The 72,089-nt window shown below is 36.1% G+C and overlaps 1 protein-coding gene and 1 pseudogene across 2 annotated transcripts; one reads left to right on the top strand and one right to left on the bottom strand.

Moving 5' to 3' along the window:
* Window positions 1-19,931: 19,931 nt before the first annotated feature.
* LOC123839862 (telomere zinc finger-associated protein-like) lies at window positions 19,932-25,700 on the top strand (annotated as a pseudogene).
* Window positions 25,701-41,193: 15,493 nt separating this feature from the next.
* RERGL (RERG like) lies at window positions 41,194-50,911 on the bottom strand. 2 transcript variants are annotated; one of them, XM_045873791.3, is made up of 5 exons: window positions 50,590-50,911; window positions 49,269-49,325; window positions 45,402-45,475; window positions 44,104-44,252; window positions 41,194-41,783 (listed from the first exon to the last, which is right to left on the bottom strand). In XM_045873791.3, exons 1-5 carry the CDS (start codon window positions 50,690-50,692, stop codon window positions 41,501-41,503), a joined length of 666 nt encoding a protein of 221 aa, XP_045729747.1. In that variant the 5' UTR covers window positions 50,693-50,911; the 3' UTR covers window positions 41,194-41,500. The 2 variants fall into 2 exon arrangements, with proteins under 2 accessions (XP_045729747.1, XP_045729748.1); XM_045873792.3 differs by lacking the exon at window positions 49,269-49,325.
* Window positions 50,912-72,089: the final 21,178 nt, after the last annotated feature.

Raw genomic sequence — 72,089 nt, 5'->3', positions numbered from 1 at the left:
TGGCCCTGTGTGAGCACCATGTACTCTTTAATACTTTCATATGTTTCTGTCCTCTCTACGAACAGTTTCCCCGCGCATGTGCATCGATCAGTGTTCTGTGACTACCTCTAGAGACCTTTTAAGAGTTCTCTTGTGCAGCTCTTTCTTCTCCTATTCTCTGTCTTGTGAATGCTAAGTGATTTTATTTTGCCTTTTCCTAATGGCCAATGATGAACATATTTTCAAATGTTTATTTTCCATCAGTATATCCTCTCTGTGAAATGTCTGTCTATACCTTTTGCCCGTTTTTCTAATTAGATATTTGGTTTTTTAATGTTGACATTTAAGAATTCTTTATATATTATAGTTAAAAGAATTTTTTTGTCATATATGTGACTTGTAAATATACTCTTTTGTCCTTTCATTCTTCTAACGGGATTTTACAGAGCAAAACTTTTTAATTTTACTGAGATCCAATTTATTGGAGTTCCCTTTTATGGATTGTGTGTTTGATAACAAGTCTAAAAACTCTTTGCCTAGTAATAGGTCCAAAGATTTTCTCTGGATTTTTTTTTTAGGAAATTTACTGTTTTTTATTGTACATTTAAGTTCATGATCCATTTTTTTTTTGTTAAGTAGGCTCCATGCCCAGGGTGGAGCCCAACATGGGGCTTGAACTCAGGACCGTGAGATCACGACCTGAGCTGAGATCAAGAGTCAGACCCTCAATTGACTGAGCCACCCAGGCACCTCCATGATCCATTCTGAGTTAATTTTTGTATAAGGTGTGAGGTTTATGTTGCAGTTCTGTTCTTTTTTTCTTATGGATGCCCACTTGCTCTAGCATAATTTGTTGAAAAGGCTCTTTCCTCCATTGAATTGCTTTTGCATCTTTGTCAAAAACCAATTGAACATATTATATGGATCTATTCTGAGTTCTCTGTTAGGTTGCATTGACCTCTATGTCTCTCTCTCCCAATACCACATTGTCTTCATTACTCTAGCTATATAGTAAGCCTCAGCTTCAGGGGGAGTCACTCTTCTCACTTTATTCCTCTTTCTCAAAGTTGTTTTGGCTATTGTAGGGCCTCTCTTTCAACATAAATTTACAAAAAAACTTGCCTGTGACTACCAAAAACAAAAACAAAAAAACACTTGCTTAAGTTTTGATAGAAACTTTTAGTCTATCGACCGATAAAAGAAAATGAACATCTTGACTATGTTCAGTTTTCCAATGCATAAACGTATCATTTACTACTTTTAATACTTTTTTCCACAGACATAAATTTAATCTATCATATAAATATTATCATTGAAGTGCATCGTAGTTCAGTCATATAGACCCTCAATCCATTTTTCACCTTGTCTAAGAAAAATCTTCAGAAATGCCAACCTACCATTTTAGCATCTTGTTTAAAACCTATAAATGCATCTTTACTTTTTCTCCATGGAAGAGTTCAAAAATCCTTAAAAACCTATGAACCCTTACCTGTATAAATAAATACATTAATTTTTTTAGATCGATGGCGTTATAATTTTTATGACCATTTTCTTGCCATACACAAATAGTGTTGAACACTGGAATTTTCTCTGAGGTGATTTTTGCTTTATTTTATCAATAAACATTTCTTATGAGCAAGCTGGTATGGGAAAAAGATACAGGATTACCCTTCCTAATATGTCATCATATTATTCTACCTCTTTTTATCTTGAATACTCTACTAATGTTCAGAAATCATATATCTTTGGTATAATTTAATAACACATATAACATAAATAGAAGTTCTAATCATAATTTATTACAGAAGACATGACAAAAATTTTACACTATTCCAACTCATTTTTAAAAGTTATTATAAAAACATAATACTTTAGAAAAAATCTGACACATCCTTGAATATAATTTTTAATTTATGTAAAAATGTACTAATAACTATTATATGTATTCGTGATATACATAGAGAAATTTAATGAAATGTGAAAAAAGGCAAAAAATAGCGTAGGATTGGTAAAATAGATTTATTACGTAGTTAGCTCTCATCGTTCTTAAGGAGAAGCTTTAGATGAAAAACATTTCATTGTTATTAAAGTTTTTTATGCATGCTTAGAATATTTTATTAGGTTCAAATTAGTAAGGTTGGTTAACAACTGTCAAAATATATGTTTTGATTAAAGAGAACGTTATTCATCGTATTTTTGAAAGTCCAGTATTTTTCACATTATTCCAAAAAGATAAAGAACTACATTAATGGCTGCTTTTACGTATAAATTACTTACAATTAGATTAGAGATGAAAAATACTTTCTATTGCTGAACACACACATACACGTGTGTGTGTGTATATGTGTGTATACACTTTAAGTACCTTCTAGTATATGCTATGTTAGGACATTCCATTGAAAAGGAATAAGGAACAGGATAGTTTTCTAATTAAATTTTTTATAAAGTCTGTTGTGAGCACTGGCAGAAGAAAACATTGCCTCATGTTTCAAGCCCAACTATTGAGAAATGCAATGAGGCTAATATTAAATAGTTTGAAATTCACAAGCAGCAACATCCATCTTGCTGGAGTAAATAGGTTTCAGATCTAAACTTGAATTATGATTTGATTACAGTAATTTGGTTGCCCTCATCTTAAAATGGTGCTTTTCTCACAGAAATGAAGAATGATCTGTGCACCAGAAAGAGATATACATATACATATACATATACATATACATATACATATATACATATACAAAGAGATAGGATGACAAGAAGCAGTGGAGAGTAATTACACAAAACAATTGTGCTGATCATCTTTCCTCTTATGCCTTTACAATATGAAATTAGCCTATAAATCTGACGTATTTGGATTTTAACACTCTATTCCCTCCGAATCTTTATTTTATGTTATTTTAAATAAACTTAGTCACTTGGGAAGTGTATATAGTGTAACAGCATACAGCTTGATGAGTTTTCAAAAATGAAACCATAACGTAACCAGCACGATAAAAAAAGGAATTGATTATCTAAGCCCCCAAAACTCCTTCTATTGTCTTCAGCTACATTACCCAAGTGGACACACTCTCTGCACTCACAACAGTATCATATAATGTGTATAACATATGTGCACACTTTTGTACTATGTTTCATTCACTCAGATTCTATTTTTGAGATTTCTCCATGTCACCGCTTCCTGTCATTGTAGGTAAATGTGGTTTATTCATGGTTATTCATTTATTGCATGAATAGACGAGAATTTATACATTCTAATATATTTGAACATTGGAAATGATTCCAGGTTTGCGGCTTTCAAGAATACTACTGCTATGAGCTTTTGTATTCATAACTATTTGTGTATAGACCTGGTTCAAATCAATATTCAGTAATGGCAAGAGGAGGGGCCATTCCTTTCATGAAGTCGTCATCAAATATATGTTTCTGTTTCGTATGAGCTGGCTGTAGAAATTTCCTTTCAGGTTAAGGAAGTACCCTTCTATTCCTGATTCGTTAAAAGTTTTTTTGTGGGGGTTTTTGGGGGACAGTACACTGTAGAAGGTATACTGAATTTTGTCAACTATTTCTTCTGTTAACTATCAAGTTGACTGAGTTTTGTCCTTTTTTAAGATGTGGTGAATTGTATGGGTTATTTTTTCTAATGTTAAACCAAACTTTCAATCCTAAAATAAACCTTAGTTTGTCACTTTTTCATATGTGTATGTGTGTATATACACGTATGTGGTAAATTTTAATTAAGCATTCATATAGTGCGTATAAATACATATACATACACTTATAGGCTTCAAATATATACATACATATATATTTCTAATTCTATTGATATTCTTTTGCTGAAATTTTTTTTGCATTTACTTTGCTCAGCAACATTTGTCAGTAATTTTCTTCTTTTAAATTCCTTTGTCAGGCTTAATTGACCCCAGAAACTTAGAAAGTGTTCCTTCTTGTTTGTGTGACATTAAAAGTTATTTAAAGAGTCATATCATCATTCCATTTGCTTTAACTTTTTTCCAATTTCCATTACATTTCCTTCATTGACCTCTCAGTTATTTATTGGTATTTTGTTTCTTTTCTGAGCAATTGAGAATTTTCTGATTATCTCTTAGATAAATTTCACTATAATCAGAGACCATGCCCTAAGCAATGTAAATCATTTTAATTTTAATGACAGTGCATGGTTAACTTGGGGAAGTACTATATACGCTCTTGAAAAGAATCCACATACTATCTATATGTCTAAGAGGTTGAATTTCTTAATTATAATAAAGTCTTCGATATATTTTCTCATTTTTGTCTGCTTATTGCAGTCTTCTATTAAGGTTATGCATTTGTCTGTCACTTTTTGTTTGTTTTCTGTCAACTTTTATTCTTCATATTTTGAACCTGTGTTATAAGTATATAACAATTTAAGTCCTTCTGGCCTTGTGTCTATTTTGTCGGGTGTTTGGCTTTCTTCTGATTAGTGTTTGCATGCTTTGCTGCTTTCCATCCTCTAAGAATCACTCTGTGTTCTTATATTCAATAGCTATCTCTTATAAGCAGGATATAGCTGCTTAGGAAGTCTGGCAATCTAAGTCTTTTACTTTTGGTTCAGTTACATAAAACATATATATTGATGTATTTGGGTTTTTAAATACATTGAAAATTTTGTAGCTTTTAATTCACTTTGTCTTATGATTTTATCTCTTTTCTTGCCTTCTATGTGTAAATCAAAAATTTTTATTACTTAGATTCATCTTGCTAGCTTTCTAAGTTATTTATCTTTTACTTCCTGTTTAATGGTCACTACAGATTTTAAAAATATTTTTTTATTTGACACTTCATAGTCTAATACAATTATTTAATTTCATTTTTTCTTTTCTTTTTTAAAGATTCTATTTATTTATTTGAGAGACAGAGAGTGAGCGAACGAGCAAGAGAACACAAGCAGGGGGAGCGGCAGGCAGAGGGAGAAGCAGGCTTCCTGGTGAGCAAGGAGCCCGATGTGGGGCTCGATTCCAGGACCCTGGGATCATGACCTGAGTCGAAGGCAGCTGCTTAACCAACTGAGCCACCTAGGTGCCATTTTTTCACTACCTTAGTAATAATACTAGACTCTAGGAAACTTCAACTTCATTTACCATTTTTATCTTATTTCATGGAGATTTAAAATTCATAAAACAGGGGTGCCTGGGTGTCTCAGTCATTTAGCATCTGCCTTCGGCTCAGGTCATGATCTCAGGGTCCTGGGATTGAGCCCCACGTCGGGCTCCCTGCTCCGTGGGAAGCCTGCTTCTCCCTCTCCCACTCCTCCTGCTTGTGTTCCCTCTCTCGCTGTCTCTCTCTCTGTCAAATAAATAAATAAAACCTTTTAAAAAATAAAAATAAAAAAATAAAATTCATAAAACATTATGCTGTTTTGTAAATTGGTATTCAAACAATATTCATTTGTATTTGCCCTTATATGTGCCCTTTCTGGGGGCTCTTACTCCTTGCAAAGCTCTGTTTTCTGCTGGAAAGTTCTTTTGCCGAAACAACTTCACTTAGTACTTCTTTTGTTACAGATTAGCTAGTGACAATTTGACTCAATTTTTGTTTTTCTAAACTTGTGAACTATCCCTCAGTTTTTAATTGTCCAAAAACACTATTTCACCTTGCTTTTGAAAAATATTTCCACTGAATATAGATGATTGCTAGGGTGAAAGCTAATTCCTTTCAGCACTTTGGAGATTTAATTCAATTTCCTCTGGCTCTCATCACACCCACGGAAAGGTCAGCCATCAGCTTCCGTGTTGCTGCTTTGAAGGAAACGTGATTTTGTTTCTCTGCCTGCTTTTATTTTTTGTTATTTTTGATTATCAGTGCTCGTATTGGGATGTACCTAGGTATAGTGATCATTATATTCATACTGAGTATTTCAGTACTTCTTGAATGTGTTTTAACTAATTTTTCCAATAATGAAGTATTCTAATTTTGTTCGAATCCTAACAGTTCTGATATTGATTTTGCCCTGGATTCTATGCCCTCTACTTCTGGACTTCACCAACAGTAATGCTTCTAAGTTTATTTCTATGACACTTTTTTTTTTTCAATGTTCATAATTTTCCCCTATGCAAATGTTCAACTGTTTTCTTTTGTCATATCATTTAGTTCTATAATCTTATACTGTATCTAATCTAGTGTTAGACACTTCTAGTCACTTTACTTAAATCTATCTATTATCTATCTATATATGTATATCTGCATTTACATAGATGTTCATTTATATTTTGTTTCCTTTGGCTTTTGTTCTTATGATCCTGTTTTTTGACATGTTTTTTAACCTATGATTAAATTCCAGACACTGTGTTTCTAAAATACTACAGAGGCTTGTACACTATTTTCATGTGTTATTTTCTGTATCTAGAAAAGTTCTCTCCCTCATTTCACAGTTCAGATAGAGAAGTGGCTGATCATCTTCATCTTACCAAAGATTATGATAAATCAAAACTGGGCTGAAGTTCTAGTAAGGCTCAATCCACCTCTGATTTATACTGCTTCCCAGGTTCCTGTTTTGTTTTTGTTTTTGCTTTTGCTTTTAACTAAAAATAGTATGTATTCCATGGGTTTTTCCTGTATCAGTAAAAACTTCTAATCTCTATCCTCATGAGAATGGTAACACTCTCTTATGTTCTTCAAAATTTTTCTGCAAAGCTTTTGACCTGCACTCCAGGCAGCCTCAGCATTTGGCAAATGTACTGTGAAGGAAAATTAGTATGCATATGAGTCTCTAAATTTCCATCCATAATTCTTCTCTTTTCCCCATCCTTTCTCAGTAACCCTCCTCTGGACTTTGCAGTAGACTTCCAGCTGCCCCAAATGCCCGGGGCTTTTAAGGGTTCAGAAAGCCATCTTTTATCTTTATATCTTTATGAGTTTTTCTCCCTCCAGAATCCTCTCTAGTTCTTTTTATTCCAGCAACTGTCTATTTCCTTCAAACAGATTTGTTTTCTGTATTTTATCTGTTAGATGTATTTTATTCATTTTTATTTTATTTATTTAATTACATGTATTTGGTTTATGTTTATCTATATTAGATGAGAATGCTGCCCCACCGAGAACTACTCTATCCCCATCAGAGCTGAAGATCCTTACCATAGAAATTATAAATGCATGTGTAACAATGTATAAAGTTAATCATTTTCTTGCATCTTCTCCTGGAAAGGCATGTTCTTTTCTAGAACATGTTTAGTTGTGTTTTGAACTTTCATTTGTTCAATTAATAGAATATCATTATTGTTTTACACTGTCGTTATTTGTCTAAACTCAACCACATTTACAATATATCTGATGCATGACTGTTACCTCTTGGACTTTCCTTCTGGAACTTAAACATTCATTATAACTAAGTAAGTTCTCTGCTGTGTAACTGTATGAGTTTCTAGGTGTTACTTTGTTCAAATTTGAAATCTAAATGAGAAATAGACAATTGTAAAAATTATCAATGAATGCAAGCTCCCAAAGTTAGTTTAGGAACAAAAATAAGTCATGTTCAAAGTTAGATATGGCATTATTTGTGTCTTTGGTCCGAGAGCTTCAGTGTTAGTTTGTAACTCTGAGACTCCAAAAATTTAAAAGTCTACTTTCTTCTCATCTTTTTGTGAAACCAAAGCTAATGACACTGCTCTTTAAAGTGCAGCCAAATCCATGTTAATAGAGTGCAGATTATTATGGAAGCTATAATAATCACAGAGAAATTGATAATGACTTGAGTCAGTATCTGGCTTGTTAATTGTAAAAGCTTTTACTATAAAAAGAAATTATTTAACAACTGCACTTAACTAGTTATGAAGTTTTATTAGAAATAGAGATTAATGGTTCCTATGGTGTCTAGTACAGGATATAAAACATCATTGTGTTTAAAGTAAAACTGTGATATTCAGATGTTGATAATCTATAACCAGGTAAAGATTTGGAAACCATAATGTTTCACTTTTCTTTCATGTTTCATATATTTAAATTATTTTATTGACAAGAATATAGTGAAAAAAGCTTTGTGACTAATAGAACTGAATATTCAAATATTATCTTCTCCAACAGATAAGATTTACTGAAAGAAATCATATCTCAGTTCTGCCAGCTCAAACCTTTTAGAATCCTCCTTAATATAGAATAAATTTGATACTTTTCTATTACATATAAAGCTTAAAATTTGAAGTCTCTCAGGACAAGCAATTTACAGACAAAACTTCTCCCTTTAGCTTAGCTTTCTAATATTAGACCCATATTCCAATAAAGAAAAGTAAGTGAGGACATAAGAAACATGTGTGGACTGGTTTCTGCTTGCTCTCTAGTACATGAAGTCCTTTAGATATGGTCTCTGATTCAATGCCTCCAATTCTATGAAATAGATATTGTTATTTTTATTTTCAAGATGTGACAGCTGCAACAAAGAAAGGTAACGTGCAGCTAGTAAGTGTGAAGCTCTAATTTGAAAAGAGGTGTGTCTAAATTTTTCCACCCACGAAGTATTAAATGTGAAAGTAACAGAGACAAATAGAAGGTGGAAAGTTTCAAAGAACACAAAGAGAATGAGGGCCTCAAAACAGCTTCATTATCTTCACAACCCTCTGGTGAGGCAGGGCTCTAGATCCCAGAAATCCAATGATCATTTGTTTATTTTTTCACTTTTTTTCTTTCAGTTTTTATATATATGGTCCATTTTACTTAGAAGCATCCAACGGGAATGAAGTAAGAGAAGTGGAGTGGAGAAGAAAGAGAAAAACAGAAACACACGGAGAGGAGAGGGAGTGTGTGTGTGCTTTGGGTATATTTGGTGGAGTTTATATAACTACAATATTTACTGTCACCCCAATCAACACCAAAAATTAAGTAGTCCTTCTCAGGGACCTTGCATCCTGTAACTAGATGAGCTCCAATAGGTTGACACAGGAAGGCAATATAGAAAACATTTCAGGCTGAGGTAAGGATTATTGACTTTATTTTAAGTGATGGCTAATTTTCATTTTGCTTCTATGAAACCTTTTGTGATCTACACAAGGAAAAAACAATAAAGAGAAGAAAAGAGGACATAAAGAAAATGGACAAAAGAAAGTGGGAAAAAAAGAATAGGAAATTATAGGAAAAAAAGAAAGGAAACCAAAAGTAGACAAAACTTACAATCACAAGACATTTTTATATCACTAGTATGTCATGGACAAAGAGCAAACTTCTCCCTTTCACTTTGTTTTATATGAAATTTCCTAGCTGAAACTACTGAGTTATTTGTGATAATGGATGATGAAGAGTTTACCTCATCAGAGCATGATTAAACCAGTCTCCAAAATAACATAAAAGAAACAGGAGATAATATTATAAAGTTGGAATTCATGTTTTGAGAGTGAAAAAGATGTTTTGGATGAAATCAGAAAGGTTAGTCAGGGCTGGGGACTTCTGTAATATTTAGAACTTCAGGGAGATTAGCAAAGGTAGGTGGATTTTTAACATATTTGACTCTGTGACATGCTACATACATTCTTCTATTTCAGAACTTACTTGCCAACTCATTTAAGAAATTTTAGTAAAGATATGAATTGCTCTTCAGTGTTTTGTAGATTCCAAATTGATGACTCTTTTGAATGTAACTTGGTGCTGAAATGAATCTCAAGACGGCTTATCCCCTACACCAGCGGCAGAGATGTTACATCAGTTGTATGTGTTTCCACTGACTGTGAATTCTTTGATACCAGGTGTCAGATGTCATGCTGCCTCTTTTCTCAGTCCTTCCTCTTCTATACCGTGGGTGACACAATTCCTTCTTGCAGGCTCAGGTGTATCCACGGGTAGCCCCAACTATGACCTCAGTTAGTAGGGATTTAAGAGACTGCCAAGGGTTTCTTATTACCATGTAGGAAAACCACACACGCATGGAATCTGTTCTTTATCTAAAATTTGCAGTTGCTTATGTAACTCACTGTGTCTTCCTTCTTGTGCAGCTAATGACCTTTATGTCAAGGTGCTCCTCTAAGGAACTGGTGAAACTGTTAGGTCCTAGTATGTGTGAAACCATAAACTAGCAAACATATATACAATAGCTACCACAACAATACTTTTTGCAAATAGTACATACATAAGATTTTAATTAAAACCTAGTGGATGTATAGATTAAATGAGTTCTAGGGCATTTGCTCTATTTTTAATTCCAAGCTCTCAATGTTTAAAGAAATATATATTCCACTAATAATAAAACCACTCTTATTTCAAGACTACAGTTAAATTATTGGTTGATACAGTTTATTTTGTGGCAACCACACTAGGTGTTCATCTCTTTTATGGTTGTGTTCAGTGAGGACTTTTATAAAAAGTATTTCACTTGATCTAAGAGTCTTATAACTTTAATTTTACTATATAAGTATTTGGTCCCTGTTTCAGTTTGAAAAGGTGAAAGAACACTGTTTGGTGCCTAGGAAGGGAAAAGTTTTACTTTAAATACCAGGGAATTATTCTTCCCAAGCTGAGACAGCCACCCATGTACCCATAGCTTGTCATCCTCACTTGTCATAGCAGTGAGTCTTTTCTCTTATGTGCTTCCTAATTTCCATATAAGACCCGTATATCATGGGATGATTCTAGTAGCAGCAGCTAACACATTCTGCATGCTTCCTGGTAACTCAACAGTAGCAAAGAAGGAACCTAGAGTTCTTTGTTTGGCCTTCTGTATGGATATATCCAAAATGAAACTATCTTTTCAAGGAGCTTCCTTGCAAACACCATCATCACCTTTAACTACATATAATACAATTATCTGTTCACCAGTATAGCATTATACTACTACAGAGTGAGGAAGAAAGTATTTTATCAATATTTAAAACTGCTGAAAAACAGCTGATTCTGGTACCCCAACTAAAACCAAGAATAAAGAATATGACAACCAAAATACTAAAATTCCTTACTCTCATAGGACCGGTTATGTCATTCAAAACATACTCTCATTACTGCCTTTCTTAGTGCCCAGAACTGCTGTGAGATATAGGGAAAAAATCTCATAAAAATGGTGACTTTTCCAACGTGAAAAACTTCTAAAGACCAGCTGTCCAATATTGTGCTTTTAGTTAATAATACTGTACCGTACACTTAAATTTTTTTTTAAAAGATTGGGGCACCTGGGTGGCTCAGTTTGTTAAGCATGCCACTCTTGATTTCAGCACAGGTCATGATCTCAGGGTTGTGAGATTGAGCCCAGTATGGGGTTCCACACTGGACATGGAGCTGGCTTAAGGTTCTCTCTCTTCTCCCTCTGCCCCTACCCACCCCCCACTCGCCACACACACACTCTCTGTCAACAACAACAACAAAAAAAACAAAACTAAAAATGCTTAAAATGTATTAAAGTGCTTAAATGTACAGTTGCAAAGGTAAGAAAGTGTCATGTGGAAAATTATATTCACACAAAGGTAGCTTCCAAGTACAAGTATGCTACCAGACAAACTACTCCAGAGATTAGGGAACAGAAAGGCTCACAGAACAAATTGAATGACTTGAGTTAATTTAGGACACACAGCACAAAGCAAAGTGAAAGAGATGGGTGCTTAACTGGCCAAGGATATAATGCAATTAAATTGAAAGGATACTACCTGATTCTTGGGGTTTGCAGTGTTTGTGGTATGATGATTGTATGAACACGAGGACAAAAACTGAGGTTTGAATGTTCCTTGCAAGGGCAGAGGACTCATGGGGCCATGACAGCAGTCATCAAATGTTGGCTGAATTAAGACTGCAAGAATACTGAATGTCTCATGTATACTTAGTAGGTCATGAATATTTAGTGCCCCTGGTGCCTCATGTATATTTAGTGCCTTGTGAATATTAGTTAGGTATTTCTGCTTTCCCCCATCCCTTTCTATAGTCACAGATATATGATCCACTTTATCTTTATAACATGCACCACAGTTTAACACGTAGGCTATTCTATTCATTTTCCTTTCTTCCGTAACAGAATAAATTTTCTCAAATATAGAAAAAGGAATTTTGCCATATGAAAAAATCTCCTAAGAACCAAATGCAGAAGATGCTGAAAAACCAAAGAAATAATGGATAAGCAAAGGTACTATCATACCTTCGACAGTACTGGAGATGGTAGAAGTTGAAAGAATTTTCCTAGAAAGTAATTTGGCAAGAGGTATCAAAAATCTTAAAACATTACAATTATTTGACATTTTTCCTATTCTAGAATGTTATTTATATAAGAATCCTATGAAAAAATATGTGTAATAACACATATAGCAGCAGTATATATTATAACAAAATTGAAAAAACATAAATATATAACCACAGAACATTCATTAAATAAGTGTCATACTTATAAAATAAAATGACCAAAAGAAGGTGATTATATGAAAAAAGGATTGTCACATTCATGGTTAAAATCATGAATTAAAATTTTATAATTCACTTTGTGGCATTTTTTTAAATGTATAAAACTGAAATAAATAATATTTATGCTAAGTATGCACATCTATAAAATTAGCAATATTGATTAATTGAATAACTAGCTGAATACTTTAAAATTTCCTACTGGTCCCATTAAATAAAAACAGTTTGTAAAATGAACCTTGAAATACTTTCATGGCCAAAAGATATAAATATTATTTCAAAAGATTGAATTTTATGTGTGTACCTCTTCGTGTCTTGAAGAAACTAAAGAAGTATAAATTCCCTCTGTATTATTTCTCTTTCCTTCCAATTTCATTAGAAATTTAAAAATAAGAAAAAAAGAAATTTAAAACTTCCAAGTAGTGCATTTAGTGCTTAAAATATGCCAGTGAAATAAAAAGTACCCCAGAGGGAGTAAGAGCTCTTACCAAAAAGTCAGCTTGGATGAGGCATTGAAGTAAATGTGATCTTTATTTTTTTAATCTTTATATTTTTAAAAATTAGAAGCACAATGAATAAAATGTTGCCCATAATTCAGACCCAGGTCAGAACAATGGGTCTATCAAAACAATGGGTCTTATGGAAAAAAAGAAAACACTTTCTTCATAGTTTTAAGTATATATCCACTCAAAAACATATTCTTGAAATTTCAAAAACATTTTGCATAAATTTACCTTTTGTAATCAAGTGGAATATAGCTACATATAATGGACAAGAAAATCAGAGTTTATTTCTCCTTTTCACATAAAGACATAACTGAAATAATTTAAACATTAAAAGAAAACATGGTAGAAATGTAAACTACCTTACATTATGATATAGGTTTTTTTTTTGTCTCCCAGTGTCTTTTTTTTTATTTTTTTATTGTTATGTTAATCACCATACATTACATCATTAGTTTTAGATGTAGTGTTCCATGATTCATTGTTTGTGCATAACACCCAGGGCTCCATGCAGAACGTGCCCTCTTTAATACCCATCACCAGGCTAACCCATCCTCCCACCCCCCTCCCCTCTAGAACCCTCAGTTTGTTTTTCAGAGTCCATAGTCTCATGGTTTGTCTCCCCCTCCGATTCCCCCCTTCATTCTTCCCCTCCTGCTATCTTCTTCTTCTTTTTTTTTTTCCTTAACATATATTGCATTATTTGTTTATGTACTAAGTCTACACAGTGCCATGCACATAGATACAAAAAAACAGATTTTACATGCATGGGCTCTTGATACATATTGACAAATTAATTTCCTGTGAAGTTTAATAAATGTGTATACTACAAATAAGATACCTAGGAATAAATCTAACCAAAGATGCAAAGAATCTGTACTCAGAAAACTATAAAATACTCATGAAAGAAATTGAGGAAGACACAAAGAAAAGGAAAAATGTTCCATGCTCATGGATTGGAAGAACAAATATTGTGAAGATGTTAATGCTACCTAGAGCAATCTACACATTCAATGCAATCCCCATCAAAATACCATCCACTTTTTTCAAAGAAATGGAACAAATCATCCTAAAATTTGTATGGAACCAGAAAAGACCCCAAATAGCCAGAGGAATGTTGAAAAAGAAAAGCAAACTGGTGGCATCCCAATTCCGGACTTCAAGCTCTATTACAAAGCTGTCATCATCAAAACAGTATGGTACTGGCACAAAAACAGACACACAGATCAATGGAACAGAATAGAGAGCCCAGAAATGGACCCTCAACTCTATGGTCAACTAATCTTTGACAAAGCAGGAAAGAATGTCCAATGGAAAAAAGACAGTCTCTTCAACAAATGGTGTTGGGAAAATTGGACAGCCACATGCAGAAGAATGAAACTGGACCATTTCCTTACACCACACACAAAAATAGACTCCAAATGGTTGAAAGACCTCAATGTGAGACAGGAGTCCATCAAAATCCTAAAGGAGAACACAGGCAGCAACCTCTGCGACTTCAGCCACAGCAACTTCTTCCTAGAAACATCACCAAAGACAAGGGAAGCAAGGGCAAAAATGAACTATTGGGACTTCATCAAGATAAAAAGCTTTTGCACAGCAAAAGAAACAGTCAACAAAACCAAAAGACAACCGACAGAATGGGAGAAGATATTTGCAAATGACATATCAGATAAAGGGCTAGTATCCAAAATCTATAAGGAACTTATCAAACTCAACACCCAAAGAACAAAGAATCCAATCAAGAAATGGGCAGAAGACATGAACAGACATTTTTCCAAAGAAGACATCCAAATGGCCAACAGACACATGAAAAAGTGTTCAACATCACTCGGCATCAGGGAAATCCAAATCAGACCTCAATGAGATATCACCTTACACCAGTCCGAATGGCTAAAATTAACAAGTCAGGAAAGGACAGATGTTGGCGGGGATGCGGAGAAAGGGGAACCTTCCTACACTGTTGGTGGGAATGCAAGCTGGTGCAGCCACTCTGGAAAACTGTATGGAGGTTCCTCAAAAAGTTGAAAATAGAGCTACCATATGACCCAGCAATTGCACTACTGGGTATTTATCCCAAAGATACAAATGTAGGGATCCGAAGGGGTACGTGCACCCCGATGTTTATAGCAGCAATGTCCACAATAGCCAAACTATGGAAAAAACCAAGATGTCCATCGAGAGATGAATGGATAAAGAAGATATATATATATACAATGGAATATTATGCAGCCATCAAAAGGAATGAGATCTTGCCATTTGCAACGACATGGGTGGAACTAGATAGAGGGTATTATGCTGAGCGAAACAAGTCAATCAGAGAAAGACATGTATCATATGATCTCACTGATATGAGGAATTCTTAATCTCAGGAAACAAACTGAGGGTTGCTGGAGTGGTAGGGGGTGGGAGGAATGGGGTGGCTAGGTAATAGACACTGCGGAGAGTATGTGCTATGGTGAGCACTGTGAACCTGTACCTCTGAAACAAATAATACATTATATGTTAAAAAAAAAAAAAAAAGAAGAAGAAGATAGCAGGAAGGGAAAAATGAAGAGGGGGAAAATCGGAGGGGAAGACAAACCATGAGAGACTATGGACTCTGAGAAAAAAACTGAGGGTTCTAGAGGGGAGGGGGGGGAAGGGGATGGATTAGCCTGGTGATGGGTATTAAAGAGGGTATTGAATGGAGCACTGGGTGTTATACGCAAACAAAGAATTATGGAACACTACATCAAAAACTAATGATGTAATGTATGGTGATTAACATAACATAGTAAAATTTTTTTAAAAAATGTGTATGCTACCAGCAAAGTGCAAAAATGCCAAGCTTGCTATCCTAGTTTTGGCACTGAATATTATTCTCATCTTAACACTTACCAATATGATAGATGAGGCCAAATCTTTCAGTATTTTTATTTTAATTTTTTGGTTACTAGAAAGTTGAATAATTTTTGATCTGTTCATTGGTTATTTATATTTTCTTCTTTGTGGCTTTTACTCATTTTATATGGAGTAACTGCTGGTTTTAATTTCCTTTGATTTATGAGACAAGATATTGAAGATATTACACTTAATATATCCAAAGAAATATGCTCTGGAGGGTCACAAATTTCATTTAATTCCTACCACAAATCAAATATTTAAATTTTTATTACATTCCTACACATCTTTAACTGAATTTCTTTTGCAGCTCTAGACTTTGTTTTTAATACATATATGAGAAAGAATACTTTTTTTTTTTATTTCAGAGGGAGAGGGTGGGGAGGGGGAGAGGGAGAGAGAGAGAGAGAGAATCTTAAGCAGCTCCATGCCCAGCAGGGAGCCCAACACAGGGCTTGATCTCACAACCCTGAGATCATGACCTGAGCCAAAATCAAGAGTTGGAGGCTTAACTGACTGAGTCACCCAGGTGCTCCAGAAAGGATACTTTCTTTCTTTTATTTTTTCAGGTTTATTTATTTTAGAGAGAGAGCATGTGTATGCGAGTGGGGAGAGGGGTAGAGGGAGAGGAAGAGAGAGAAACTTGAGCAGACTCCCCACTGAATGTGGAGCCAGACCCAGGACTCGACCTCACGACCCTGAGACCATGACCCCAGTCGAAACCAAGAGTTGGTTGCTCAACTGACTGAGCCACTCAGGCACCCCGAAAGAATACTTTTTGATCGGCTTCTGTGCAAAGGTAGACCTATTATAATGTCTTTTGTTATATTTTTCAATATTTCTAAGGATATAGTAAACTTTAAATTAGAGGAATTTGTTACAATCACATGCTTTGATAGTTAAAGTATATTTACATGGTACTTCCAATGCTTCTGTAAAGAGTGTCAATTTATCTATCTCTTTACTAAGACTTACTCAATTACCCAAGATGGTACAGTTCATTTTGCAAATCTCCTGAAATAACAATAACAGATGCAGAAAAAAGAGTGGGGCACTTTAATATCAAGCACTGTCTTACCACAGTAGGTTATCAGGGCCAACTGAAAATTTATGTATCTGCTCTATACAAAGAATTATTCTATACTTGAATAATCCTGAAATTTAATCCCTTCAGCAAATGGTTTTTGAGTGCTTATTACGTTCTTAAACTGTGCATGTTAATGTTCTCCATTATTACAGACTTCACATTATTATGGACAAAAATACATATATTAAAGATTAATTTTTCTGCATTTATATTTATAAAAACCTGAGTACATCCACGATGGAGTACAAACCAGCATGATGAACAAAGAATATTTCATGTGCTAAGAGACAGTTATAAAATAACTCAAGTGCTATGTAGGAAAAAAAATAACCACTAATACTCCAGGGAATGAGAAAGAAAAAACAGGAGCCTGTTTTACTAGAGTATGTTGGAAATGTTTATGGGGAAGAGGAAATTGAGGGGAGTTATTAGGTGATGATGTTCCTCTTCTAACAAAGAACATGATTGATCCTGAGAATATTGTCTCCAATAATTGTAAGAAAATCATATCATCGAGTTCATATCAGGATACCAAAATGAAATAAGGCTTAACCCACAATTTGAAATCAGGATTGTAAAAATTCCACTCTCTGAAATTAAATGCAAAAATAAATAACTATAGATTCGATCGGTGATCTGTACAAATCTTCCCAGAGGTGTAAACATGAGATCATTTCTGGATAGCAGATGACAAAGAGGGCAGCCTAGTCTTCATCATGATTCCTTAGTGCATCGCCAAAATGAAGATACTGTAACATTTTTCAAAAAATAATACGTGTGGGGCACCTGGGTGGCTCAGTTGGTTAAGCGTGACTCTTGGTTTGAGCTCAGATCATGATCTCAGGTTTGTGAGATCGCGCCCCATGTGGGGCTCCTCACAAGGCATGGAGCCTACTTAAAGGTTCTCTCTCCCTCTCCCTCTGCCCCTCCTTACCCCTCCCTCCAAAAAAAAAAAGTGTTATTGTAAGTTTTTGCAACAAATGAAGAATACTGCAGAAAAAAAGAGATGAAATCTTCACTGAAACAGTCATTTTAAATCCAGTTAGAAGTTTTATCCTTATATGGAATGTGATACTTAGGACAACCAGACAAGGCAACATTCGATAAGTGATTTTTTTCCCACTCATTGTGTACTCACTGTGAACACTGGAATCGTGACTGAAATTATGGGCTCCCTGAGAGCAAATATGTTTATGCGCACATACGCCTTACAATAATACTGTAGATGCTCCTGGATTCCATGTTAACACTCTTGGATGGTTTTCTTCCTGCCTTTTAAAACTCATTAGTCTCCTTAGAGCAGGGTGGCTTTATGTCCTGGCCAGCCTGGGTCAGAACCCATTAATGCCCATCACCTCACTGTATTTATTACTAGTGTCACTTTCTGAAAGACCCAGTTTGGAGAAGATATTCTGTGGTAACACTCTTAGTTACTTCTTCCTCTGCTGGTTAGTGCTTCTAAGGTTTCTTGTGGTATGGCTTCTTTTCTTACTATATCAAGCCTCTGGGCATTAGCGTTCCTTCTTAAGATTATGAGTTTCTTCAATGTGCATCTGACTCTTTAAACTACAGTCTTACAGAGATTTGTATCCTTAACTCCAAAATGTTGTGTTCATCTGCCTATTGGACATGCCTGCATGGATGTTCCAGAGGCATCATAAACTCAAAACCCAAAACCGCATATATTCTCTTTCTTCCTACTGTACTCACTTATGTCAGTGGAAAGCATCACAATCCACCTCAAATTCAGGGCCTCATCTCGGGTCTCCCTATCTCTTTGGTCATATAAGCAACCATTGATCCTGTCAATTCTACCTCCTCTGTAGCTCCCTAATCTGCTATTTTAGTTTTTTTTTTAAGGTTTTTTATTTATTTGAGAGAGAGAGAGAGCACAAGCAGGTGGGTGGGGCAGCGGGAGAGGGAGAAGCAGGCTCCCTGATGAGCGTGGAACCCAATGAGGGGCTTGATCCCAGGACCCTGAGATCATGACCTGAGCCGAAGGCAGACATGCCCCTGCTTCACTTTTTAGACAGTAACACAGCAGTTAGAAATATGAGTCAGAGAGGTATGGATCAGAATCCTTGTCTTACCACTTACTAATTATATAAAGTACTTAATTACTGAGTTGAGGTTTTCTCTTTTGTCTGTATAAGGATAGTAAAGTAATAGTTCCCATCTACCTTGTAGGGTAGTTTTAAAATTTAAGTGAGAAAATGCTTAGAAAGCATTTTTATGGCACATAATTTTTCAGTAAATGCTAACTATGCCTTTTAATATTGTTTTAATGATTATGACTGCAACCCACTACCATCTCGGGACTAGATCACTGCAACCACTTCCTGACTGTGGTTTCCCAGATTTCATTCTTTTCTTTGCATTGCCCTTCTTTACCCTGCAGGTAGAATAATATTTTAAGTAGACGCATGTGTGCACATCCTTCTCCTGCTCAGTGGCTACCCACCATGTTCAGCATAAATACCAAACCCCTTATCGTGATGCCTCGGCCATTTCTGACCTGTCTCCTGCTTACCATGCCAGCTTTCTCGGCCCCCCTCTTTAACATAAAGGTTCTTCAAGCTTGAGTGTGTCTAAGAAGTACTAAAAAATACATTAAAACTAATTCCTAGGATATGCCCACAGATTTTAATTTAGTAAATCCAGGGTGGGGCCCAGGACTCTGCATTTTGTTTTTATTTAATTTCCACTTAGTTAACTTGCAGAGTAATGTCAGCTTCAGGGGCACACACAGCGATTCACCACTTCCGTACACAGGATTCTGCATTTTGAATTAACTCCATCCCCTCACAGCTAAGCCCCACCCCCCCAGGATATTCTGCTGTGGGGAAAATAACCAGAAATCTTGGTTTCTGTTGTATTAAACTCCAAATGCCTTCATCAGCATTTTTTGCCTAACTGCCTCTTATTTTTTACTCACGTTGGCAGTTAGTCTTTCAAGGAAGCAGTAATCTGTTGAGTTTCTTTTATTATAATTCTATGCAGAAAAGCAAACTTCTGATACCAATTTGGTATCTTACACAGGTTTTTGTATTGAGAAGATAGTTCATTAACTAGAGTTACTACATTTCTCAGTCTATATTAATACATTGTTACCTTAATGTTTCCATTTCTCATGGGTTTGGTTGGTAAGCATGAGCAAAACTTTTCTGAAATCTGAATCCTACCAGGCAAAGCAATAAAAGTGACATAATTAATATTTACAAATGAAGTGTAGCTCCTTAAATTGACTATATCTTGTGAAGTATCGCCTAGAAACAAAACAGAAAGGAAACATCTCTCTTAAGTTTGGCTTATTTTCAACATCTGGGATAAAACAGGACCCTTCCCTCTCCACATCCAGTGGCTTTGTAACTTGTATAAAAACAATGTCATTTCTGCTTACTGCACTACTCAGCCATTTAAGACAGAATTTACGAGAATAAATTTTACCGATTGTTATTTTTCCCCTTTACAAGAGTAATCTTTCCTGTGCACTTGATTTTATTTAAATTTTACTTTTTGATCTGTGTTCATTTTCCCTCGGGTCATAAGTAACTTGACAGCCAGATGTGTGTTTGTGTGTGTGCATGCACGCGGGTGTGGGTGGTGTGGGTGGTGTGTGTGTGTGTGTGTGTGTGTGCACGCTAGAGAGAGGGAAAATTTGTATGTGTGATTTATTTTTTGTAAATGCTTCCCAGTAAAATCTCTAAGATTTTGCTTTTTTTCCCCCTACATTTGACAGATATAAACATGAAGATAAGAATCATGATAGGCTGTTGAATAGTTTATCTGTTTGTAGTTTAGCTTCAAATATATGACTCTAAAATTCAGAATAGATACATCACTTGGTGTAGTTCAGATAATTGATTCATAAGTCAGCTACATCAGGCAGGTTTTGATGGTATCTTTATAAATAGGCCAGAGCTTTCAAATGCCTGATGGTATCTCTCATGTTGACATGAAAGGCATTTAGAGGTTGGAATATGCTACTGGTACAACTTGTATTCTTGATACAGCTCATGAGGCCTATTAACTTCCTATCGTACAAGGAACAAAATATCACTGAAATGTAATAAATTTAATGGCGATACAAGAAATGCTTTTATAACTGTTTTAAAGGAGCAATGTGAGATAATGACTTTTATATTAGATATTTAGAAGTAAAAACACAAGCAATTTTAATGTTTAAAATAATAACAAAATAAAAGGATTAAAAAAGTCCAGAGACATAGCCACTGATGCATAATGCCAAGATGGTTTCTTATCCATTTGTGAATTAGATTGAGCCTGCCTTTGCAAAGTACATATACTCAGTCTGTCTTCATAATTCCAGATGCATGCACACATCTTTTATCTTAAAATTGGCTAAAGGATTAGGAGTTTTCATAGTGAGATATTTATCAAACAACTGTAAACATAAAAGATTCTGAGCTAGAAGTAGTATATGAAACATCATTTACTAATTCTAAGCAGGTCCCTGCACACTGTAAATTCCTTTATATTTTTCACAATTACTGGAGCTAAGCATTCTATTCCACACATCGTCTTCCCTCTGACTGCTGTCCTGTCCTGACTTCCCAGTCAGCTCTCAAATCCATACAGGATTCTTTCACTAGGCTTAAAATACTTTCTCTAGGTATTGCCCCCATGCCAAACACACACACACACACACACACACACACACACACACTGTACCATAAAAATAGGCACCCAACCCCTATCATCCTAGGAGATATCTATACTCCTTTGAAGGAAATTAGAATGTGTCACTTCAAAATATGCCACTTTGGCATACTTATTATTTTTAATCCAGGAACTTAAGAAACAGGTGAAAGCAGGACAGTCAGGCCTTCCTTTTTCTGTCAAAGAAGTTCTTTAGCAAATATAATCTTAAAGTCCACAGCAGGAAACACACTGGGGAGAAACCCTTCCAGTGTCCCCAATGTGCAAAGTGTTATTTGCAGAAGGAGAAACTGTTGGAGCATAAAACCCAAAATTATATGAACGTCTGGGAATAGGTCTTCACGTTCTCCGTGTTCAGGACACCCACCGCTGGAGGATGGAGCTGTAGCTGCGCCTGGCGTCCCACACGAAGAAGAAAGATGCCCTACAAGTGTTCTTCCCACACCCTGCAGTTCACGGAGGAGGACTTGCAGAGCCCCACCATCAAGCTGCCCCGAGCTGCCAAGCCCCACGTCTATCCCACTGCGCCAAGTGCTTCGGTCCCAAGGGAACTGCAGCTGCAGCTGCTTTTAAGCACCATGTGGAGAAGCTGTTTGTGCGCAAGGACTGGGGGCACCAGCCTGGAACAGAAATAGCCTGCAGATGCACATGAGGGCCAAGCACAGGAATGACACGCCGTCTGCCTGTGAATTCTGCAGCCACGCCTTTACCCAGGAGGCCGATCTCAGTCTGCACCTGCACACGCACTTGGGCAAGAAGCCCTTGCAGGGCCCCCTCTGTGGCAAGACCGTCTGTGCCCAAGCCAACCCGGACAAGCGCAACCATACCCATTCGGCTGAGAGGCCCTTCGGTGTGAGTTCTGCAACAGCCTTTCCCCTAAAAGGAGTCCTGCTGAAACACGTGGCCAGCGGCCACCAGGAGAGTCAGTCCCGCTTCTGCCAGCAGCCGGGTGTACACGTCAGAAGGCCCAAGGCGGTGCGGAAGTTCAAGGGCGCTGAGTGTGGCTCTAAGTTCACCTAGCAGGCAGGCGCCCCTGCGGAGGCGCGCGGAAATTCACGAACAGGCGGAGAACTACAGCCAGCGGCAGCACAAGCCCGAACCTAGTCACTGCAGACCCGATAAAGATGGTGGTGGTGGTGACACTCCAGCCGCTTGGAGAGCTGGAGCTGGACTCGGCCAAGGTCACCGTTAAGTCCCTGCCCTGGACGGCCTGGTCTCACAGTTCTCGGGTCAGAGACAGTGCGATGGTGGAAAGCTTTGCGAGCCCAGGCGGCAGGGGGCCCTCACTCATCACCCCTATTATCCCTGAGGACTGTGACACGGGGCCCCTCCACCCCACCACAGCCCGCAGGGCCCCAGCCCCCAATAAACCACCTGGCTTTGGACTGGGGGGGGGGGGAGGGGAGGGTTGTTGTTGTTGTTGTTGTTGTTGTTGTTGTTGTTCCGTGAGTGCTTCTCTGGTGATCTTCGCATCTTTGCTAAAAAGATCTGCTCGCAAAAATTCCATACCTAACCCTCCTTTAAAATAGCCCGGAATCTTTCTCCCCCTGTCACTCCTGCAGCATACTGTCCTTTTTGGCAGACTTACTTTTCTCCGTAGTCCTTATGCATTCATCATTATCCAACATCCTGTTTAATTTACATATTTTATCATTGTGTCTTCCCACTAAAATATAAGCTTTATGAAGGTATGGAGTTTTATGTTTTGTTTGCTGCTCTATCTCCAAAGCTTAAAACAAAGCCTGGCCCGTAACAGATTATTGATCAACATTATTTTATTTGTTTTTAAAGTGAATCTATGTGTAAGTTTCACACCTACTAGGACCTAACAGTTCACTAGTTCCTTAGAGGAGCACCTTGACATAAAGGTCATTAGCTGCACAAGGAGGAAGACATAGTAAGTTACATAAGCAACTGCAATTTTTTTTAAGATTTTATTTATTTTTTGAGAGAGAGAGACAAAGAGAGAGAGAGCGCGGCGCGCACACAAGCGGGGGAAGGGGGAGGGAGAAACAGACTTCCCTGCTGAGCCAGGAGCCCCACAGGGACTCGATTCCAGGACCCTGGGATCAGGACCTGAGCTGAAGGCAGATGCTTAACCGACTGAGCCACCAGATGCCCCAGCAACTGCAAATTTTAGATAAAGAACAGATGCTTGTGTGGCTCTCTCACATAGTAACACAGAACTCTTGTAGTCTCTTAAAATCTTATTTGACTGAGGTCATAGCTGGGGCTACCATGGATATACCTGCAAGAAGGAATTGTGTCACCCACGGTATAGAAGAGGAAGGACTGAGAAAAGAGGCAGCATGACATCTGACACCTGGTATCAAAGAATTCACTGTCAGTGGAAACACATACAACTGATGTAACATCTCTGCCGCTGGTGATGAGCCTGCCCGAAGCCCATTTCAACACGGAGTTACTTCAAGAGTCACCAATTTGGAATCTACAAAACACTGAAAAGCGATTTGTATCTTTACTAAAATTGCTCACGTAAGTGCCTGCAGATAATATGCGTTCAAATTTCATTCAGTGAGTGTGTTAAGGGCTCCAACCATGTGCCAGGCACTGTGGTAAGTCCTGGGGAAACAGTGGTGAACAAGATGCACAAATAATCCACTTTCTTGGAGCTTGAAGTCATGTGACATGGGAATATTCATCGCATAGAGATTGAATATTCTTTCTGCTGTTTATAATAATTGCATATTCTTGTTATTGTTTATAAAGTTACATTTATGTTTATGAAAAAAATGGCAAAATGATTTCCAGATTGCTTGGAAAGGAGCACAGGGGAGTTTTCCAAAATGACGGAAAGGTTCTTAATCATGATTTGATGGCAGTTACACAGATGAATACATTTGTTAAAATTCATAGAACTGTGCACTTAAATTATAGGCATTTTATTATATGTACATTATCTTGATCAAAAATACAAAAGTATATACTCTTTTTTTACCAAATTCTAAATATAATATATGTTCTTGTGGAAAATTGGAAGGAGGAAATACATCTGTAAAATAGAAAATTTATATGATTAATAAGCTTTGGGATTTGATTTAGATTAAAAAATAAATAAGATCTTAATGACGATAAACTGTGCTGAGGTTTTTATAATTCATATATAATCAATATAATCCAAAAATTTTGACTGTAAATCAGCCCAATAAACTCTTTCAATATTTGCAAATTTAAAATAATCTTTAGGGGCGCCTGGGTAGCTGAGTCGGTTCCAAGCGTCTGCCTTCCACTCAGGTCAGGATCCCAGGGTCCTGGGATGGAGCCCCACATCAGGCTTCCTGCTTAGTGGGGAGCCTGCTTCTCCTTCTCCCTCTGTCTGCTCCCCCTGCTTGTGCTCTCTTGCACGCTCTCTCTGTCAAATAAATAAAATCTTTAAAAATAATAATAATAATGATCTTTAATTGTCCTTTAATTACAAAAGTGATTAATGTTCATTTACAGGAAATTTGGAAAACACAAGGAGATAGTCATCCAAGAGCTAATAATCATTTGGTATATTCCTTTGCAGCCCTTTTTTTTGTGATACATTTAAACATAAATGAATTCATACTTACCTGTACTTTTGTATCCTGCTTTTATCTTTATTATCAAAACATAGGCATCTCCCCGTATAATTCAAAACCATTTGTAGAAATGATTTAACATGTGTATATAATTTTCAGTAGTATTGAGAGAGGGTATTGTGGTGGAGAGAGCTGTTTAGAGCTAGCTACATTTATTTGTGAATTCCAGCTCAGGCAATAACTGGCCTTTGACCTGGATTAATCTTTTTAATTCTGTTCAGGTGTGTAAAAGATGTAACTATCTAAACATGTAAAATAAGATAACAATATCTTCTTTGCAGGGCACTTCATATATTCTTATAAAATATATTTAAGCCCTCTAGCACTGTTACATACCTAGCATATACTCAATAAATGATTATATAGTCCACATATCATAACTATTTTTATATCATAACTAGCTTAACCATATTGTTAGACAATAATATTGTTTAAATTTTTCTCTGCTCTAACAAAGTCTACTTGAAATAATTTGTTTTTCTGATTAATCATAGCCTAGATTTCTACAAATATCATGTTAGTCATTGATAATAATATCACATACATCATTCTATGCATATAATTAGACCTATCACAATTTCTTTTATATTATAGCCTTCTAGTTCCTAAATTCTTAATTTCAATTATTCTCTATTAGAGTTGAAACTTCGATAATTTTTAAGTAACACTAATTGTGTATATTTTTTCAGAGCTCTTGCATATCTGAAAATATCTTTCTTTTGTCTTCACATTTTAACTAGAATTCAGCTCTCTTAACTAGCATTTTGCAAAAGTTGCCCTCAAAACTCTTTCGACTTTTTACTTTTCTTAACTAACTTCTGTTCATATAACTGCAAAGAAATTTAAGTCACACTGAATTTTTTCAATTAATTTTTACATGCTTTTTCTTTCTGAGAGACTAGAATATGTATTTTTTCTTAAAACACACTGAATCATATTTGAGATTTAGAATTTTATCTCCTTGCACTACCAGGATAGGGATTATTGCTTCTGTGGGTTTCTGAGTTTATATTCCAGGAATATGTATTATTTATTATTATGACTATTATTTTAATTATATTCTTATCTCCACATCTATAATATTTATATTATATGCTTTTTAATTCATTCATTTAGTTGTCCTTCATGTTCTTAAAAATCTTCTCTTGTTTTACATCAATGCCATTTAACTGATTTTCTGTAACGCCAATTAGACTCTTCGTTACCAAAAATGCAGATTTTGAAGTCTGCTCTAGATTTTCTACTCTACTTCTTATTTTTAAAATTATTTTCAGATATATGCTTTCCCCTTTCCAATTAATATCGCTATGTTTTTGTCTTAAGGAACATTTTCAAAAATCCATTATTTTTAATGCACATGTATGGTGGGGGGATTTATCTCTTTGTTTTATGTCTCTTGATCCCTATTAAAAGAAAGATGTTGTATGGTCTGGATTGCCAACATACGGTGCACCTGTCTTGTCTTTATCTTATCACCCTCTCAATCATTATTTTGGGAAGGGAATGGTGTACCTCTCTCAAGTCTCAACTCCAGAAGTCTGGCTATTGTGCCCATCTTAGCGTAATTTCTCTGCATAATCAGGATTGATTTAGTTGGCTGTGGGAGGTGGTTCCCAAACTTGCCATCCTCATATGACAGGGAAGAGATGATATATAGTGAATAACAGGACACAAATTATTTTGTTTTGTTTTCCTTTTAAACAAATACTACACGCAACTCATAGTAAATCAAATCTCAGAGCCTCTGCCCTAACATTTCCAACAACCAAATCTCTACGTCTATCTGTGTTTGTCTTTACCCATGAGCACTGTACTGGCTAAGAAACAGTTAGCCATTCCCACTTTTCTTATTCTTCTAGCTGTGAATGTTTAAAGAAAGAGAAGGTATCGGTAGTGGGTCCTGAGTGATAGAAGTTAAGGGATGTAGCTATTTCAGAAAACCACGCTCATGGAAGGGAGAGAAAGATGTTCAGTTTTCTGGTTCTGCAAAGCTGTATACAAGCTTTCTTAAGAAAAGGGCAATATGGGCGCCTGGGTGGCTCAGTCATTAAGCGTCTGCCTTCGGCTCAGGTCATGATCCCAGGGTCCTGGGATCGAGCCCCCCATTGGGTTCCCTGCTCCTCGGGAAGCCTGCTTCTCCCTCTCCCACTCCCGCTGCTTGTGTTCCTGCTCTCGCTATCTCTGTCTCTGTCAAATAAATAAATAAAATCTTTAAAAAAAAAAAAGAAAAGGGCAATATATTGTAGCTATCTGTATCAGGCAAATTATGCATTTTCAGTCCAGAAGGTGGCACAAACATAAACTATGATTTTTATCTCCCATTTCAATTCTCAGTTCACTTAGTGAAACACTGAGTTTCTGCTAACTGACTTCTGTTATATGAAATTTCAATGCTATTATAAACTGTCATTATTCAAATTAAAGTTAGAGTTTTAATAGAAAATTGGGAAGTGGCAGATTCAGTCATCCTAACCAGTCAATGTTTCAGTGAAATGCTCATGATTAAAAAATATATGCCAATGTGTCTGAATTAAAGTTTTTTAATAGATATCACTTACTAGTGGTTCACTAAAGGTAAAATAAAATTACTAAAGCTATGTTGTTTTATATTTTCCTTATAGGAGAAATTCAATTTGCTTAAAGATATTTAATAAAAGAACATCGTTAATCAAATTCTGTGCTTATCTTCCATCGTTTTCCATCAACAATGTTTGGTGAGTGTCCTCTACTAGATAATTGACAGAGCGGCAGGTGTTAAAGAAAAAGAAGCAATATAAGCATTTGCTGTTCTATTCCTGATTCTTAGAATACTGAGTGTCACAAACTAACATATTTATTTTAACAAGAGAAAATGTGGTAGGAGAAAATATATTTTTCCAAAATACCTTTTTTTCATATTATATATTGTTTCTAATTTACATGTTATTCACTGTTATAAAATAAGATACCCAAAGAACATATATTTTGTTTTTGGTACAAAATTCTCCTTTTGTGAACTTTTCTCCTAGATTCAATTTTCTAATACTTTATAGATGCCCACTAATTCTTCTTCGAATTCTGATGTTTGCTGAGACCAATAGGAACATTATCTCATAATATCTGTTATATTTCTGTTTCTTCTGAACTGTTCAATTTCATTTTTGTCTCGTGCCCACTTATTTTAACTATAATGCTAAACTGATGAGCAGCTATTCATTTTTTGTACCTAAGAACCAAATTGTTCTAACACTTACACATATCCAATCATTCCCCATTTTATAAATGCACTATTTTTTTTTTCTCTTCTAAAGGGATCCATCCTGGAATCTGTCCCCAATTTTATAATTTTGAATGCAATTTTTCTCACATATGTTAATCCTCCTTTTTTCTATTATTTTGGAATTTCCATTATTTCTCTGCCATTAATTCACTTGATATTCTGTATTGCTTCTGACTGAATGGGTTATTATCAGGTTAAATAGTAACATATCTCTCTCTATATATACTATATACACATATAGTAGTACAACTGTAGACATACACACAAACACACGTGTGTTAGTCTTACTCTATAAATATGTTAAGCTTTAAAAAAAGACGTATTAAAAATAATAAATAGTAATTTAGAATTATCAAATTTAATTTGATCATAATTTTAAACTACTTCTTAGCAGGTTTTGCTCAAAACCTCTCTTATTGGGAGCAAGATGGCAGAGGAGTAGGAGACCTGGATTTCGTCTGGTCCCAGGAATTCGGCTAGATAGGGATCAAACCATTCTGAACACCTACGAACTCAACAGGAGATCAAAGAAAAGAATAGCAGCAACTCTCTGAACAGAAAAGCGACCACTTTTTGGAAGGTAGGACGTGTGGAGAAGTGAATCTGAGGCAATATTCAGGAGGATAGATGGAGGGGGAGGAAGCCTCCGTCAACAGCTTCTGGCAAGTGATAGAGCCGCGGAGCACAAAATCGGAACTTTTAAAAGTCTGCTCCGCTGAGGGACGTCACTCTGGTGGCTAAGCGGGGGGTGGAACCCTCCGGGACAGTGTGGTCTCAGGACCCTCGGGGTCACAGAAAGACCGGGGGTGCCTGAGTGTGGCAGAGCTCCCAGTTATCTGAGCAGGGAAGCCGCCTGCAGAGGCGGAGCCCAGGCGCGGGCTCTCAGCTCGGGGTGGCCACAAACCGTGATCCGCGGCACAGTCGGGCCACTGCTCCTCCAGCAGGGACCCAACAAGCGGCAGATCCGGGGAGACGCACCTTCCTCCCCCAGGAGGAGCTGCACGGGAGTGCACCGCAGGGATCTGCTGGGTTTGGAGACTCCACATGGGGTCGGGTGCCAGAGATAGAAATGTGCGGTCACAAGCCGGGCGAGCACGGAGTGCGGCCGGAGACCGGGGAGACGGGAGTGACTGACGGCTTTTCTCTGGGGGCTCACTGAGGAGCAGGGCCTCAAGTTCTGGCTCCTCCGGGGCAGAGATTGGGAGGCCGCCATTTCACTCTCGTCCTCCAAAACTGTGCAGAAAGCTTGCAGGGAACAAAAGCTCCCGAGAGCAGGGCGCCTGGGTGGCTCAGTTGGTTAAGCCACTGCCTTCGGCTCAGGTCCTGATCCTGGAGTCCCGGGATCGAGTCCCGCATCGGACTCCCTGCTCAGGGAGTCTGCTTCTCCCTCTGACCCTCCCCCTTCTCACTCTCTCTCTCTCTCTCATTCTCTCTCTCAAATAAATAAATAAAATCTTTAAAAAAAAAAAAAAAAAAAAAAGCTCCCGAGAGCAAACCCGAGCAGATTACTTAGCCCAACAGGCAAGGGCAGGGCAATTCCACCTCTGGCAGAGACATTTGGAAACCACGGCAACAGGCCCCTCCCCAGAAGATCAGCGAGAACAGCCAGCCAAGACCATGTTTACGGATCAGTGAGAATGGCAGAACTCCAGCGCTAGGGGAACACTGCACATAGAATTCATAGCTTTTTTACCATGATTCTTTAGTCTTTCAAAGTTAATTTTTTTTAACTGTCTTTTTTTTTTTTGAATTTTTCTTTTTCCCTTTTTCAACCAACATCTTATCAATCCCTTTTTTAAAAAAACATTTTTATTTTTCATTTTTTAGAGTCATATTCTATCCCTTCCTAGTAGTTACCCTTATTTTTGGCATATATATATAAGTTGTTCTCTCTTTAAAATTTTGAGATACAGTTTCTTCTAACAGATCAAAATATACCCTAAATCTCTAGTGTATGGCTTTGTCCTAGTTTCCTGCCTGATCACATTCTCTCCTTTTTTTTTAATCCTCTTCTTTCTTTTTTCAAACAACTTCTTATCAATTCCTTTTATAAATTTTTTTACAATTTTCATCTTTACATTCATATTCCATTCCTTCATCATATCAACCCTTATTTTTGTACATATAAAGGTTTCTTTCTTCAAAATTTTGGAAGGCACTTTCTTCTAACAGACCAGAATATACCCAAAATCTAGTGTGTGGCACTGATCTATGCATCAGCCTGATCATATTTGATCATATTCTGTTTTTTTTTTTTGTCTTGTTCTGTTTTGTTTGTTTTTATCTTTTTCTTTTTCTTTTTTCTTTATTTCCCTTTCTTTTCCCCCAGCTTCAGGCATTTTCTGATTTGTTTAGAGTACATTTTCTTGTTACCCTGTTAGCATTTTGTTCTCTCATTCATCTATTCTCCTCTGGACAAAATGACAAGATGGAAAAAATCACCTCAACAAAAAGAACAAGAGGTAGTACTGACTGCCAGGTACCTACTCAATATGGACATTAGTACGATGTCAGATCTAGAGTTCAGAATCATGACTTTAAAGATACTAGCTGGGCTTGAAAAAAGCATGGAAGTTATTAGAGAAACCCTTTCTGGAGAAATAAAAGAACTAAAATCCAACCAAGTCAAAATCAAAAAGGCTATTAATGAGGTGCAATAAAAAATGGGGGCGCTAACTGCTAGAATAAATGAGGCAGAATAGAAAATCAGTGATATAGAAGACCAAATGATGGAAAATAAGGAAGCTGAGAAAAAGAGATAAACAACTACTGGATCACAAGGGCAGAATTCGAGAGATAAGCAATACCATGAGACGAAACAACATTAGAATAATTGGAATCCCAGAAGAAGAAGAAAGAGAGAAAGAGGTAGAAGGTATATTGGAGCAAATTATAGCAGAGAACTTCCCTAATTTGGGGAAGGAACCAGGCATCAAAATCCAGGAGGCACAAAGAACCCCTCTCAAAATCAATAAAAATAGGTCAACAGCCCGACATCTAATAGTAAAACTTACAAGTCTCAGAGACAAAGAGAAAATCCTGAAAGCAGCTCAGGAGAAGAGATCTGTAACCTACAATGGTAGAAACATTAGATTGGCAACAGACCTATCCACAGAGACTGGGGAGGCCAGAAAGGACTGCATGATATATTCAGAGCACTAAATGAGAAAAATAGGCAGCCAAGAATACTATATCCAGCTAGGCTGTCATTGAAAATTGAAGGAGAGATAAAAAGCTTCCAGGACAAACAAAAACTAAAGGAATTTGCAAACACAAAACCAGCCCTACAAGAAATCTTGAAAGGGGTCCTCTAAGCAAAGAGAAAACCTAAAAACAGCATAGACCAGAAAGGAACACAGACAATATACAGTAATAGTCACCTTACAGGCAATGCAATGGCACTAAATGCCTATCTTTCAAAGTTACCCTGAATGTAAATGGGCTAAATGCTCCAATCAAAAGACACAGGCTATCAGATTGGATAAAAAAACAAGACCCATTGATATGCGGTCTGCAAGAGACTCATTTTAGACCCAAAGACACCCCCAGATTGAAAGTGAGGGGGTGGAAAACCATTTACCATGCTAATGGACACCAAAAGAAAGCTGGGGTGGCAATCCTTATATCAGACAAATTAGATTTTAAACCAAAGACTGTAATAAGAAATGAAGAAGACATTATATCCTACTTAAAGGGTCTATCCAACAAGAAGATCTAACAACTGTAAATATCTATGCCCTTGACATGGGAGCAGCCAATTATATAAGGCAATTAATAACAAAAGCAAAGAAACACATCAACAACAATACAATAATAGTGGGGGACTTTCACACCCCCCTCACTGAAATGGACAGATCATCTAAGCAAAAGATCAACAAGGAAATAAAGACTTTAAATGCCACACTGGACCAAATGGACTTCACAGATGTATTCAAAACATTCCATCCCAGAGCAACAGAATACACATTCTTCTCTAGTGCCCATGGAACATTCTCCAGAATAGATCACATCCTAGGTCATAAATCAGATCTCAACCAGTACCAAAAGATTGGGATCATTCCTCGCATATTTTTAGACCACAATGCTTTGAAACTAGAATTCACTCACAAGAGGAAAGTTGGAAAGAACTCAAATACATGGAGGCTAAAGAGCATCCTACTAAAGAATGAATGGGTCAAACAGGAAATTAAAGAAGAATTTAAAAAATTCATGGAAATCAATGAAAATGAAAACACAACTGTTCAAAATCTTTGGGATGCAGCAAAGGCAGTCCTAAGAGGAAAGTATATAGCAATACAAGCCTTTCTCAAGAAACAAGAAAGGTCTCAAATACACAACCTAACCCTACACCTAAAGGAGCTAGAGAAAAAACAGCAAATAAAGCCTAAACCCAGCAGGAGAAGAGAAATAATAAAGATCAGAGCAGAAATCAATGAAATAGAAACCAAAAGAACAGTAGAACAGATCAATGAAACTAGGAGCTGGTTCTTTGAAAGAATTAACAAGATTGATAAACCCCTGGCCAGACTTATCAAAAAGAAAAGAGAAAGGACCCAAAATCATGATCAACAAAATCATGAATGAAAGAGGAGAAATCACAGCCAACACCAAAGAAATACAAACAATTATAAGAACATATTATGAGCAACTCTATGCCAGCAAATTAGATAACCTGGAAGAAATTGATGCATTCCTAGAGATGTATCAGCTACCAAAATTGAACCAGGAAGAAATAGAAAACCTGAACAGCCTATAACCACTAAGGAAATTGAAGCAGTCATCAAAAATCTCCGAACAAACAAAAGCCCAGGGTCAGATGGCTTCCCAGGGGAATTCTACCAAACATTTAAAGAATTAATACCTATCCTTCTGAAACTGTTCCAAAAAATAGAAATGGAAGGAAAACTTCCAAACTCGTTTTATGAGGCCACCATTACCTTGATCCCCAAACCAGACAAAGACCCCATCAAAAAGGAGAATTACAGACCAATATCCTTGATGGACATGGATGCAAAAATTCTCACCAAAATACTAGCCAATAGGATCCAACAGTACATTAAAACGATTATTTACCACGACCAAGTGGGATTTATCCCTGGGCTGCAAGGTTGGTTCAACATCCACAAATCAATCAATGTGATACAATACATTAATAAAAGAAAGAACAAGAACCATATGATCCTCTCAATAGATGCAGAAAAAGCATTTGACAAAGTACAGCATCCTTTCTTGATCAAAACTCTTCAGAGTATACGCATAGAGGGTACATACCTCAATATCATAAAAGCCATCTATGAAAAACCTACAGCGAATATCATTCTCAACGGGGAAAAACTGAGAGCTTTCCCCCTAAGGTCAGGAATGCAGCAGGAATGTCCACTATCACCACTGCTATTCAACATAGTATTAGAAGTCCTAGCCACAGCAATCAGACAAGAAAAAGAAATAAAAGGCATCCAGATCGGCAAAGAAGAAGTCAAACTCTCACTCTTTGCAGATGATATGATACTTTATGTGGAAAACCCAAACGACTTTACCCCAAAACTGTTAGAACTCATACAGGAATTCAGTAAAGAGGCAGGATATAAAATCAGTGCACAGAAATCAGTGGCATTCCTATACACCAATAACAAGACAGAAGAAAGAGAAATTAAGGAGTCAATCCCATTTACAATTGCAGCCAAACTATAAGATACCTAGGAATAAATCTAACCAAAGAAGCAAAGAATCTGTACTTGGAAAACTATAAAATACTCATGAAAGAAATTGAGGAAGATACAAAGAAGTGGAAAAATGTTCCATGCTCATGGATTGGAAGAACAAATATTGTGAAGATGTCAGTGCTACCTAGAGCAATCTACACATTTAATGCAATCCCCATCAAAATACCATCCACTGTTTTCAAAGAAATGGAACAAATAATCCTAAAATTTATATGGAACCAGAAACGACTCTGAATAGCCAGAGGAATGTTGAAAAAGAAAAGCAAAGCTGGCGGCATCACAATTCCGGACTTCCAGCTCTATTACAAAGCTGTCATCATCAAAACAGTATGGTACTGGCACAAAGACAGACACATAGATCAATGGAACAGAAGAGAGCCCAGAAATGGACCCTCAACTCTATGGTCAACTAATCTTCGACAAAGCAGGAAAGAATGTCCAATGGAAAAAAGACAGTCTCTTCAACAAATGGTGTTGGGAAAATTAGACAGCCACGTGCAGAAGAATGAAACTGGACCATTTCCTTACACCACTCACAAAAATAGACTCCAAATGGTTGAAAGACCTCAATGTGAGACAGGAGTCCATCAAAATCCTAAAGGAGAACACAGGCAGCAACCTCTTCGACCTCAGCTGCAGCAACTTCTTCCTAGAAACATCGCCAAAGGCAAGGGAAGCAAGGGCAAAAATGAACTATTGGGACTTCATCAAGATAAAAAGCTTTTGCACAGCAAAAGAAACAGTCAACAAAACCAAAAGACAACCGACAGAATGGGAGAAGATATTTGCAAATGACATATCAGATAAAGGGCTAGTATCCAAAATCTATAAGGATCTTATCAAACTCAACACCCAAAGAACAAAGAATCCAATCAAGAAATGGGCAGAAGACATGAACAGACATTTTTCCAACAAAGACATCCAAATGGCCAACAGACACATGAAAAAGTGCTCAACATCACTCGGCATCAGGGAAATCCAAATCAAACCTCAATGAGATACCACCTCACACAGTCAGAATGGCTAAAATTCACAAGTCAGGAAATGACAGATGGTGGCGTGGATGCAGAGAAAAGGAAACCCTCCTACACTGTTGGTGGGAATGCAAGCTGGTGCAGCCACTCTGGAAAATAGTATGGAGGTTCCTCAAAAAGTTGAAAATAGAGCTACCATACGATCCAGCAATTGCACCACTGGATATTTACCCCAAAGATACAAATGTAGGGATCCAAAGGGGTACGTGCACCCCAATGTTTATTGCAGCAATGTCCACAATAGCCAAACTGTGGAAAGAGCCAAGATGTCCATCGACAGATGAATGGATAAGAAGATGTGGTGTATATATACAATGGAATATTATGCAGCCATCAAAAAGAATGGGATCTTGCCATTTGCAATGATGTGGATGGAACTGGAGGGTGTTATGCTGAGCAAAATAAGCCAATCAGAGAAAGACATGTATCATATGACCTCACTGATATGAGGAATTCTTAATCTCAGGAAACAAACTGAGGGTGGCTGGAGTGGTAGGGGGTGGGAGGGATGGGGTGGCTGGGTGATAGACACTGGGGAGGGTATGGGCTATGGTGAGCACTGTGAATTGTGCAAGACTGTTGAATCTCAGATCTGTACCTCTGAAACAAATAATGCAATATATGTTAAGAAAAAAAAAAAGAAGATAGCAGGAGGGGAAGAATGAAGGGGGGAAATCGGAGGGGGAGACGAACCATGAGAGATGATGGACTCTGAAAAACAAACTGAGGGTTCTAGAGGGGAGGGGGGTGGGAGGATGGGTTAGCCTGGTGATGGGTATTAATGACAGCACATTCTGCATGGAGCACTGGGTGTTACACACAAACAATGAATCATGGAACACTACATCTAAAACTAATGATGTAATGTATGGTGATTAACATAACAAGAAAAAATTTTTAAAAAAACCTCTCTTATTGTGGAGATAGTTGTGTAAGTAAAATATAGACTTCTTTTAGTCTAGGCCTTAAAATTTTCTGATAAAAGTCAATCAACTGGTTATTTTTTAAATAATTGTTTTTTGAATGAATTAAACATTCTACCTCCAACTCAACCCAAGAATTTTACCCCCCAGATGTGTTTGCATGTAGAACTATACCCACAGTGTGCAAAACTGAATAATTTATTACCTTGAAAGTAAATTAATATCTGGAAAAAATACCAGTCTAATTTGTGTTTGAATGTTTCCAAGTGTCTAGTTATTAAGTAGTCATTCTCAGTCCTATAAAATGATCTGTATACTATGGCAGTAACTCACAGTCATACTTTCATATATATGGCAAGTAATTTTTCATCTCTTACTCATCTTCAATGTTCTGTTTTTGTTTTTGTTTTTGTTTTCTTAACTTTTTATGCCTTAGTGGTTCCAGGATTACTAAATGTTGGTGAAATTCTATATTGCAACAACACTTTATAGTCTGCTAATTCCCTCCTTAGATGAACTTACATTTCCATTATTAAAAGTAAACTTAAATTGTATCTTTTTCCAAAAGAAAGAAAAACAATCTGTTTGGCAGTTTATACATTTGAAAATTATGATGACCTTCTTCTTTGCTTTGAAATAATACATTGTCATTATAAAGTATATTTCCAATTTATAGTGTGTCTTTTTTTCCTTTGGGAATTTAAAATACTTTAAATAATTTGGGCTTTGCCTGATTCCCCCAGAATTGTAGACTATGACTGATAACTGCCTTTAGAATCCCTAATAGCTAAATTACAATTATTATGCAAAATCCTACAATAGACAGTTATATGGATTATTAAATGACTTTGCCTTTTTTGCAAACTGTAATCATTTTCCTTTATTAGCTGAAGGATTTCATAATTTAAGGAAGATGAGAAACCTATAAGTCACGCTTTCAAATAAGGAACATGGATATTGCAAACATTAAATTCCCCCATAAAAATGTTAAGGCATCATTAAACTAGGTTCAGATTAATACAATTCAGTCAACTCCAGTTAGATATCTCCCATAATAAGCTGAAACAATACCTAGTCATCTAAGATGTAAAATATTTTACTACAGCCAATTTATAATCCTATAAAACATACAGGTATCATTCAACCTCTTTATTAATAGTGCATGCCTTGTATTAAATCAAAACCATTTTAAAGGCCCCTCCCTTTTGGCATTCCCTTCCTCAGCTGTTGCCCCTCATTATCTTTTTTGCTAGAAGCAGCCTAGCCTCGTGCTAGAACTTAACTATCTCTGAGATTTATAGACACACTTGCTACCCTCCACCTACAATATTCTATGGTCCAATGTTGATATATTTGTTTCTCTGTAAGCAGATATGGTTTTCTCACTTTGGAAAACAGTAATTCATTATTAAGTTTTTGCAAGTTGCTTTACATGTGAATTACATTCCCAAGAAAACTAACAGTGGGACAACCTCAGGTTCTGGACTATTTTGAAGCTGGTTGGAAGAATCCTTTTTTCACTGTTTTTCCCCAAGAAGAAAGCCAAATATTTTGTATTGTCTGAATTGCCGAAAGTTTTAATGAGTTATCTGTTCTGATTATCTATTATCACATAACAACTCCAAAGCAATGGTTTAACAACCCCCAAACATCGACGATATTAATTATACTCACAAACCTGCAATTGGGGCAAGATTCTGTGGGCTGACTCATCTCTGCTCTATTTGGCATCGGCTAGTCCAAGGTTAGAGGCTAGAATCACCTGAAGATTTGCTCATATGTTGGGTGACTGTGTGGTTACTAATTCCATGTGGTATCTCCAGTCAGGTGCCTTCAGGGCAGCCTGATTCCTACATGTTGACTCGTGGCTCCCAAAGCTGAGTCCCAGGGAGGCACAGAAGGGACAGCTGAGAACAGATGACAAGGAACAGATGGGAGCTCTAGCACCTTTCCCAACCTGGTCTCCTAAGTCCTACCCATTACTCCCACCTTCTTCTGTTTGTTAAAAGAGAGTCAACAAGGGTGATCCACAATCATGGAGCGGGGAATTAGACTTAACCTTTTTGATGGGAGAAGTGTCAAAAAATGTGTGAACATGTTTTAAAACTGTCACAGCATAAAAGGGGAAATTAATCCAATACTTTTAAATATCACTCTGGAAAATAATCAAGTGTGCATTTCTAAAGTTGCTTCACAGAAACTGCACTTAAAATGTAAATATTTTTTTTAATGTAAAACTGGTTTTTTTCCCGGTTGAGGTAAATTGAAAAATAAAGTTGTGATATGATGGTTTAATATACATATATATTGTAAAATGATTGCCACAGTCAAACTGCAATCAAGTTAATTAACACATCACCTCACATAATTATCGTGTGTGTGTGTGTGTGTGTGTGTGTATGAGAACGTCTGTTTACATCACTATGTTCCATTGACTCCTTATAACGAGACGTGTCATCCCAAGTCATCCTGACAAGAAATCAAGGTACAATAAATGAAATTTAAAAATATATACAAGTATTAATATCCTTAACAGAGGAATTTTGAACTCTGACTCATCACAGACACATATGCATGGATTAAACTATTAAAGAATTTCCATACCATTTTGACATTAGAGTTCTTATATATAACATGAATTAATAGGTTGTTTTTCACACAAAATCATCCTAAAAGAATCTTTCTTAAACTGGGAAAATAATTTTAAAGAATGAAGACCAAATCTCTAAAACTGAGATTACCCAAAAGAATAATGAGAAAAAAATAAAATGAAAACATTAAGCTATAATGGTTAAACTGATATATATATATATTTACATATACACATATACATATAAAGTTACTCAATATTGACACTATAAAAGATTAACAAAATCCCTATAAATAGTTGACCAAAAATATTGTATCACTGAATTTGCTAGAATAACATTACACAATAAAAGTTTCTCATTTACATAGCAATCTAATCTGAATGTTCTGAGTTGATAGAAAGCTTCCCTAAGCTTGAGATATTAGTGCGAGCCATAAGAGGACTGTGCCTCATTACACGGAGGTTACCAGGAAGTTCATTATCCCATTTGCCAGGCTTTAAAAGGTACACTTGGTTGTCTCCCCTTTGTATGTTAGGAAAGGTGGCACATGGTATAGATTTCTAGGCAGCCATCGTTGGTTTTGCCAGCTGGTCAGAGATCAGTATAAAATAAAACTGGAAGGGCGCCTGGGTGGCTCAGTTGGTTAAGCGACTGCCTTCGGCTCAGGTCATGATCCTGGAGTCCCAGGATCAAGTCCCACATCGGGCTCCCTGCTCAGCAGGGAGTCTGCTTCTCCCTCTGACCCTCTTCCCTCTCATGCTCTCTCTCATTCTCTCTCTCTCTCAAATAAATAAATAAAATCTTAAATAAATAAATAAAATAAAACAAAACTGGAAGACAGTGAAAGAAAGACTAGAGAAAAAGTGTATGAATGGATCTCTCAGAGAGGGCATAAAATATACAGATCTCTGTGTATCATGTTACTGCCCATCAGAGAGCATCCACCAATGAGAAGTTACTTTGCCCTGCAGATATCAACCTGCCTCTTTTCTTGGCCATCCTTATGCTTACAAAATGGATCCAGGATAATAGTGGTCATAGTGGCATGGATGGAAACAATGCCTGGGCTTATAATATGGAGTTTGCCTCAATATAGCTGATTGAGCATGTCACTTCTAAGTTTCCAACCAGCCAGTGTTAGAAACGGAGCCTCTGCCCCGGACATAGCATTATATATATCTTTGGGGGCTGAGTGGGTGGATAACAGGCAGCAAGTTACATGCCAGCATCCAGCTTCTACTCTTCCAGGATTCTATCACCTGCGCTGATATTGATGAGCACAGTTCGATGGCAACATCCCCACTACCAATTCTGACCTGTAAGCACAGTCACTGTTAAGCTTCTCAAAGCTGTCTGTACCTCCTCACTTCCTCAGTAAAGGAAATTCCTCGAATTGTCCCAAGCAACACAGTAAGATGGCGGGTTCTTGGGCCAACGTATACCATATCAGTTCTAACTCCCCTATCTTTATGAATGTTCTGAACTATTTTGTATTCTACTACACAATGTCTTATTATTTCCACTACTTTCACTCTAGTGTATCAAGGCCAGGCTCCTAAGGAAGAGCGAAGCTACATGGATGAGCTCTAGGTGTCCCTCCTATAATGTGGAATCATGACTCGTGGCGAGTAACGGCATGTCAATGAATTCTCCCCTTTGCAGCCTAATGCTGTGTCACCTGTGCCCCGTTTGCCTACCACCCTCTACTCAAGATCTTCTTCCGCCTTGGCCCCCAGTTTCCTGCCAATACATGCTAACCAATGTATGTAGCGTTGCTTGCATCCTCAGTTTAACTTCTCGGAGATCTAACCTTAATTATCAGTGATGGCTGAAGTTAGGTCTAGGACCATGACTTGCAATGCAGCGAGGCCAGTGGCAGTGGTACTGAAGTCCGGAGGGTAAACAGTTGATTTCTTAAGGAAACAGTACTCGAAGAAATCTGAGAAGGCCCAACATGTTTGTCTAATACAATATTTCTTTCAGGGCAATAAGGTCTTCAAGGTTATATATTTACCAACCAGCATTTACTTTCTCTTTCCCTGTGATGTATGGATCTCTATATGAACTAAAACAACTAATCTTTTTTATATGAAAAGCTGTATAAGGTAATCTCTCTGTGATAATTACCCTCCTTAGCAAAGAATACGAAGAGAGGCAGAATTTTTCATCATCAGACCAAATACAGACTATACTTACAGGCAAGGAATTTAGCTTCTCAAGGCCTAAGTTATAAGTAAAATAAGTAGTATGAGTAATAAGTATTTTTCAAAATTAAAATTTTCAGAATTAAATTCATGCAGTTCGACTAAATTGTGAACTTCCACAAATTCATAAATTCAGCACTATAACATATTAACTATACAAAATATCACTCAAAAGAAATAAATAAAAGAAAGGTCGGGGCGCCTGGGTGGCTCAGTCGTTAAGCGTCTGCCTTTGGCTCAGGTCATGATCCCAGGGTTCTGGGATCGAGCCCCGCATCAGGCTCCCTGCTCGGCGGGAAGCCTGCCTCTCCCTCTCCCACTTCCCCTGCTTGTGTTCCCTCTCTCTCTGTGTCTCTCTCTGTTAAATAAATAAAATCTTTAAAAAAAAAAAGAAAGGTCAACTGAGACCTATGGAACGGTAGTTTAATAAAATTATTAAGCAGAGTTTATTTGGCAAGGTAAACTGCATAGCAATGCATCAGTAGTTATAGTGTTATTCTATGTAAAAAAGAACAAGGTTTAGTGTGAAGCAGGGTGTACAAGATTCAAACAACCAAAAAGGCAAAGTATGTATTTGAAAACACAGCTGTGGCTTATGTTCGGTCATTTCATATCTCGAAGAGTATTATTTAAAAAAAATGCATACAAAGGGTACATTTAATTATCACGTGACTATTTGGAACTCTCTGATATAATAAGTCCCCTAGGATTATATGTCTGCTAAACAGATTTCCGTCTCTTTCCAAATACATTATTGATCAATTTAGCCATTGATTTCGATCCACTGGGTCTTCTCTTTTCTTTGAGTTTGAAGTTTGTCAGGATGTCCTTGATAATTCTGGTAAACATCATTTGTACCTCCAGAGACTGGTCTGCTGCAGACAATTCACAGAACTGGCACTGGTTATCCAGAGCCAGCTTCTGTCCTTCTTCCCAGCCAACCTCTCGGACATGACACAGATCTCGCTTGTTACCAACCAAAAGCACGGCAGATCCCACAGCTCTGAAATACAGAACACAATTCTGGCAAGATTATTTTAACCTTTTTTTTTTTCTCATTAAGTAGGTTTATATCAAAAGGAATTACAGACCAAAAGAAAAAAAAAATAGTGTGTGTGTGTTCCTTATCGTCATATGTATGTGTATGACACATATCCCCATTTACTTACAAAATTACGTTAGATAGAACGTAGTGTGTGACCCAAAAGCAGCAAGACTCTTAAAGCATAGGATCTGCATTGATATAAACCTATTCTTGAATTATGACTGTTTACTAATAAGGCATGACTGTTACTTTTCAACTTCACTTTCAACTTTCCTATATGTAAAACAATGGCAAAACAGCACTCATTATGCAGAATTCTCATAGAGATCAAATTAAATGATGGATATAAAAATACCTAGCAGAGTGACAGCCAACAAAAGATGCTTACCAAGTATTATTTTTCATTTCCTTATCAGTTGAAAGAGGAAGACTAATGTCTCTTTACTGAAGAGTTACTGTAATTGAACAATTTAGATATAATTTTCCCAGGGAAAATATTACTCAATACGCGCTGCTGTTTGTTCTTTGTTAATATCCATTATACTATACTCTAGAGAAAAATGTTATGATCTTATGACCTTGTATGATTTTTCTATTTATTTAAGAAATATGTTTTTTTTGTTAAGATAATGTCTTCAGCAAATATCAATATATCAATATTTCTCCTTGGTTGTAGTGACACATTTCTAAAACAGAATTTGAAGGATATAGTAAGACAACTAGTCCTCAAATGCTATGGAACTCTGCCAAGTTATCTACTTTAGGGGGAAAAGATGGATAAATGCAGGCTGCAACTCTGAAGAGATACCGTCTTTATATTCTGCTCAAAGTTGGTTTCATTCACATGATGGTGTGAGTGGTGAGGGGGAAAGCACAGTATGTGTTAGGCTTTTGAGGGTATTTCTATCTTTTTCTGTATAGTTCAGAAAATTATTGTAAAGAATTAATGGGGAAGGGTAAGTGAAATATTTTGAAGACTCACAAATATCAGATGCAATTTTATAAAACAGTAACATATTTTGCTATTCTAGTCTATCTACAGATTGAGAACTGGAAATATTTGAAAAATTATTTAGTGCATTAAGAAAATTGCCTGAAAAACATCAAGTATAGGTGTTTTTATGTTTTTGAGTGTTCTTAAGTGATTCTTTTGATTTGGAGGAATAGCAAAAGAAGTTTATTACTATCCTTTACCTAAGTTATGCTGCCTAAATATGAGGCATTTAATGCTTAAAACAATGGAGTTCAAATAAAACTCTGTAATATTAGAGGAAATCAGAGCTGTGAGGTACCTTAGAAGAATCACATCCTTTTCTCCTACCATGTTTCTATCAGTTTTATAATCAGAATAATTAGGTCTAGAGATTAAAGTGGTTTACCTAAGGTCAATCAGATCTAAACAAGAATGTATGCCAGTTGACTCCAGGGAAATACCCTTTATCAATTATTATCTATGGTTTCTTGATAGTGGGCATTTAAAATAGATATAAAAACACATATATGAATTTTCAGTACTAATACTGTGTTTCTTGATTCCCAGATTAGAATGTTATTTCAGACTCTAAGGGCAGATCTGATCCAGAGCACAAAGGAACGTTTATATCAGCATGTTGAACAAACATAAATATTTTAAATGCAAAAGGCTAAAACAAAAAATAAGGAAAGCTAAATGGGAAATTCGTATGGTTAAACTTATATCTACTAATACAAGAAGGTTTAAGGCACAGTTCTGTCTTCCTTCATAGTTACTCGTGTCAAAACAACTAACAATGGGAAATCATTGACCAGCTCTTTATTTTAGGAGGTGAAACAGAGAAAAATGTATTCTCATACTTAGAATTTGTAATGGTTTGACTAATCAGTCTATTTTGCTTTGATAGATTGAACAACCCAATCACTAGGAATTGGATGCCAAATGTAATGAATTTGGATTTATTTAGTATCCTTAACATTTTTGTGGGAATGAAAAGGTTGGAAAGTGAACTGTCTTGTGTACAGAGGACTATGATTTTGCAAGTGAGTGTCATGTTAACAATAGAATCTGTCTTGTAAAATAGCCATTTACTCAGAGCAAGTAACTGTTTATGTCAGCCAGGATATAAAGTATTCTCATCTTATTCCTTTTACTACATGTGCAACTCCTGTGGAATGGAAGGTGAATTGTTCAGGGCTGTTAAATTTTGTAATTGGAAGGCTGTATTAAACTCTTCCTAATGATGCTTATAGCTGTATGATGATTTACTCAAAAGAAAGGAGAGAGGAATGAAGAATATCTTACCTTTTACAGTGACTAGTTTGTGGCTCCCGAATTCTGTAGATCAGTGCTTTTGCAAAAGCAAATGAGGACCTGTCACTGATGTCATACACAATAACAAACCCATCTGCCCAGTGCAGCTCACTTGTGAGGGAAATTTTTGCTTTCTGCGGCTGAAAATAAATCAAGCACATTGAGACTGGTGGGATAGTCCACCTGCATTTTACACTTTAGACAATTAATTAATGGAAAACCAGTTCACCTAAAAGAGACTTTAATAAGCCAAAGACTGATATTTTCTAAAATGTAGTTTCTTTGGTCCTCTCTTCCTTATCACTCTTTCTTTAATTAAAAGTGATTAAATGTTTAAAATAAAGAGGAAGTGTAATAAAGTTTTATTATCTATCTCATTTGCAACTTTTCTCTAAGAAAATATCTTTACTTTTTTGAAAGTTGGATAAGCTCTAATAATTGCCCTTTGAATTAATATTCACATATTTGTTTTGAAAAAAGAAAATGTTTTCTATCAATATTAGTAAATGGATTATTTATTGATTTTTGGTACTAGATTTAAATCAGAAAAAAAAAACCACTGATAAGGTTTAGCTAAAAACATTTAAGGGATATTTTACATAGCTAAATGAATCTGTCTCCTGGAGCTGTTCTGAAATCTTGAACAGCTGACCATTCCTTCTCTTATTTAGATAATCCTATTTTAACTTTTTTGTCTTTGAATAGACAAAGGAGTTTGTACTAAAAATCTACCTTGCTTATGGTTTATTGGCAGTGGTTAGTTACAAATACAACTTAGTGAAAATATAAACTGAATTGATAAGCCATTAAACTATTAACTTCCTTTTTTTTAAGATTTTATTTATTTATTTGAGAGAGAGAAGAGAGCACAAGCAGGGGCTGCTGCAGAGGGAGAGGGAGAAGCAGACTCCCCGCCGAGCAGGGAGCCCGACGCCCAGGACCCTGGGATCATGACCTGAGCTGAAGGCAGATGCTTAACTGACTGAGCCACCCAGGCGCCCCTAAAATATTAATTTCTAATAGCTATACTATGACCTCCTAGAAATATAAATGCAACCTAATATTTTTATTTTAAAGAAATTTTACTATAATTTCTGTCATAATTTTAAAGAGAAGCTAGATAATGGAATTTATAATATTAAAAATAATCTCTGAAAACTTTAATTAAAATTGAGAATAAATTTCAGTTTTAAGACTGGCAACTTTATTTTCACTTGCTCTTATCCAATCTTCTTCAAATCATGATTGAAAAAATAAAATAAAATAAAAGCATATTTTGTTTTACTTACTTGAGAACAGGGGTCGTATATTTCTAGATTCAGTTGCTTCCCTTCCAAATACAAATGCTTGCTATAGATAGATTCTGCAAAATATGCATATATTCGTTGCAGTATGGAAATACTCCAGAATAAAAAAAAATAAACTCATATTTGGATTACAGTCTTGCAAATTCAACTGGTTATCTTCTAGTAGAATAGTACAGTGGCTTTTTTTAAATGTTAGTGGTCAAATACATTTATTTGTTATATTTGCTCATATATATATATGTATGCTCATATATATAGATATATATTTCTTACAAATAAACTTCACCACCATACCTATTCAACTATATGCTATTGTGCTTATATACTTATCTTCCATCCTATAACTATGGATGAGTTATCTGTGTTTCTATGTAAGGCCAATCCATTCACTAGGAACTAGTTACCATTTAATCTGATCTACTGAAAGACATGACCCCACCAATTCTACCTCTCTCTTCTGAATCATAAATTGTTCCTCTTTACTATATCATTACTAACAGCTGAATTTCTAACAACAATCCTTTAGAACCCCCAACCTCTTCAACTATTGCCCCATTTCTCTGTTGGCTTTTTTAGTAAATATCTAACTCCCCATGTCCAATTTCTCTCCCCCGTGTTCTTTGAATTATCCCAATCAGGCTTTAGCTCCAATTACTTAACTAAAACTGTTCTTATCAAAATTATGGTTTTAGATTCAATGGCTAATTCTATATCTTGATCTTACTTGCCCTAGTAGCATTAATATAGTCGACCACTCCTACCTCCTTAAAATGTTTCCTTCATGTGGCTTTGAAGGCAACATACTCCCCTGGTTTTTTTTCTTTATTTCTTGTTGCTCTTTATTAATCTTTTTTATTTGTCCCATCATGTCTTCTCACTCTCCAAACATGGGTCCAGTTTATGGATCTCTCCTCTCTATATACTCCCTTGCTAAGCTCATTCAGAGTTTTATAGAACAATTATTGCTAATGAACCCAATTTATATCTGTAGCCTAGAACTCTTCCTTGAACTTCAGATGCAAACAACTCCTGCTATTGCATATCTCCCTTTAGACACCGAATAGACATTTAAACCTGAACACACTTAAAACTGAATCCCAGATCTCACTGAAAAGACTGTTTTTCAGTTTTCCATTTCACTAAATGACATACCCATATCTCCTGCTGATCAGGTTAAAACCTTTAAGTCATCCTTGATCCTGTCTGTCTCTTACCTTCCATATTTATACTATTAAAAATTCCTTTTTACTGTATTTTTAAAGTATATTTTGAATTTGTCTGTTTCTCATCATCTCCATTGTTAATACATCATTATTTTTTGTTTAGATTATTACAAAACCTCCTAATTTATCTCTCTGCTTTACCCCTTTCCTAAATCCCTTCTTATGCCTACTCTATTCTCAACACAGAAACAAAAGTGAACCTTGTACCCAAATCATATCACTTGTCTATCAAATCTCTCCAATGGCTCCCCATCTCACTTGGATAAACCAAAGCCTTTAAAATGCCTAAGAATGGCCCTCATTGTCTAGTCCCACATGACTTCTCTGGCTATTCTCCCTCAAATTCTTTGCACTCGAGCTACACCATCCTCCATACCGTTCCTCAACTTTTTCAGAAAGTTCCTGCCTGAGAATTTTGGTAATTGTTTTTCTTGCCTGGAATGTAATCCTCCAGATATATTCATGGCTCAGTTTTCACCACCTTCATGCCTCTGTTCAAATGTCACCTTCTCAGCAACGTCTACCCTAACTACCCAATTTTAAATGGTCACATACCATATTAGTGCCATTCCACCAGGCTGTTTTTTCTTCATAGCATTTATCAAAATGTGGCATAACTTATACTTAATTTTTTAAATTGACCCTTACTTCTTGAATATAAATCTTATGGGGGCTTGGATAATTGTGTTTTTTGTTCACTGCTATAGCTTCCCTACCTAGAAGAGTATCTGGGACATGGTAGGTGCTCAATAAATATTAGTTAAATGAATAAAGGACTACTTTTCTGTAACTTTTCCTCCAGGGTTTAATAAAAGACCTACTTCTCTCCAAAATGCACACTGACAAAAAAAAATCACGTCCCATTCTGGCAATGTAACCCATAGTTAAAAAGATGTAGCAAACATTTGGGGAACTAACTTCAGGGGGTTAAGAATGAATTTTAAAATCCTTTTAGGTTACATTTAATGAAATTTGCACAGTTTCATTAAGCCTTAAAAGATGTTTTCAGACAATTCCTTCTAACTTCACAGGCTTACTTCTGACTGTGAACCATAAAAGTTCCTTCTAGACATTTAAAAATATCTACTCAAAACTCAAAAACTGCCAGCAGGGGTCACTAACTCTTAACTTTGTAGAATTTTATTATTTTCCCTTTCTGGTCTTCATTTACAAGATGGAGTCATTTTTTGCTAGTTTGTCCTCATGCACGGACGACCTTTTGCTCATTTGGTTGTTTTTTCAAAATGTCTCTAAGTCTTATTTTTTTTAATGGAAATGTACCAGCCAGAAATGTGTACACTTCATTTGTTTATATAATTATATCTTATAAAAGATTAAGGAGATTTTGTTGTTGTTGTTACTGCTGTTATTTTGGGGTATGGTTTTATTTATGTTATGTTTTGCTTTGTTTTGTCATTCTGGAACATTTTTTCATGCCTGACTCCTATTTTGTGTTATATTGACATTTCTGACTGAGGTTTTTGACGTGAGAAATGAGACAATAGGGAATTTCTCTTTCTATGTATTTCTGCTTTCTTTAATCAGTTTCCAAACACCTTCCCTAAAATGTTCACAATGTCATATTGACTGAAATAGTATATTAGATACATGTAGAAAGCGATACAATACTTTAAAGGTACTTTTAAAATTGTCTAATAATTTTAGACATTATCTAAATGCCTAACAATGTCTAACAATTTTAGCCTCCTGAATGGAGGCTAAAAAATATTTTTTGGTGGGGGTAATTGTTTCTTATGGAAAACACATTTGCAATGATAACTTCTATTACTCTAGGAATTATGGAACAAAAAAATCAAAATCATTCCCCTTTATCCCAATTCTCATACATTTTTTTATAAATCTGTTGTACTTGTTTAAAACACAAAAAGCAAAAACCCTTTTCCCTCATGCCTTAAGTCAGGTGAGATATTAGTACCATTATATTGATTAATTGCTGAGCCAAAAATATACTCAAAACTCTGGCAAAATTCCTCACTTTTTATTAATGTCCCACTGTGGTATTTCCCATATGTTATACTAATTCTGATCAAAATAAAAAATAGAACAGAGTTAGTAAAATGATTCTAAGATTATATTAAGGTGCTCTGGCACCTATTTAAGAATTTCTCTGAAACTTAGATAAGCAACCTAGATAATTATGATATGATCTTTAATCAAGGCATAATTTTCCTGTTATTTTCACACTGTTTTACAATTAAAATAAGCTTTATTTTGTAGTTCTAGTGCTTTTGTAATTAATTTGTCCTTATCTTTCAACAGATGTTTATTTAATTTCAGAACTGTTTTATAGTTTACGAAATTATTCATACTCACATGCTTTGCAATATTGGGGGGAGAATCTCAGTTTTAATATTCTTCTAATTCTAGCTTGAAACAAACAGACTTTCTAATCCATCTCACTTAACATCAAGTTGGGTGAATTTTATCATAAAAGAACATTCAATTCAAGTACGTATTTTGGCATTTCCAACCAAAATCTGAATAAATAAGTTGCTTAAAAGTGCAACAATGGAAAATTCTATCAAAATGCTTCAGTGAGCTTAATTGTGATTTAATTAAAATGCTGACATTTTAAAGGTGAAAAAAGTCTCAAGTGGTGACTTACCAAAGTTAGAGGCATATTCTCCAATGAATCGTTTGGTAAGAAACCTTACTGTAAGGGCTGCAAAACAAACATGCTGGATTTAGGGTCTTTTCTGTGTTAGAACACAGACAACTTAGCTATGTACATAAGGTTTTATCTTTCAGCTCAAAAATTACCAAGCATTAATGCAGACCTTAAAGCTTTATTAAATTCTAGTCTAAATAATAGTCAGCAAGATTTTCACTGTACAACTATAAAGATTAAAAGACTAGAAAGAAAGTGATCTGCCTATTCAAATCACTAGGTAATTAATTCATGAATGCAAACAGGTAAGACAGCTTACTTTATGTAACAGAAACAGAGTTCTCATTAAGTTTGAGATTCAAGAACTATAACATCTCTTTATATTCTTTATTGGATTAAATCTGGCTCCAAGATGCCACGTGCTAATAGGAACAAGGACAAGATCAAGCATTGACAGGATTGGTACTTCAACATCCAGGAAACCACAAAAAGGACTCCTAGTGTCAGTTTATCTTGTTGTAGCTCCTGGGTTTGGCCAGGTGTACGGTTCAGGACTTCCACTGGTGACATCCTGACCATCATAATGGAACCGAAAACAAAATCCAGTAAAATAAAACAAAACCATGGCTTCCAAAGTTAGGGCAGCTGTAGTTCAGTCCCCAAGCATCTATGAAACCATGCCCATCCTAAGTTTTTTCACCTCAATAATGTTGCATTTAAAAAATAATCCAAGCCAATAGACAACAGTAAGTGCTGGGTGGCTCAGTTTGTTAAGCACCTGACTTCAGCACAGGTCATGATCTTAGGGTCCTGGGATTAAGCCCTGCCCTGGGCTCCACACTCAGCAGAGAGTCTACTTCTCCCATTCCCTCTCCGTCTGCTCCTTCCCCTGCTCATGCTCTCCCTCTCTCTCTCTCTCTCAAGAAAATAAAAATAAATAAAAATATTTAAAAAAAAAAATCCACAGGTCTCCATGAACTTTTCTCCACCCTTAGTCTCAGAGGGGAAGAATAATTCCAAGACTATTGTTTGGCTACTAGTGGATGTGAGGGCAGGTGTGTTGGAGTGAGAAGTAGGTGGGACAATGATGGAGGGATTTACCATGATTCCTATGAATTTTAAACAAAGTATAAATTAACACTTCAGTTATCTTTCTCAAACCATCTATAAATGCTATAAATATACAGTTAATTGCACTATTTACTAAAAAAATGAAAACTGCTAATGAAAAATAATATACATAATTATATAGGTATATCTATCTGTTAGGTCAATATATTCCTCTCTGAACCATTTCATAGGAAACAACACCACTCACCAGATTTGCCTGTTCCTTCACCACCCAAGACAGCAAGCTTCACATCATTCATCTTGTCTTTCTGCTCCTGTCTTCTGGAGCTATACTGACTTGAGTACAGCATGTGCTTTTTAAAATACTTTTTATTAATCCTGCTATCATTTCTCTAAGGCCAACTCCGCCCCATACTCCTACCATCCAATAATAACTTTAAAAATGTTTTCCTGGAGTCTTTTTAAACATACTACATTAAAAGCAACAACAACACTGCAGTTACTATTTAGACATAAAGTCTTCTTAAGTTAAATAGCTAAGAATTTCACAGAAATTCTGCAGAAGAATTTCTTAACTAAGCTAAGAAAGCTTAGCTCCCAATCCTCTGTTTTTATGTACATAGAATCTACCCTCCTCTGGGACCTAGAAAAATGATTTCATTAGGAAAGTTTTTAGATGATGTGTATACATTCCTGTAAATCTACTTAGATTGGATCAGTTTTGGTATTTTTTAAAGATTTTATTTATTTATTTGAGAGATTGAGACAGAGATAGCGAGAGAGAACAGGAGCAGGGAGGAGAGGGAGAAGCAAGCTCCCCGCGGAGCAGGGAGCCCAATGCGGGGCTCTATCTCAGGACCCTGGGATCATGACCTGAGCCGAAGGCAGATGCTTAACCGACTGAGCCACCCAGGTGCCCCTCGGGTTTGATTTTTTCTATTAATACCTGAGCCTACATTTTCTTGGACTTCTTTTGTGAAAGGCAGGGGAATAAGTTAACTCAGTCGTGAAAAGAAATGAGAGAAGGAAGAAGATGGCTACCTCAGATGTATTAGTTTAGGGTTGACAGCAGGGCACATAAATACCCAGCACATGTTTTTGAGTCACGTGAGGCTCTCAATGAGATATATGGACACAAAGGGTTTTACAATGTCTTTCTTAATAAAAAATCTCTCCCTCTCTCTCTCTCTTTTACATTTTATGCCAATAGACATCAGTAGGTTTCTGAGAAAAAAAAATAAACCAAACAGCTTCATGTTGCTTAAAAAGCAATAAACAGAAACCTACCACGTTTCCTTCTATAGTACTTTATAAATAGGAAAAAAAGAAATTCAAAAAAAGGAATAAAATTTGGAAGGGATATTGTGATATAATTCACTCCTGCTATGACATAAAGAGGTAAACTTAATATGCAAAATGATGAGTCTTTCAAACTTTTAACCATTTTTCCCTACTACAAATCCCTGCATTACTTTCTTCCCTTTTTCTTTCCCTAACTGTATATGTATAAATCGGAGGGTTGAGAAAAGAGTACAACAACAAATACAAGAATTCAACCTTGTCTACTAAATTTTGAGGCCCAGGTAAAGGAGTTCCATTTCTAAGCTGGGTTGATCACGGGTATAACATGCTTCTTAAAAATGCATTTATTAGGGCGCCTGGGTGGCTCAGTCATTAAGCATCTGCCTTCGGCTCAGGTCATGGTCCCAGGGTCCTGGGATCAAGTCCCACATCGGCTCCCTGCTCAGCGGGAAGCCTGCTTCTCCCTCTCCCACTCCCCCTGCTTGTGTTCCCTCTCTCGCTGTGTCTCTCTCTGTCAAATAAATAAATAAAATCTTTTTAAAAATGCATCTATTAGGGCACCTGGGACGGTCAGTTGGTTAAGCATCTGTCTTCAACTCAAGTCATGATCTCAGGGTCCTGGGGTGGAGCCCCGTGTCAGACTCCCTGCTCTGCGGGGGGCCTGGTTCTCCCTCTCCCTCTACCTGCAGCTCCCCTGCTTTTACTCTCTCTCTCTCTGTCAAATAAATAAATAAAAAATATTTTTAAAAATAATAAAATAATAAAAATGCATTTATTTAACAAACATTGAGTAACTGCCACTTTTTATTAAAGCTATGTTGGGCTTACAAGGTCAACAATTAAATAAAGAATTTTTCTGCCTTAATGAATCTACAGTCTACTAAGATGTAAATTGAAACGATTATAATTACAATAAACATGATCATGGCTAAAATAAGGCTCTAACCAAAGGCTGGGGAAAACAGAGCAGTGGATGGAAAAGTCTTCAAAAAGTAGGTAAAGCTTGAAACATAAGCAGGACACAACAGAGGAAAGAAAGAGTGATTGGGGATTAGGGAGATGTATCTGTTCCAAAAGAAGAAATAGACTCTGTAAAGGAAAAAAAAAAAAAAAAGGCAAGAGAAAGTATGGCAATTTGTGAGATCAACAAAGTAATAGCTAAAACAAATTTTTCCTTTCATTACAAATTCTTAAAAAAAATTAAAAATAAGCTATGTTCTCTCTTTAATCCATGCACCTATATTAAAAGTAACAAGTAATTATTTTTTTATTAAGGAAGTTTACAGGGCACCGGCTCAGTCGGTTAAGCATTTGCCTTTGGCTCAGGTCGTGATCCCAGGGTCCTGGGATCGAGTCCCACTTTGGACTCTCTGCTCAGCAGGTATTCTGCTTCTCCCTCTCTCTCTCCCCCTTTCCCCTGCTCTTGCATGGTCTCTCTCTCAAATAAATAAATAAAATCTTTTTTAAAAAAAGGAAGTTTACCAGCTGATTTATTATACTGTGGAACTGAATGTTTTCCCCTCTATTTGGAGAAATTCTATTATCTTCTTAAGAAAGTTCTGATCACTGTCTTTAGGGAATTTAGTATATCTACTGATAGGAAAGAAAAACTTAACTTCATAGTATGCATGATATTGAAAATATTATATAGATGGTTATCAAAATACCTGCATTCTTACACCATATCCTCCTCCTCCCCACTTCCACTGAATTCCAAAAATAAATCTAGTAAAAAAGCAGCCTAGTGTTGGAGTAGAGTGAAGTTATAAACCTGAACAGAGAGAATATAGTTAGGAACATACTTTTCTAAGAAACAGAGTGTCTATATATATTTTTTGGTCTCAGGTAAAGGTTGCTAAAATATTAATATTCTGATAGATATTATTTATACTACATAGAATCCTCTCACTTTTCCCTAAATAAATACTTATTCACAACCAAAACAAAATTATATATAGATAAATTAATATAGATCCACGTCCTAAGTATATTAGCAAGTCAAATCCGGAACTGTTATTTAAAGAGCCAAGTGTCATAAGCTAGTAGAATTTATTTGAAGAATGACAAGTTGATTGAACAATGGGAAATTTGTTAGAATTTTCCAATGCATTACCAAGATAAAGGAGGAAAAACTGTATGAATAACATGTTCCCAAAAGCATTTCATGAACAGCCACTTAAACAAACAAACAGGGGTGCCTGGGTGGCTCAGTCAGTTAAGCATCTGAGTCTTTTTTTTTTTAAGACTTATTTATTTATTCTGAGAGAGAGAGCACGTGAGTGGGGCAGAGAGGAGCAAAGGGAGAGGGACAGAATCTCAAGCAGACTCCCCACTGAGCACAGAGCCCACGTGGGGCTCAACATGGGGCTCGATCCCACAACCCTGAGATTGTGACCTGGAATGACCTGGAATCATGACCTGAGCTGAAATCAAGAGTCAGCCACTTAACAGACTGTGCCAGCCAGGAGCCCCAGGTGTGGGCCTCTTGATTTTGGCTCAGGTCATGAACTCAGGGTTGAGGGATAGAACCCTGTGGCAGTTACTACTCCGCGTGGAGTCTGCTTGTCCTTCTCCCTCTCCTCCTCCACCATTGCCCCCCACTCCCATGTGCTCTCTCTCTCAAATAAATAAATAAATAAAATCTTAAAAAAAAATAAACAAGCAAACAGATATAGGGGATTTCTTAACTTGATTAAGTTTATATATTTTTTTAAATCTAAATATCAGGAAAGAGGGCACATATTGAATGGAGTACTGGGTGTTATATGTAAACAATGAATCATGGAACACTACGTCCAAAACTAATGATGCAATGTATGGTATTAACATAACATAATAAAATTAAATTAAAAAAACTAAATATCAGAAGAATAAATACCTATAGAATTATTACTCTTAATATTCCTCTAAAAAAGTATTTTGTTAATTTTAGCATATAATTGGTAGTCCTATTCAATACAATGAGTGGAAGAAATACACATATGAAAAAGGGGAGACAAATGTTTATGATCTACAATGGTATTTTTCCTTAACTATATTATCTACATTATTAGCACACATAAGACCATTCAGTAAGATGGCCAGGTAAAAGATAAACATAAAAACAGTAATTCCAAATGATAAAAATAATGTTCATCACAGTGTATAACAGGTAATTTTTAAAATGTTTTCCAGGTATACTGCATTTAATCCTCTGAGAAACTTCAGGTAGGTACATTATTAACTTCTAATATAATAGAAACTCAGTCCTTTTCACAAAGGAAAAAAAGAAATAAAAAGAATAAAACTGAGAAAGAATGTATAATATTTATATGATGAATTCTCTGTTTACTGAGGTTTATAAAACAATATTTGAATACATGGACAAACATAAATACAAAGACCCAATGTTGTAATTATTACCAAATTAATCTAAAAGTAAAATGCAATGACAATTAATAATAATAACCAACAAAGATGGTTCAATTGAATGTAGAAAGCTTATTTGGGAAAAGAAAATATGCAAGAATAAGCAAGAAAGTTTTAGGTAAAAGAGTGACAAAATACCTCTCATGAACCAAATAATACTAAAAAATAATTAAATACTATTTTATTAGAATGGGATTGATATACTAATTAATAGAATAGATTTTTGAGTAGAGAAACTGAGTGAACAGAAGTTTATTTTATTATGAGTATAATTATTTTTGATACATGTTATCTTTTAATTGTGCTGATGCTATTAGAAAAAAGCCATAGAATAATAAGTTATGTGTGTACCTCATACCATGCAGAAAAATAAGTTATGAATATTAAAAATCTTAAACTAAGAAAAGTTTACATAGTCTTTGACATATATATGATAATCTTTCAAATAAGTGTAGGGAGAGAAAAGTCTTCTTCAGAAAAAAATCCGAAGACATAAAGAAAAATAAAAACAAAAAGATCCCAATCTAATGACTTCATAATTGATGTTTAAGTGTCAGTTATGTTAGTCCCATGGGATTATTGACCAAGGTGTGTGAATTTGTAGATTTATTAATAGCAAAATAAGTATCTAGATATAAATGGATTCTTTTAATCAGAATTGAGGTATTTTTTTCACCTCAAATTATACACCATGTTACTGAAGGAAATAAAGTTCTAGCAGAAAACAAATGTTTTAAAAATGGAATTACTTCTGGATACTTTTATGTGATAATATGGAAATTTTTCATGAAAGAGTAGCTTTTTTTTTTTTTAAGAAGAAAATGGTATTCTTCTAATCTCACAAAGCACGTTTTCAAACAGCTAACAGATTTAAACTACATCGAGAGTGTTCAGGTGGTTCCACGTTATGTTGGGGTTAGGTAAGCAATCTAGGGGGAAAATTTACGAAAAAAAAAGAACATTTGATTGCTAAGCTCTCTCTCCTGTTCCAAAAGCACTTTATGCCATGTATCATGACATAAATAGGACAGATAGCATTCTCAACCAAAGATTAGAAGCAATTTCTCTGCAATCACAAATCCTCCAAATCTCTTGCAAAGAAATTATTCAGACCAGGACATTTGCCTAACCAAATAATGAAGCTATTGCAACTGTTACAAAACCTCTATTAATATTAATAGTGGCTAGCATACACAAACTTCTATTCAATATTTTTTTGGCTATAATATATCTTAGAACTAATAATTGCTTAGTTCATCAATTTATATTCTAGCAGTTTGCTCATTACATTTGCCCACATACATTTCTTTTTTGGTATGTGTGATTCCTTTTTGATGGATTGGCTATTTATCTGAACACGTATATGAAACAGATTGCTATGTAACAAAACTACTCCCACACTGTTTGGTCTGGGAAGACTATTTTTAGAGTCTACGCCTATTTATGGTTATAGTTCTTGGCTTATAGCCTCTCCAGTGTCTTTGCTTAAAATTTAACAAATCAATCTGAACACTGAACACCAACCTAGTCTACAAACAGCAACTAATGCGGGTTTATCTCTTCTTCTTCATCTCCTCCCCTTTGTGCCCCAGCCCCCTTCCTCTTGGTGTGAATGTGTCTCTCGCTTGCTTGCTTGCTTGCTTCCTTTATTTTGGGCTGCTTTTAGGAGCTTTCAGATGCTTTTCTTTATCAGCAGTGTTCTAAAACTTCACAACGTTATTTTCTGGTGCATGTCATTGTTTTCATTCATTGTACTGTCACTCATTTGGCCCTCTCAATCTAGAGATCCCTACTTCTCAGTTATTGGAATTGTTCTTGTATTATCCTTTAACAATTTATTCAACTCTATCTTACGTGTTCCTGGTTGAAACATTAATCAGATTTCGAAATTACAAGATTGATTTGTAAAGAATGACATCTTCTCTCCTATTGACCTGTTCTATATCTTTAACTTCTCCTTTATAGCTTATTTCATAGATTATACCTTGAGTCTATATAATATAAAAATATATACACACACACACAAAATTTTTAAGAGTGCTTTCTTCTTTGCTACTACTGTATTGAAATACCATAAACATTAATTTCAATTTAAAGAAAAAGATAAAGTTTGATACATTCTGCAGTAGAACTTGAATATATAATCCCTATCATAATTAACTTCACCTTTATGAACCAGTATTGTTCTAAGTTACACTGTAATACATAATAAATACATGATTTTTACTACATGATACGTGTGTGTATTAATTTCAATTAAACAAGGTAAAGAGGCTTATATTGTTCCCAAACAATTTAAAAACTCAGTTGACATCATTAATAGAATTGACTTATGACAGTTACGCCTTTATAATTCTAATCACTTTTAGAACAAGTTTTGGAAGATAATCTTTCATTTCAGTATCATATTCTAAAGAAAAATTTTATTCAATATGTAATGTTAGTAATTGACTAAATTACATGGGCCTGGTTTTTTTTTAAAGAAAAATAATGAATACCTCACCAATTTGCAAAGGATTTCAAAGCATGTGTGAGATTAAATAATTGAATGCCTCTGCTAATTTTTCTCAGCATGTATACTTATAATTGCAATTATCTTTTCAAGGTAAATGATTCAGTATTTATTTTACTCTTTTTTTTTAAAGATTTTATTTATTTATTTGAGAGAGAGAATGAGATAGAGAGAGAGCATGAGAGGGGGAAGGGTCAGAGGGAGAAGCAGACTCCCCACTGAGCAGGGAGCCCGATGCAGGACTCGATCCAGGGACTCCAGGATCATGACCTGAGCCGAAGGCAGTTGCTTAACCAACTGAGCCACCCAGGCGCCCTATTTTACTCTTTTAAATTATCCTTGAGGTATTTATTGTTTCATAAGGTTTTAGTTTCCTGCAACGTTTATAATAGTTGAAACATGATAGCTAATAGTAATTACAACTCAGCTATTTGCCCTCTTTCTCTTCTCTAAGAACGTCTGTCAGTCTTCCTGTGGACGCTGGTAATTTTCTTTGAAGTCACTTTAGTTTTTGTCAGAAGTTTGCAAGCTGACAAAAATTTTAGTTAGCTCTTAGCTCTTTCCTAATCTCTTGAAGTTGGTCAGTAGAACAAAAGTGACTATGGTCTTCAAAAAGAGTCCTCCTCTATAATGCAGCAGCTCTAACAGGACGTTTGAGGGAGCAATGCCTGGTTTACTTCACTGAGTGCACATTCTGCAGAAATAGGAGTTTAGAAGGCTGAGCAATACAGATGTGAGAAGGATACGTTACTCATACTTTCTCAACTCCTTTCACTACCCTTTAGAAATAAATATTCCAAAGTTAAATTTTCAGAATTCAAGCTGAATCTTACAATTAAATGGAACTGAATGAATAAAAAGTATGATTCCTCTGAAAGACTGTTATAAATAGACCTCAAAATATGTAATGGTTCAAACAGAAGAAAAGTATATTTCCTGCTCACATAAAATACTAAATATGTGTTCCTGATCAGTGAAACAGCTCTCGTCCAACATCTTCAATGCCTGGTTTCCAAACATCCTGCCCTGGGGCAGTGGAAAGGGAAGGAACATGACAAATCCTGTGTGGGAGGTTTTGGGAGGCTAGCCTGGAATAGGTGCGCTTCACTTCTGTCCACATAAACCTGAATCATAAATGAAATATCATCTCTTTGGCTCCTCTTGGGTCTCAAAATGCTAGCCTTTGGACTGGAAATTATGCCATCAGTTCTGGTTCTTGGGCCTTCAGGCTTGGACAGGAACTACATTGATTCTCCTGGATCTCGAGCTCACTGACTATAGATCTTAGGACTTCTCAGCCTCCATAGTCATATAAGCCAGTTTCTTATAATGTCTATATTATTTGTACATTATTTGTATATATATGCACATTTCTTTATATATAATATTATATATTATTTTATATAACTTATGTATTATCTTTATATATAATATATTATATATTCACATAATGTATAATTATATATATTTATATACATATACATAATGTATAAATTATGTGTATATATATATATACATATTTCTAGATAGATGATAGATAGATAGATAGATATCAGGTCCTATTAGTTCTATTTCTGTGAAGAACCCTAATGCAATTTCCAAGAATTAATTTTATTTTCTCTAATAGCATATTTCAAAATGTAATTTGTTCAGGGTTACGCAAAGAGTAAACAGTGAAGCAGCTTGGCTTAAAGCCTGCAGTCTTTCCACTATAACACACCACCGTCCACCACAAATCTCTCCTTTCCCTGCTCATTTGCTCTTATGTGAAACAGACTTTTCCCTTTTTTTTTTTTTTTGCAAGATTTTGATACCTATGCTCTAGCCTCAATGATGTTATTCCAACAGGTTTATGATACATGTTTATGTTTGACTTTTTTTTCTTACCTTATCTCTTTGGTTATTTTTTCAAAAGTTGAGCCCATTAGAGAACTATCCTTTTATATTCATAAACATAAAGTCATGGTTAATTTTTAAGATATCCTTCTATTTTCTTTCTCATTTGACTTCTCGGTTTGGTGGTGGTTTTGGTAGTGGTGGTGGTAGTCAGCCAGGGTGTCTCTCGGTTCTTGGATGACCCCATACTTCCTTGTTACTTGGCTTTGTCCATATGCCCTTGCAGATAGATAGATAGATAGATAGATAGATAGATAGATAGATGATAGATAGATAGATACTGATCTTGTGTTTATGCGTATCTTATATATATTTATCTTGTAACATAATTATAGGACAAATATTCCATCATTTGTACCATATTCTAGTAATTAGAAGCAAATTATAGACCCTGCCTGCACTTACATAAGATAAGACTCACTGGGGATCACCTTAGCATGTATCTGTCATGTGCCCTAACTCTATATTTGATGCTTATTCTGAACAAAGTATATATTTTGTTTTATTTACAGATGTAGGAATTAATGGTGGTGATTAGATCACATTTCACATTAATAAATAAGCAGGTGTGGACATGACTATTGTTTAATGTGTTCCATATAATTCTGAGTCAGTACTCTCCATATAATCCCATTAGCAGTTTTGTCTTGGAATTTTTATCCTAAGAAAATGAGTTAATAAGCCAGCATTTGAAAAGTGAAGTATTTTTATTCGCATTATTTCATTAGACAGGCTCACTGGCTGTGAGTGCTTCGGACAATGAAATAAGCATATACTATCTTTCTTGTTCGTTCCCACTGGGTTAAGTCATCTACTTTGAAAATAAAAGGGCAGAGCTGCCTTCATTTCAAAAGATCAAGAAATACACGTTGAGTGCCTACTATGCGCCAGGAATCATACTAAGGCATTCACAGTAAGAAAGGAAAATGAATAAAATCATCCATCCTCTGCCCTTGAAAAGTTTTCATTTTAGTGAGGAAGATTTCATTTTATATATCAAGTATAAATTGAGGTAAGCACAGGGTGCCATGGGTAACCAGATAAGAGAAACCTAACTAAATTCTATAGGGTAGAGTAATGGACCCTTAAGATATCAGGTTCTAATTAATCTGGAACCTGTAAATGTTAAATTATATGGGGGGGAAAGCATTTGCAAATGTAATTAAGAATCTTGAGATGAGGAGATTATCCTAGATTATTGGAGTGGTCCCTAAATGGGACCACAAGCATCCTTGTAAGAAAGAGGCAGAGAAATATTTGACACAAAAGAGAAGACAATGTAACCACAGAGACAGAAACTGGAGTGATGTGGCCACAAGCCAAGGAATGCTGGCAGCCATCAGAAGCTGGAAGAAGCAAGGAATGGATTCTCCCCTAGAGATTCTGAGGGAGCAGGACCCTGCCGACACATTGATTTCAACCCAGTGAAGTGGATTTTGAACTTTTGACCTTGGGAACTGCAGGAGATACTTGTATGTGGTTTTATGCCACAAGCTTTGTGGTAATTTTTTACAGAAGCCATAGTAAACTAGTAGAGAAGGTTACAGACAGAGAGAACAGCTTGACCAGTCATGAAGGCAGGAGGTGGGTGATAGATACTGGGCATTGAAGTATCTCTCCATTACTTGAGAGCAAAAAATGAGTAGAAATGGTGGGAATTGGGGCTCATTCACAAGACCAAGTGAAATTACGATGGCCTTATGTGGCATGCTAAGCACTGTGTCCTAAAGGACATCAACAGTTATCAAGAATTTTTAAGTAGGAGGGAGGCCTGGCTGGCTCAGTCAGTAGAACATGGGACTTTCGATCTCAGGGTTATAAATTTGAGCCCCACGTTGGGTGTAGAGATTACTTAAAAATAAAAAATCTTTAAAAAAAAAAGAATTTTTAAGTAGGAGAGTAATGCATTATTATTAAATGCTCCATTCTGGAAAGTAATATAAAATATTTTGAAGTAGAGAAATCGAGGAGCTAAGAGAAGCTAAACAAGTAGAAACAGCAACAGTTGTTATAAGGCTATTTGGCACTCTCAAAGGGTCTGAGTTAGGGTGGCAATGAGATCAAGGGAATATTGTTTGGAGAAATACTTACCCAATAGAAGTTTTAAAATCAGCAGGATTTGGTGATGGTTTGTCTGGGAAGGTGGTATGAGAGAGACTAAACCTAAAGATGAGTACCAAGTTAGGACTTAAAATGATTAAGTTGATAGCAGTGTCATTACCTGAGTATTTACTGTTGTTTAATTTCACTATGAGAAGCAGGTGCAAGGAGCAAATGCTTCCAATTTTGGACATGTTAGGTTTGAGACATCCTTGGGGGTGTCCAGTAAGGAGCTGACTCTACAGGCCTAACATGAGAAAAGCAGCAGAACTGTTGGGGAAAGAAGTTCATCTTATCAATACACTTTCAGTGCAGAGTGAAGCTTGTTTTTATGACAGGGAATGGAAATTGATATGTGATTTTCTGGAAAAAAAAAAAAAACCCACTTTGATCTCTAGAGAAGAGAGAAAGCTATTTACATAGACTTTTCCACATTTGGTTTTTTAGATGGCTTCTTAAGCCAAAATGCCTTAGATATTTTGGAAATTCTAAAAAAAGAAAAAAAAAAACACTAAATAAAGTATTTCTGTTTATTTTAACAACCCATAAATAAGCATTATAGATCATATTTGTCCCAGTTTGTAGGCGTGCAGTCTGAGGCTCAGAGGGGATTTTAAGTATGCAACCCAAAGAAATACTCTTAGTAAGTAGAACCTAGAATTTAAGTTACAGTTTCTTTGTTACATAGTTGTTTTTTCCTCTCTACCTTGCTATCTCTTGCTTTTAATATACCTCTTCTCAAAGCTAAAGGATTCTTATTCCCAGCATTTGTTGAAGCTGATTTTTTTTAATCAGCTTGTAGTGCCATATAACAAAACTGAAAATGTTACAGAAATTAATTTTCAAAACAAATTACAGTCCTATAATGTATAGCCCAGCACAAAATATACAGTAGGTGTCCCAAAATGTCATGTATTAATTAATTGTTGGCTGACAATTTTGATTGCACACAATCAAACCGAGATTAATTACTAAATTTTCATTTTAATAGATGATATGTGTAAAGTCAAAGTATTATTACAACTTTTAGTACAAAGAAATCTTCTGTCTCTGATAGACTTGTTTTTTTATTTATCTAAGCAAAGACTTGGTCTCTGTCACTCTAATAATTGAATTCTTCCCAGAGGAACAGACACCTCCCCATTAGAATATGAAGTAGAATTTCCTTTATCAAATCTGTTTAATTTTGTGGTCCTTATTCTCACACTTGTTTTTCTTATTCAGTGGTGACAATGTTTAGCTATGTTCTTCCCTAGTTGCTAAGGGAACTGTATTTTGTCCGGAATCTTTGAAAATACATTCACAAAAAGTACACTTGATTAAGAACCATGTTCACAATTTTCTTCCTCAAGAATGATTTTTTTTTTTTTCATATCACCAATGCCTCGGTTGGTTTTTTGCCCTATATGGGCACATATTTAAAAACCATCTCCACAACTAGCTTAGTTCCTAAGAACTTGGATTTGTTTCCACTATTTCCTGTCCACCAGATTTAAAGTTGTAATAGTGACCGTTCGGGGAATTCAAGTTGAGCATCGGGCTCCCCTGGACTTTAGGCCTGGACAGGCCTGCTGCTCCTTCAGGGACTCGTCTTTGGAGTTGCCCAACTCCATCCCAGCCCAGCATTCTCCTCAGTCTGGGGTGCTCTATTCTTTAGTGATTATTGATATCAAGTAAGCTTTAATACATCAATCAAGACATGCTGAATCTGAACAGAGTTAATATACACAAGCATACCTCAGAGGTATTGTATGTTGGGTTGGTTCCAGGCCACCACAATAAAGCAAATATCACAACAAAGTGAATCAGAGTCATTTTGGGGGGTTAAGATTTTATTTACTTATTTGAGAGAGAGCAGGAGTTGGGGGGAGGGACAGAGGCAGAGGGAGAAGCAGACCCTTACCCCACCCCCCACCAGCTGAGCAAGGAGCCCGATGCGGGACTTGATCCCAGGATCTCAGGATCACCTGACCCCAAGGCAGATGCTTAACTGACTGAGCCACCCAGGCAACCCTCAGAATGTATTTCTAAAGAAAAGAAGCTAAAATGAAAAAAATAACACGGAAATTCTTGCTTTAAAAATCATTACTATTTATTTCTTAAAAATTTTTTAAAGGATTTTATTTATTTATTTGAGCGAGAGAGAGTGAGTGAGCAGTGGGAGGGGTAGAGGGAGAGGAACAAGCAGACTCCCCACTGTGTGGGGAGCCCAATGTGGGGCTTGATCCCAGAATCCCAAGATCATGACCTGAGCTTAAGGCAGGCGCTTAATCAACTAAGTCACCCACGCATCCCAAATCAAAGTAATTTTTGGTTTTTCAGTACATTTAAAAGTTATGTTTACACTACGCTGTAGTCTATCAAGTGTGCAATAGCATATCTAAAAAACATGTGCATATTTTAATTAAAAATACTTATTGCGGGGCGCCTGGGTGGCTCAGTTGGTTAAGCAACTGCCTTCGGCTCAGGTCATGATCCTGGAGTCCCGGGATCGAGTCCCACATCGGGTTCCCTGCTCGTCGGGGAGTCTGCTTCTCCCTCTGATCCTCCCTCTCTCATGCTCTCTGTCTCCCATTCTCTCTCTCAGATAAATAAATAAAAAATCTTTTTAAAAAAAAATACTTATTGCTGAAAATGCTAACCATCATCTGAGCTTTCAGTGAGTCATAATCACTGATCACAGATCACCATAATAAATACAATAATAACAATAAGGTTTGAAATATTGTAAGAATTACCAAAACTTGATACAGATACAAAGTGAGCAAATGTTGTTGGGAAAAACAGCGCCAATAGACTTCCTTGGGACAGGGTTGCCACAAAGTTTCAATTTATAAAAACCCAGTATCTGTGAAGTACAATGAAATGAGGTCTGTCTGTAGAAACAAAAAAATGTTGAAAAATGTCCAAGACAACCATACATGGTAATAGCTTTGGGGATGACCAGTGGTAATGAAAATGAATGAGAAATTCTGAAAAATATTTATGAAAATCTGTTTGCAAAAACAGAATGGGTTAAGGATGATAAAAAGTTTTCAGGTCTATCATATTGGGGTACTAAGTGCCTTATTAAGAGCAGTGGGGGGGGGCGCCTGGGTGGCTCAGTTGGTTGGGCGACTGCCTTCGGCTCAGGTCATGATCCTAGAGTCCCGGGATCGAGTCCCACATCGGGCTCCCTGCTCAGCAGGGAGTCTGCCTCTCCCTCTGACCTTCCTCCCTCTCATGCTCTCTGTCTCTCATTCTCTCTCTCAAATAAATAAATAAAATCTTAAAAAAAAAAAGAGCAGTAGGGAAACTGATTAAAAAAGATAATTTTAGTTTCAGGATATATTATATTTGAGAGTAAGCTGATTATTAAAATAGCTATTAAATTTTTTAAATAAGAAATACATTACCTAGAATCTCGGTGATACTACTCAATTTTAGAAAAGGGAAAACAAGAGTGTCTGGATGTGAATATAGACTATATGGAGAGGTGACCTGTGTTTCAATTTTTTTAAAGATATGTTTATTTTAAAACTTTCTGGGAATGCCTGGGTGGCTCAGTCGGTTAAGCATCTGCCTTCCGCTCATGTCATGGTCCCAGAGTCCTGGGACCAAGTCCCGCATCCGGCTCCTTGCTCAGCAAGGAGCCTGCTTCTCCCTCTGCCTGCCACACCCCCTGCTTGTGCTCTCTCTCTCTGATAAATTAATAAATAAAAAAGCATTAAAAAATTTTCTGATAGGGCGCCTGGGTGGCTCAGTTGGTTAAGCGACTGCCTTTGGCTCAGGTCATGATCCTGGAGTCCCGGGATTGAATCCCGCATCGGGCTCCCTGCTCAGCAGGGAGTCTGCTTCTCCCTCTCCCGCTCCCCCCTCTTGTGCTCTTTCTCTCTCTCACTCTCTCTCTCAAATAAATAAATAAAATCTTAAAAAAATTTTCTGATATAACAATCCCCCTTATAATGCCCATATAACCCTTAGTTATTATCCCGTGATGTCCTTTCCCAGGAGGTTAGGTTCTGTAATATCGTTTTCTCCTGAGGGCAGGCTTTGTTGAGAAGAACAGAATGATCTGGGGTATTTAAAAATGGTTCCTTTCCTCTCCCCTTGCCAGAAGTATGAGGGCATTTTTCTCTGATGTACACTCTAAGTATCTGGTAAAGCTCCTGGAGATAAAACTCATAAAAGTGTAGGGTCTCCCTATAACTGGATCCCCCTGGAAATTTTAACTCTCACAATTGTCTCCAGCAATTCATCAATTCCAGTTCAGGTTTTCCTATCCTGGCACTGGTTCCCACAGAGCTTTCTGCTGAGGTAAATTGTGATCATCCTCACTTGCCTGTCTCTCTCTCCAATTGTGGTCTAACGGTTTGCCCTGTGACCTCACTTTTCTGATGAATTTAAGAAGAGTTGTTGATTTTTTAGTTTGTACAGCTTGCTACCTGTTTTAGCAGTGAGAACTTCTAAGATCCTTATATATGAGACAGCTATGTTTTATTTGGGGGGTGGGGAGAAATGTGGTAACAGAAATCTACACAGCACGCTTGTTGAAATGGACAGGGTCATTATTATTATACTTATTTTACAGATGGTAAGCAGATTCAGAGCTATTAAATAATTACCTCATGATTTTACATCAATAATTGGCAAATATATGCTTTATTTTTTTTAATATATGCTTTAAATAAATCTTGGCATTAATTTTACATGCTAGGCTTTCTTAGAAAAGTGAAAGCAAGTTTATGGAATTTCCAGCATTTTAAAAACTGGAGTACTCATATTTCAGATACTTGTCATCTTGTAAGTCACTAATCAAGAACTAAAACACATTTAACTATTAGGCAGGTAACATAAATGTATGAAATGGATAGTTTTATGTCTAAAACCCATTTAAAGGTGTTCAAATACAAAATCAGAACAAAAAACAAGCTAAAATTCTCTGGCTAGACTTGTGCCCCAAATCACTAGTTTTTAAAACCCTCTTACAGGTGATTAAATTTTGGATTATCTTGTGAATTTTTCAATTTTTAACATGATATAAGACAAATTTTATTATGATTTTCAATATTTTGAATGCACCTAAACATAAGAAATCAAGATTTATGTCCTTAAACTATTGGTTCAAATCCAGGACTAAAATATCCCACAGAGAAAACCAAAAAAGAAAAGGAATACATTACCAAAAATAAAGTTGAAAATAAATTATAAGACAAGCTAAAAATAAAACATATGGGAACAAAACAAATATAGTTATCTTGAAAGGGATCTTGATTGTAGAGCTGCAACGCTTACTAAATATTGTGTTAGCTAAAAATATAAACTTTTGCAAATCCAGTATCATTCAAACCTCACAATAACGCTATCAATAACAGTTCTTTTTCTTTTTTTTTCTTTTTTTTTTTAAAGATTTTATTTATTTATTTGAGACAGAGAGAATGAGAGACAGAGAGCATGAGAGGGAGGAGGGTCAGAGGGAGAAGCAGACTCCCCGCCGAGCAGGGAGCCCGATGCGGGACTCGATCCCGGGACTCCAGGATCATGACCTGAGCCGAAGGCAGTCGCTTAACCAACTGAGCCACCCAGGCGCCCTAACAGTTCTTTTTCTTAATCCTCAAAATTACATTTTATTATTATCAGTTTCTATAGTCCAAGTGACTTTTTAAAAGATTTATCCTCATAATACAAATGTTCAGGGGCACCTGGGTGGCTCAGTCCATTAAGCATCTGACTCTTGATTTCAGCTCAGGTCATGATCTCAGGGTTGTGAGATCGAGCTCTGTGTCAGGCTCCAGGCTCAGCATGAAGTCTGCTTGAGATTCTCTCCCTCTCCCTCTGTCCCTCCCCAACCCCACTCTCGCTCACTCTCTCTCTCTCTCAAATAAATAAATAAAATCTTTAAAGAAAGAAATATTACTCTCAAAATCTCTGTGGCTGAATTTAAATTTAAGAAACGCATTTCAATGCTCTTTCATGTAAGATAATTTAGACTAAGGTCAGATAAAAATTTAGGATAATTAATTTTAGTCTCTGACTTAAATTCTAGTTTGTGGCAATTTATCAGTTTAGAAGTATAATCCTTAAATAGTCTCCATGCAATTTCAAAAAGTAAAATCTGGACTCGTGAAATTAATTGCTCTTCCCTTTTTCCCCTAATCATTTTTAACCTGATCCAAATAAACAATTTAAATCTATTTGTGAAGAGATAATTATGTCAATTAAATTCAGTTGACAGTGTTCTCAAAAGCTTAGAGCTCAGAAAATTAGTCTATGTCATTGTTCTAATCTTTGTAATTCCCAACTATAGTAGATTTTTCATGGAAAGCGACTTTAGGAATAAACTTAGTTATTTTAAAGGACTTGTAGATATTAAAAGAACACTATGGGCTTAACATTACATGTATATCCATTATGTGTTTTGTAATGTTTAACGTCTAATTTATAGTAAATAATCTTAAGTAATCTAACTTCATTTTTGTGGGAACAGTGGACTAAAAGTCCATGGTTTTTACTAGGAGGCTATCTCTTTAATTCCCCACCCAAGCTTGGTGGGAGAGCCAAAGAACATGAGCAAATTCCAGAATCCATTTTCCAAATGCTCATTTTTTTTTTAACATACCCTATACTTCTTCACACCTTACCCTTTCTGCTGCCTATTTCATATCAGGCTTCCCACTTCCTCTTTCCAGAATCCTCCTTACCTTTTTAAAAACACTTCTGTTTCTGGCCTTGGCTCTGGTATATCTAATTTCTGACCTAATTTTCACTTTCGTGCCCATAGTTTGTCTCTCTTCAAAATTTTTTCATATTTGAACTAAATTCCTAATTAATCCACCTATTGGCTTTCACCTTTGGGAAGTCTCCTAGTGTGGCTTTTGTGAATACAGACCACCATGTTAAAACCAAAACCTCCCTCAGCTTTAAGCCTAATAGACCCAGATTTTTGACATTTTTTTAAGTCCTCTATTTCACAGATCAGTAAGACTTGGAAAACAAATTAAAAACATTAATGTTGTTTCAAATCAACAATTTGCCTCTTCTAGAGAAAGCATCTGATCTGTGGATGGAAAATGTCCTGTTAAGGAGTTTACAGAGAATATGCTGATAAAGTTGACTTTTTATAGCAGGGCAGTCTCAACACTGTCCTGCATGTATAAAATGACCCCTGAGATAATAGAAGATCCAACAAAAAATTGTAGTGGTTAGAAGTTTGAACTCCCAATTCTCAGCATCTGCCAATCATAACCATATGAATTTGGAAAATTTTCTTAACCTTTTTGTGTGGCCGTTTTTTCATCTGTAAAATAAGTATAATTATAGTAACGCTGTCAAGCAGGCGATGGAGAAATAAATAAGTTAATGCATAAACACACAATAAGTGCCCCCTCATTATGATTTCACTGTTCCTTTTCAAATTAGGAACTTTATGACTCTCCAAATCTCCAGTATCTATGGAAGGCTGACAGATTATTCCTGTCCTTCATCTTTTAGCAAGGGGGTAAAACATGTTATATCAAAATCCACAATTACAAATAAACAAATATTCACTCTGGGTTCTGGATTCTGAGCATTTCTGTAGAATTTACTCATACGTTAAAACTAGCAGATGATGCATCTGTATTATCTGTCCCAGGTGACAAAAAGTATAATTACATGCAACTTTTGCTGGCTTTGTTGTGATGAAGGCTCTATCAACTTCTGTGCAATTGAGTTACAATCTTGAGCCAAGATTATACCTGGAAAGATGATTTCCTCTTAATTAGTGGTCTTAATACATTAGTGCCCCTGAACTCCTTGAAGACTTGTTAAAATGCATCTTCCAGGGCCACAACCAAGCCTACTAAATAAGAATTTCTCTGGAGATATGCCTCAAGAAAATGCATTTTAACATGTACCTTAAGTAATCTTGAAGCAGATGGTAGTTGGCTACAACATGATTGGAAAACACTTTTCAACTTCTGCTATAACTAAAGGCCCCAGTAAAGGAGATGCATACAGAGGCCTAATGAACTTCTTCATCTAGTCAATCCAATGTAATCAGAGACTGGTTCACCCCTCACACCTGCTTACCAATGTAATGCCTTTTCAAGTATATTCTATGGCCACTGTCATAGAAGATGATGCATCTGGTTGGAGGAATATGATGTTCCTCAGTTGTATTATATAAAGTGAGCATAAAGTTTAAGCCATGCACTGTGGAAGGGTGAGCCATTTTGCATATTTGGCATGTTTGAGGAACTGAAAACTTATGCTTCTTGATGTAGTAAATTGAAAAGGACTTAAACTAGATAATGTGAAGATAGACATGGAGCAGATCATGGAATAACTTGTTGGTTAAAGTAATGATTTTGATTGCATTTTGAGAGCTAAGGGAAGCCTTTATTGATGACCACTTTTGCCACCATGTAGAGAATGTTATAGGAGGCAAGAGAGGAAGCAGAGATGAGATAGGTTAACACAGCAATCTACATGGGAAAGAACAATGGTGTGATTAAAATGAAGCAACAGAAATAGAAAGAAGAGTGGATTTAAGATGTATGAAGGAAGAATAAGCAAGAATTTGGAAATAAGCTGAAAGTAATGAAAAAAGGTAAAGAAGAAATCAAGATCCTTTAAGGATTTTGAATTGGGAGCAATAGGATTTATGGTACCAGTACTGAGATTAAAAAAAAAAAAAAAATGTTGGTGGGATCTGGGAACAACTTAGAAGATATGAAGAATCAAGAACTTCATTTTGAATCTCTTAAAGTTCAAGATGTTGGATATGAGTCAGCTTCTCAGAGGAGATGTCTGGATAAAGATGTATATTTTGAATCAGCAGCATTAAAATGGAGGCTCTATATAAAAGGAAACTTTTCTGCCAATCCACAGAGATTTGAACTGCCTGAGAAACACAATGATTGCCATTTATCTAGTTTATGTATTGTTTCTTGTAAAATTTCATTTGAAAGGAGAGTTTTCTTTCTAAGAATGCTTTTATTACACCAGCAGCGTCAGCATAACGTGGGAGCATGTTAGAAATATAGAATTACAGGCCCCATGCCTGACTTACTGAATTAGTATCTACATTTTAACAGAATTCCTAAGTCATTCATATGCACACAGAAGTACAAGATAATACCACTCTAGTTTATGGAAGGGCGGGGAAGAGGAAAAAAATTTGAGGAAAGACAGTACTACCACTATACATGGGGAGCTGGGGCCTCTGACCTGGCCTCCAGGGTTTTAAAACAACTCTAATCAAACTTTAGTATGCATTTATGTGCTGTTCCTGATGCTGCTACACACAATTATGCCAAAGGATTTGCCAACCATTGCTATAAGAAAGACGCATAGTCTTCATCGAGGTCCAGAATAATATTTTCTTCATCTACACATCCTCAGTACCTACCTAGGATTTATATGTAAATGTCAGTATATAATATCTCAAGGGGAAACTGAAGACAAGTGACCAAATTCAGAGCAATTTTTCATCTAGAACTGTAAACTGTGTAACTAAGGATATCTTAGCGATTAATTCAGTTCTTTTAGCTAGCAGGTATTTTAAAGGCGACTCTTGGGAGGCAAAACAGAACACAGACTCTTAACTATAGAGAACAAACTGAGGGTTGCTGGAGGGGAGGTGGGCAGAGGGATGGGTTAAACTGGTGATGGGGATTAAGGAGGGCACTTGTTGTGATGAGCGCTGGGTGATCACCAAAGTATATACCCAAAACTAAGATTACACTGTATGTTAACTAATTGGAATTTAAATAAAAACTTGAAAAAAATAAAATAAAATAAAGGAAGGGCCCTTGGAAGAATTTTCTCAATTTATTGTTTGATGTTAAGAATTTATATCACTTTAATTCCAGACCACTTGTTTTTTTCTCAACTACTCTTTTAAACTTCCATGTTTCATGAAGTCAATACAAGGTCCATATGCTTTGTAGTTGTGTATCATCCTCTCTAAATTGCTCTTATTATTATTCTTTAATATTATAATGTAATTTGACTTCTAAAGTTATGTCATTTTAATTAAAAACTCTTCTTTTTTAACCAAAAACTACTTTTTATTTTAAAATTAGATGACCATTTTGTGTGTATGAATAGTTAATATAAATACATCAAAATGAGTCACAGATTAATTAAATTAAGAATATCTACAGATTTTTAAAAAGTTTTTATTCATATATGAGTGTTGCAGTCACCCCCCATAGCACAGGATATACCACCAACCAAAAATTTGCTTTGGATGTTGAGACCAATAGCACACATCAAGGGGTTCTAAGAAGGTTCATCGCTCACATAATGAGGCTTTCTGGGAAGAGCAGTGAAGCTTCCAAGCAGATCCAAAATGGCTTAGGTGATCAGAAAAAGGAGAATATCTGGACTTTTATTATGATTACAGGGTGGAGTTGGGATGAGGGTTCCCATGCACATGGAGAGGGCTTATAGTGTTCAAACTTTCTGCTGGTACCAAATGTGGAAGCCCCTGGGCTTTCTTCTCAACTTGCCAATAGGTGTGGTAGGAGGAGAAGGGGGAATGGTATGATGTGAAAGCTATCAGT

The sequence above is a fragment of the Mirounga angustirostris genome, unplaced genomic scaffold (genome assembly GCF_029215605.1).
Source record: "Mirounga angustirostris isolate CCGP_5_RB_7025 unplaced genomic scaffold, mMirAng1.0.hap1 SCAF_5, whole genome shotgun sequence".
Taxonomy (NCBI): Eukaryota; Metazoa; Chordata; class Mammalia; order Carnivora; family Phocidae; genus Mirounga; species Mirounga angustirostris.
Note: the sequence above shows the minus strand (reverse complement) of the source record. Positions and strands in the feature narration are given on the sequence as shown.

Excerpts from the sequence above, each read along its gene's own strand:
- RERGL (XM_045873791.3), bottom strand. The coding sequence starts at position 50,692 with ATGCTGTACTCAAGTCAGTATAGCTCCAGAAGACAGGAGCAGAAAGAC. Across the intron at positions 45,476-49,268 it reads AGAATATGCCTCTAACTTTG|AATCTATCTATAGCAAGCAT; the intron begins GTAAGTCACCAC and ends CATATTTTGCAG. Across the intron at positions 44,253-45,401 it reads TATACGACCCCTGTTCTCAA|CCGCAGAAAGCAAAAATTTC; the intron begins GTAAGTAAAACA and ends ATTTATTTTCAG.